At 40.2% G+C, this 72,089-nt stretch overlaps 3 protein-coding genes across 10 annotated transcripts in view; all 3 read right to left on the minus strand.

Annotated features, from left to right (window-relative positions):
- Positions 1 to 14,603: 14,603 nt before the first annotated feature.
- LOC137096495 (phenazine biosynthesis-like domain-containing protein) lies at positions 14,604 to 32,007 on the minus strand. The gene is made up of 10 exons (XM_067465674.1): positions 31,945 to 32,007; positions 27,711 to 27,861; positions 26,255 to 26,354; positions 25,168 to 25,266; positions 24,969 to 25,078; positions 24,841 to 24,870; positions 22,671 to 22,759; positions 20,798 to 20,976; positions 18,690 to 18,752; positions 14,604 to 16,348 (listed from the first exon to the last, which is right to left on the minus strand). The coding sequence occupies exons 2-10, from the start codon at positions 27,792 to 27,794 to the stop codon at positions 16,236 to 16,238; spliced, it is 867 nt and encodes a 288-aa protein (XP_067321775.1). The 5' UTR covers positions 27,795 to 27,861; positions 31,945 to 32,007; the 3' UTR covers positions 14,604 to 16,235.
- A 263-nt stretch (positions 32,008 to 32,270) lies between these two features.
- Positions 32,271 to 48,419, minus strand: LOC132771201 (phenazine biosynthesis-like domain-containing protein). Its single transcript, XM_060768910.2, has 10 exons — positions 48,357 to 48,419; positions 44,123 to 44,273; positions 42,667 to 42,766; positions 41,580 to 41,678; positions 41,381 to 41,490; positions 41,253 to 41,282; positions 39,083 to 39,171; positions 37,216 to 37,394; positions 35,108 to 35,170; positions 32,271 to 32,765 (listed from the first exon to the last, which is right to left on the minus strand). Exons 2-10 carry the CDS (start codon positions 44,204 to 44,206, stop codon positions 32,653 to 32,655), a joined length of 867 nt encoding a protein of 288 aa, XP_060624893.2. The 5' UTR covers positions 44,207 to 44,273; positions 48,357 to 48,419; the 3' UTR covers positions 32,271 to 32,652.
- Positions 48,420 to 56,449: 8,030 nt separating this feature from the next.
- The window catches only part of HNRNPH3 (heterogeneous nuclear ribonucleoprotein H3), a 17,098-nt gene continuing 1,458 nt past the window's right edge, over positions 56,450 to 72,089 (minus strand). For 2 of the 8 annotated variants that reach the window (XM_060768906.2, XM_060768909.2), the window contains exons 2-8: positions 62,335 to 62,519; positions 61,900 to 61,986; positions 61,363 to 61,478; positions 58,232 to 58,367; positions 57,128 to 57,208; positions 56,957 to 57,046; positions 56,450 to 56,749 (exon numbers count right to left, since the gene is read on the minus strand). In XM_060768906.2, coding sequence (XP_060624889.1) covers positions 56,673 to 56,749; positions 56,957 to 57,046; positions 57,128 to 57,208; positions 58,232 to 58,367; positions 61,363 to 61,478; positions 61,900 to 61,986; positions 62,335 to 62,455 — 708 coding nt within the window. In that variant the 5' untranslated portion in view covers positions 62,456 to 62,519 and the 3' untranslated portion in view covers positions 56,450 to 56,672. Of the gene's footprint in view, positions 56,750 to 56,956; positions 57,047 to 57,127; positions 57,209 to 58,231; positions 58,368 to 61,362; positions 61,479 to 61,899; positions 61,987 to 62,334; positions 62,520 to 63,039; positions 63,179 to 63,693; positions 63,813 to 72,089 lie in introns of all 8 variants that reach the window. The other 6 variants (XM_060768904.2, XM_060768905.2, XM_067465678.1 and 3 more) reach the window with 6 other exon arrangements.

Here is a 72,089-nt window from a genome sequence, read left to right on the forward strand (position 1 = left end):
AAGATACAGTGAAGACATCTGCCTTGCGCTGTGCTACTCTGCTGCTGAGTATGCATGCCCAGTGTGGAACACATCTCACCACACTAAAACAGTGGATGTGGCTCTTAATGAGACATGCCGCATTATCACGGGGTGTCTGCGCCCTACACCACTGGAGAAATTACACTGCTTAGCCAGTATTGCACCACCTGACATCCGCCGGGAAGTAGCAGCCAATAGTGAAAGGGCTAAGGCAGAGACATCTCCAGCTCATCCCTTGTTTGGGTATCAGCCAGCACGCCAATGACTTAAATCTAGACATAGTTTTCTAAGATCTACAGAGACACTCGCTGGAACACCTCAGCAAGCGAGAGTCCAAAAGTGGCAGGCCCAAACCCAGCACCTCAACCAATGGCTGATACCCAATGAGAGACTCCCTCCTGGGCACACAGAAGACTGGGCAACTTGGAAGGCGCTGAACAGACTGCGCTCTGGCACCACGAGATGCAGAGCCAACCTTCAGAAATGGGGCTACAAAGTGGAATCCTCGGCATGCAAGTGTGGAGAAAAGTAAACCACTGACCACCTGCAATGCAACCTGAGCCCTGCCACATGCACCATGGAGGACCTTCTTGCAGCAACACCGGAAGCACTGCAAGTGGCCAGATACTGGTCAAAGGACATTTAACCAACTACCAAACTCACAAGATTTGTATTTTTCTGTCTGTTTGCTTTGTTCTGTTAGAAATGTAATATATAATGGACTGGTTGCTCTGACACGACAAATAAATAAATAGTCCAAAAAACGACATACTTGAGTTTGGAGGGAAGCAGTAAATTCCTTGGGATGGTATTCATGGGCATCCTGGAATTGGTCCTCCTGTCTCCATTAATGCCACCTCTTGGCCACCTGTCAGTCCAAACCCCATTAGCTCATGGCTACCAACGTTGGGTTTCTGGGCAGGAGACCAGCTGGCAGGCTGGCACCCACAGACTTAGCTGGTCTCTCCTCATCCTCCGAACAAGAGGCCACGAAAAGTCTCTTGAGAAGATTGACAATGACAGATGGGTTTCTCAGCAAACAGCTCCGTCGTCCCAGAGGAACCTTGCATAATGCATGCGAACAGAGTTGAACCTCCGTAAACAAGATCGTTCCTTGGACTGAACATGAACAGCCGCAACTGCCTAATTTTGAGCACCAGGTCCTGCTTAGGTGCTTTCTCTTTCCAACTGACACTTAATATTTTGCTAAGTAGGCAGTTAAACAATACATAACCAGCATGGATAGTGGATTTGTATCATTATTAATGTATTTTGTTTCTCTAAATATGGGGCAATTAATTCTAATACCTTTACTGCTTAACATGGGGGCATTTATGTATTTGCCGGGGTTGTTAAAGTCTGTGGCAATTCACAAGTAGTAATACTGCTTCTGCCATAGCAATATTGGATCATGTTTATTCAATGGATTTCTTTACAACCATAATAATAATAATAATAATAATAATAATGGAAACAACTGGAAAAGCTGACACGATATGAAGATTTAAAGATCGAACTGCAAAGACTCTGGCACAACCAGTAAAGGTGGTACCAGTGGTGATCGGCACACTGGGTGCAGTTCCTAGAGACCTTGGCCTGCACTTAAACACAATCGGCGCTGACAAAATTACAATCTGTCAGCTGCAGAAGGCCACCTTACTGGGATCTGCACACATTATTCGCCAATACATCACACAGTCCTAGACACTTGGGAAGTGTCTGACGTGTGATCCAATTCAACAGCCAGCAGAGTGTCTGCTGTGGACTCATCTTGTTGTGTTTCAAATAATAATAATAATAATAATAATAATAATAATAATAATCTAAATAAATAAAAATGTAATGTTTGTTTGTGGGATTATCAGAACTCAAAAACCACTGGACAATTTGACACAAGACACCTAACAATACAATGTATGTCCTTCACTCAAAAAATTGATTTTGTCATTTGGGAGTTGTAGTTGCTGGGATTTATAGTTCACCTACAATCAAAGAGCATTCTGAACCCCACCAACGATGGAATTGAACCAAACTTGGCACACAGTTCTCCCATGACCAACAGAAAATACTGGAAGGGTTTGGTGGGCACTGTGCTTTGGTTTTGCAGTTATAGTTCACCTACATCCAGAGATCACTATGGACTCAAGCAATGATGGATCTGAACCAAACTCTACACGAATACTCAATATGCCCAAATGTGAGCACTGGTGGAGTTTGTGGAAAATAGAATCTTGACATTTGGGAGTTGTAGTTGCTGGGATTTATAGTTCACCTACAATCAAACAGCATTCTGAACCCCAGCAACGATGGAATTGAACCAAACTTGACACACAGTTCTCCCATGACCAACAGAAAATATTGGAAGGGTTTGGTGGGCAGTGTCCTTTGGTTTTGGAGTTGTAGTTCACCTACATCCAGAGATCACTATGGACACAAAAAATGATGGATCTGGACCAAACTTTACACGAATACTCAATGTGCCCAAATGTGAACACTGGTGGAGTTTGGGGAAAATAGAATCTTGACATTTGGAAGTTGTCGTTGCTGGGATTTATAGTTCACCTACAATCACAGAGCATTCTGAACCCCACCAACGATAGAATTGGGCCAAACCTCCCATACAGAACCCCTATGTGGGTCACAGCAACGCATGGCAGGGGACAGTTAGTAATAATAATAATATACTTTATTTATACCCCGCCACTATCTCCCCAAGGGGACTCGGGGCAGCTTACATGAGGCCAAGCCCAGCAATACAATAAAACAATATACAACAGAACACAGCAAAAATACAATACAATACAATACAAACTCAGAAATTGATGGTATCAATTGTATTGCCTTTCTAGCTGAATGTCTTGCTGATCTCGGCAGCATTTAAATTTTCACGCATCTTCTCTAATCCTGCAATCCCACTTGAAAAAGAACAAAAAAACTTTTGCCCTGGGAACATGGCCATTGTTAACATCAATTCCCTTTGTCATGTCCGAGTGAGACAAAGCAACCAGGGAGCTTCTCAGCCATATCTGCCTCAGCTGTCACTGGGCCTTCTGGCTGATCCCTTCTGGAAGCCGAGTTTGTCAATGACCTCAAACTGAGACCAGGGCTTCTTTGATTGGGTTTCTTTCCATTGCTGGCAATTACTAATGTAATGTTTCATTTGATGCATTATGGGCTCCACCAATTTTGTTTGATTAATAGTGTCCCAACAATTTCCACATGCACATCAAATACATACAAGGGTTTACATGTAAAGCCTTTTTAGTCTTTTGTTGTACCTTCTTTCCCAGTAGTTGTTTAACTTGATTTTAAGCCACCCCCTCCCTATCACCATTAAGGGCAGGGCTAGGCTTTCTCAATCAAGCACGCTTCTCAATTCTTCATCCACCCATCAATTTCCCCCCTGCAAATGGTCTCACTTAACCTACTTTTTCCAGGCAAAATTTGAGATGAAAATTAACCTTGACAATGAGGGGAAACAGGAGAGTGGAGTAGCAGGAGTGAACTGATCTGGAAAAGGTTAAAAACCAATTCCTTCCCACAAATATATTTATTTACTAGCTGTACCCGCCATGCGTTGCTGTGGCCAACCTCCCCTCCCTCTTTCTCTCCTTCCTTCCCTCTTTCCTTCCTTTCTTCTTTTTCTTTCCCTATCTCTCATCTTTCTTCCATCTCTACCTGTTTCTTTCCTCCCTTTCTTTGCTCTTTGGTTCCATCCATCCTTCCTTCCTTCCTTCTCTTTCGTTCCTTCTCTCCTTCCTTCCCTCTCTTTTTCCTTTCACTTTTTTATTTCCTTCTTTCCTTTCTTGCTTCTCTATCTTTCTTTCTTTCTTTCCTTCTTTCCCTCCCTGCTTCTCTCCTTCCTTCCTTCCTTCCTTCCTTTTTCCCCTCCTTCTCTCGTTACTTCTTGACTGTCCCTTCCATTTAATATTGTATTTCTATCTCAGAAAGAAGGAAAGGAAGAAGGAAGGAAGGAGGGACAGGAAGGAAGGAAAAGAAAGAAGGAGGGACAGGAAGGGAGGGGGAGGAAGGAAGGAGGGAGGGAAAGAAATGAGGGGAATGAAGAAAGGAGGGAGGGAAGGAAATGAAGGGGAAGGAAATGAAGAAAGGGAAAGAAGGAGGAAAGGGAGGGAGGAAAAGAAGGAAAGGAAGAAAGAAGGAGGGACAGGAAGGAAGGAAAAAGGAAGGGAGGGAGGGAAAGAAGGGAAGATAGGAAAAAAGAAGGAGGGACAGGAAGGGAGGGAGGGAGGAGAAGGAAGGAAGGAGGAAGGAAGGAGGGAAAGAAAGGAGGGGGTGAAGAAACAAGGGAGGGAGGAAATGAAGGGGAAGGAAATGAAGAAAGGGAAAAAAGGAGGAAAGGGAGGGAGGGAGGAAAAGAAGGAAAGGAAAAAGGAAGGAGGGACAGGAAGGAAGGGAAAAGGAAGGGAGGGAGGGAAAGAAGGGAAGGAAGAAAAAAAGAAGGAGGGACAGGAAGGGAGGGAGGAGAAGGAAGGAAGGAGGAAGGAAGGAGGGAAAGAAAGGAGGGGGATGAAGAAAGGAGGAAGGGAAGGAAATGAAGGGGGAGGAAATGAAGAAAGGGAAAGAAGGAGGAAAGGGAGGAAGAAGGAAAGAAGGAGGGAGGGACAGGAAGGAAGGAAAAAGGGAGGAAGGGAGGGAAAGTAGGGAAGGTAGGAAAAAAGGAGGAACAGGGAGGGAGGGAGGAAGGAGAAGGAAGGAAGGAGGGAAAGAAGGGATGAAGAAAGGAGGGAGGGAAGGAAATCAAGGGGGAACGAAATGAAGAAAGGGAAAGAAGGAGGAAAGGGAGGGAGGGAGGGAGGGAGGAAAAGAAGGAAACGAAGAAGGAAGGAAAAAGGGAGGGAGGGAGGGAAAGAAGGGAAGGAAGAAAAAAAGAAGGAGGGACAAGAAGGGAGGGAGGGAGGAGAAGGAAGGAAGGAGGGAAAGAAAGGAATGGGATGAAGAAAGGAGGGAGGGAAGGAAATGAAAGGGAAGGAAATGAAGGAAGGGAAAGAAGGAGGAAAGGGAGGGAGGGAGGAAAAGAAGAAAGGAAGGAAATGATTATCTGCTCATTTCTCAATAAACTACAGAATGGTGATATTGCTAACTTAAGAAAACAAGGCCTAAAAATGTTAACTGGATTGGGATCCGAGGAAGCTGCAACCAATGTCTGCTGGTAGCTGCATTGTCAAACTTGGGGCAAAAAATCTGAGTCGGACTTATGTATGCCTTACTTTAATATAAAAATTGCTGACAGAAAAAATGCACCCGATAATGCATTAAAACAACTCTTGGCAACTAATTAGCATGCTTGGGTCAACACTGTAATATTTCATAGGGAATGAAGTTTCAGTGCTCGGGAAATGAGTGCCTCTATTCTTGCCGCCCTCAGCAACCCAGGCCTTGTTCTGCCCACGATTGCATGTTTAATTAGCAGTCCTTCTGTAAGTGTCTGCAATTAGCACCACAATGATTAATAAAATAACCTCTTTAAGGCTCCATTTAGCCAGCAGAAATGCAAAATCAGGGATAATTAATTCATCATTAATAAATCATGGCTGATTAACTAATCTGTTGATTGCAAACACATTTAGAACTCAGACTCCCACCTGAGCTCCGCTTTGTTTTGTTCCTCCACTCGCCACACTAAGCAAAAAAAATAAGATAAAAGACAAAATAAACTATACCAACAGACACATGGAAGAATGAAAGGTGCTTTAAGCAGCAAATGTATTGATTTAGTTACAAAGATTTGGAAAGGAAGTGATTTTACAATGGCATTAGACTTGGTTGATTATTTGGTTCCCCGGGGAAAGAAAATGGCATTGTCTATTTATTCAATCTGGACAAGTGAGCAGTAATTGCCTCTTTAATGCAACTAGGAGTCCAACAAGCATTTCATAAGGGGATATTATCGTCTATATGTCACTCTTGGGCAAGCTTCCTAACACAAAGTGATAGTTTATGGTTTGTTGTTTAAGTCCAGAAAACAGGGACAAATTCAAGATAGTCAGGCAGAAAAAAATTGAAATTAAATATTTGTCGTGTCAGGGCAACCAGTCGATTATATTACATTTCTAACAGAACAAAGCAAACAAACAGACAAAATACAACATTTGTGAGTTTGGTAGTTGATTCAATGTCCTTTGACCAGTAGCTGGCCACTTGGAGTGCTTCTGGTGTTGCTGCAAGAAGGTCCTCCATTGTGCATGTGGCAGGGCTCAGGGTGCATTGCAGCAGGTGGTCAGTGGTTTGCTCTTCTCTACACTCACATGTCGAGGATTTCACTTTGTACCGAATTTCTGAAGGTTGGCTCTGCATCTTGTGGTGCCAGAGCGCAGTCTGTTCAGCACCTTCCAAGTCGCCCAGTCCTCTGTGTGCCCAGGGGAGAGTCTCTCATTTGGTATCAGCCATTGGTTGAAGTTAATTATTATTATTATTATTATTATTATTATTATTATTATTATTAACTTTATTTGTACCCCGGTAGTATCTCCCGAAGGACTCGATGCGGCTTACAAAGGCCAAGACCTCAATACACAACATAACAATACAAAACCTGGGTTTGAGCCTGCCACTTTTGGACTCTCGCTTGCTGAGGTGTTCCAGCGAGTGTCTCTGTAGATCTTAGAAAACTATTTCTAGATTTAAGTCGTTGCCGTGCTGGCTGATACCCAAACAAGGGATGAGCTGGGGATGTCTCTGCCTTGGTCCTTTCACTATTGGCTGCTACTTCCCGGCGGATGTCAGGTGGTGCAATACCGGCTAAGCAGTGTAATTTCTCCAGTGGTGTAGGGCGCAGACATCCCGTGATAATGCGGCATGTCTCATTAAGAGCCACATCCACTGTTTTAGTGTGGTGAGATGTGTTCCACATTGGGCATGCACACTCAGCAGCAGAGTAGCACAGTGTAAAGGCAGATGTCTTCACTGTGTCTGGTTGTGATCCCCAGGTTGTGTCAGTCAGCTTTCGTATGAAATTAAAAAAGAAATGAAATTAAAAATTCAAATTAATCTGTTAGTAAGTTAGTATTGTGTCTCATTTGGTATCAAAATTTGCTATGCGTCACTATCATTCTTTCTTCCTTTAGCACTACACAACGCTTATGAAATAAAATGAAATGCAAAGATATAGAATGGGGGAGGTGTGGCTCGAGAGCAGTACGTGTGAAAAAGATCTTGGAGTCCTCATGGACAACAATGTGATGCGGCGGCAAAAAAAAGCCAATAGGATTTTGGCCTGCATCAATAGGAATATAGTGTCTAGTGGTTCTCAACGTGTGGGTCCCCAGGTGTTTTGACCTACAACTCCCGGAAAACCCAGCCAGTTTGCCAGCTGTTAGGATTTCTGGAAGTTGACAGCCAAAACAGGTTGAGAACCACTGGTCTAGATCCAGGGAAGTCATGCTATCCCTCTATTCTGCCTTGGTTAGACATCTGGAATATTGTGTCCAATTCTGGGCACCGCAATTGAAGAGAGATACTGACAAGCTGGAATGTGTCCAGAGGAGGGTGACTAAAATAATTAAGAGTCTGGAGAACAAGCCCTATGAGGAGCAGCTTAAAGAGTTGGGCATGATTAGCCTGTAGAAGGTTGAGAGGAGACATGTATAAATATGTGAGGGGAAGTCATAGGGAGGAGAGAGCAAGCTTGTTCCCTGCTGCCCTAGTGTAGTGAATTCCCTACCTGTTAGGCTAGGAAAAGCCTAGAAAAGTAGGCCCTGGAAGTTCAGCAGCCATTTTGGAAAGGGTGCCAGGGGGAATCCATTTTAGTTACTCATTTCCTGAAGGGGGCGTGTTTAGAAAGAGCAGCTTTGGAGGGAAATGAGGGAAGACTGTAATTGGCTGAGAGTAGGCGGAGCCTAACTTGGGAAAAGAAAAAAATGACTTTAAGGGAAAGTTTTGGAATCCCTGTCAGGAGCTTGAACCTGGGTGTCAAAGGGAGAGAGTGTTAGGAGTTTGGAGTGGTGCAGAGGGTTAGAGAGAAAGGCCTGAGATTGGCCAGTTGGCAAGCAGGGATAGCTAGTAGGAAAATTACAAGGATAGCTGGGGAGTGAAGAGACAGATCCCAAAAGACAAGGACTGTCTGTGTGGAGGCGTTGAGAAATTACTGTCAGAGAGGAAATCCTGTCAGTATTTTTTGTGACGGGAGAGAGAAGTATTTCTGTGTAACTAAGACTGAACTGCTTTATGTAACTACACACTTTTAAGCCAGTATTTTTGAAACAGCTAAGCTTTATACCTGATATTCTTAAATAAACTTCATTGTTTTATTGTTCCTAACAACTGCCTCACGTGTGCCTCTGTGGGTGAAGTTTTAAAAGCAGATTCCAGCAGTAATCAAGAATTTACCTCAGAAACACAAGCCTGAGAGTTAATCCAATACCCTCTTGCTTAAGAATACTTCCAGTAAGCCAAGGGCTTATCAGCGCTTCCAAGTTGGTGGGTGCGAAAGTGTTCTTTCAAAAAGGGTTTTTCGGCCAGAAAAAAAGTTCCAGCTTTCTTTTCAGCTTTTGTTTTGGGGCTTGAAAACACAAAAACCACATTCAACTCTAAGTGGTGTTCCGTTTGCTTCTTGGGATTTTATTATTGTCAAATAGAATCATAGAATCGAAGAGTTGGAAGAGACCTCATGGGCCATCCAGTCCAACCCCCTGCCAAGAAGCAGGAATATTGCATTCCAATCACCCCTGACAGATGGCCATCCAGCCTCTGTTTAAAAGCTTCCAAAGAAGGAGTGTCCACCACACTCCGGGGCAGAGAGTTCCACTGCTGAACGGCTCTCACAGTCAGGAAGTTCTTCCTCATGTTCAGATGGAATCTCCTTTCTTGAAGTTTGAAGCCATTGTTTCGTGTCCTAGTCTCCAGGGAAGCAGAAAACAAGTTTGCTCTCTCCTCCCTGTGGCTTCCTCTCACATATTTATACATGGCTATCACATCCCCTCTCAGCCTTCTCTTCTTCAGGCTAAACATGCCCAGCTCCTTAAGCGGCTCCTCATAGGGCTTGTTCTCCAGACCCTTGATCATTTTAGTCGCCCTCCTCTGGACACATTCCAGCTTGTCAATATCTCTCTTCAATTGTGGTGCCCAGAATTGGACACAATATTCCAGGTGTGGTCTAACCAAAGCAGAATAGAGGGGTAGCATGACTTCCCTGGATCCAGACACTATACAGGCCAAAATCCCATTGACTTTTTTTGCCGCCACATCACATTGTTGGCTCACGTTTAATTTGTGGTCCACGAAGACTCCAATATCTTTTTCACACATACTGCTCTCAAGCGAGGCATTGTCCCCCATTCTGTATAGGTATAGGTATAAGGATAAATCCCTATCCTTTATACCTAGAGGCTAGCATGTTGAACAATGGCTTCAAACTACAGGAAAGGAGATTCCACCTGAACACAAAAAAGAACTTCCTAAGTGTGAGAGCTGTTGAGCAGTGGAACTCTCTGTCCTGGAGTGTGGTGGAGGCTCCTTCTTTGGAGGCTTTTAAGCAGACGCTGGATGGCCATCTGTCAGGAGTGTTTTGAATGCAATTTTCCTGCTTCTTGCCAGGGGTTGGACTGGATGGTCATGAAGTCTCTTCCAACTATGATTCTATGATTCCTAAATACTGAAGGACAACACAGAATCCAGAGTGGATCAATCAAAAGTAAAACCTACGTTGTTCATACAAGATGCTGTTTCAGAAATGTATCCTGGGACATATCTCTTGCCCTATGGATTTGTTCCCAAGGATTGAGAAAATCATAATGCCTTCATACTTCATTTCAAAGACTACACAAAACCTCTAGAACCTCAGCTTTTAAATCAGAGTCAGGCAACTTTCCATTGTCATGTGTCACTCTCAGGGAGGATGATGGCATATGGATTTTTAAAATGGGAAAATGCATAAAATTCTTCAATCTGATATTTATTTATTTTTATTGTTAAATACAAATTTGGCATTATACAAAATGTCCATTGACCAGAAGTTGGCCACTTGGAGAGACTCTGGTGTGGTTGTAAGAAGGTCCTCCATCGCATACAAATTGTCCTTTGACCAGAAGTTGGCCACTTGGAGTGACTCTGGTGTGGTTGTAAGAAGGTCCTCCATCGCACATGTGGCGAGGCTCAGGTTGCATTGCAGTAGGTGGTCTGTGGTTTGCTCTTCTCTACACTCACATGTCGTAGACTCCACTTTGTGGCCCCATTTCTTAAGATTGGCTCTGCATCTCGTGGTGCTAGAGCACAGTCTGTTCACCACCTTCCAAGTCACTCAGTCTTCTGTGTGCCCAGGGGGAAGGGGAGTCTTTCATCTGGTATCACCCACGGATTGAGGTCCCGGGTTTTAACCTGCCACTTTTGGACTCTCATTTGCTCAGGTGTTCTTGTGAGTATCTCTGTAAATCTCAGAAAGCTGTTTCTTGATTTAAGGTGTTGGTTTGCTAGCTGATATCTGAACCAAGGATGGGCCGGAGATGTGAGTGCCTTGGTCCTTGCATTCATTGCTGGCTGCTATTTTCCTATACATATCAGGTGGTGCAATACTGGCTAAATAGTATTTCTCCAGTGGTTTGTAGAAAGCTGATTCACTCACACCCGAAGCAACTTGCAGTATGTTACATAGTGATAATAATGAGAGTTGCTGTTATTTGCTGCCTATCAGATTTTGATTTATGGTGACGCTATGAATGAAAGACCTCAGCTGTCAACTGCAAAATACTCAGGCACACATCCACCCGTGCTGCAATCTTCCTTTTTTCCATTGCTTTTCATTTTATAAGCATGATTGTCTTTTCCAGTTAATCATGTTGTCTCACAATATGTCATAAGGATGACATTTTCAAGTTTGGTCACCATGGTCTCTAGTGAGAATTCAGACTTGATTTGCTCTAGAAACTCTTGTCCAGCACTGTATTTCAAATGAGTCAAATTTCTTCCTTCGGCTTTCATCACTGCACTTTTCTTGCATCTATATAATCAATCAACGAGACAGTCTGAAGAACGATGACATTTTTCATGTGAGCAAGTGATTTGGGGATAGTCTTAGGGTCACCACAAATCAGAAATTACTTGAAAGCATAGAACATCCTGAATCCATATTTATCTCCCAAGATCGATATGCTGTCTTTATTTGTAGATGCCAGAAAGCTTCAGCCAAATAAACATCTGATCACTTTTGATTTCCAACTGGCAAGCTGGATCATTCCATAAAACTGGAAAAGTCAAAACATCTTGTCAATTTCACAGGGCTACCACTTTCAAAATATCTCTCATGCACATAAGCATATGTGGAAAATCTCAGATGATTGACTTCTCTGGGTTCGAAAATGTAATAGTCCCTTTGGGGAGAGGGGACGCGGTATAAATAAAGATTATTATTATTATTATTATTATTATTATTATTATTATTATTATTGCTCTGGAGTGGTCTGAAGAGATGGGGATAACCAGTGACCCCTTGCAAACTTCTCTACCTTGCAGATCTAAAAATACAGCCAACCCAACTCTGCCTTTTCATAGCAGAGCTGACTGAAGAGATTTTTGAAGGTTTTTAAGCACTGCCACCATGTGGTAGATTTAAAATATAGCAACCCTTCAAATTGCCAATATCCACTGGATAATGGAGAAAGGCAGGAAGTTTCAGAAAAACATCTATTTCTGTTTTATTGACTATTCTAAAGCCTTTGACTGTGTGGATCATAATACAGTGTGGCAAGTTCTTGGTGGGATGGCCATACCAAATCACGTGCCTCTCTCCTGAGGAATCTGTATAATGACAAAGTAGCAACAGTAAGAACTGACCACGGAACAACAGACTGTTTCAAGATCGGGAAAGGCATATGGCAGGGTTGTATACTCTCACCCAACCTATTCAACTTGTATGCAGAACACACCATGCGACATGCAGGGCTTGACAAATCCAAGACTGGGGTGAAAATTGCTGGAAGAAACATTAACGACCTTAGATATGCAGATGACACCACTTTGATGGCCGAAAGCGAGGAGGAGCCGAGGAGCCTTCTAATCAAGGTGAAAGAAGAAAGCGCAAAAGCTGGGTTGCAGCTAAACATAAAAAAACCAAGATTATGGCAACAAGAATGATTGAAAAGTGAGAAATAAAGGGAGAAAACGTGGAGGCAGTGACAGACTTTGTATTTCTAGGTGCAAAGAATACTGCAGACGCAGACTGTGGCCAGGAAATCAGGAGACACTTACTTCTTGGGAGGAGATCAATGTCCAATCTCAATAAAATACTGAAGAGTAGAGACATCACATTGGCAATGAAGATCCGCATAGTAAAAACAATGGTATTCCCCGTAGTCACCTATGGATGTGAGAGCTGGACCATAGGGAAGGCTGAGCGAAGGAAGAGAGATGCCTTTGAACTGTGGTGTTGGAGGAAAGTTCTGAGAGTGCCTTGGACCGCCAGAAGATCCAACCAGTCCATACTTCAGGAAATAAAGTCCGACTGCTCATTGGAGGGAAGGATATTAGAGGCCAAGATGTATTTTGGCCACATCATGAGCAGAAAAGAAAGCTTAGAGAAGACAATGATGATGAGGGAAATGGAAGGAAAAAGGAAGAGGGGCCGACCAAGGGCAAGATGGATGAATGGGATCCTTGAAGTGACTGGATTGACCTTGAAGGAGCAGGGGTGGTGACGGCCGACAGGGAGCTCTGGCGTGGGCTGGTCCATGAGGTCACAAAGAGTCGGAAGCAACTGAATGAATGAATGAACAACACTTCATTTTTTTCTTCATTTTACTGTAACACTTATTGGAGATGTGATTAAACCAGAGGTCCTCCCATGTCTACTGGGATATTCTGATGTCTTCTATGTAGGAGGGATGCTTTATACCTGGATGTTCTTCATCTTGCTGGGATGGGACTTGGAGGTGCTGTTTTACAGTGGTTTCTCTCCTCCTCGAAAGAGCAATCTCGGAAGGTGGTAATGGGGAATTTGTTTACTATTTAGCCAGGGATTAGTTCTGTCCTCAGTGCTTATTTAACACATCCAAAATCTGCTTGGAGAAATCTCAAGAGCTTTGGGAATTTGGTGCCATCTGTACATGGATGACACTGAACTCTATTACTCCTTTTCACCTCAGTTCTAAGAATCATAGAATCAAAGAGTTGGAAGAGACCTCATGGGCCATCCAGTCCAACCCCCTGCCAAGAAGCAGGAATATTGCATTCAAATCACCCCTGACAGATGGCCATCCAGCCTCTGTTTAAAATCTTCCAAAGAAGGAGCCTCCACCACACTCCGGGGCAGAGAGTTCCACTGATGAATGGCTCTCACAGTCAGGAAGTTCTTCCTCATGTTCAGATGGAATCTCCTCTCTTGTAGTTTGAAGCCATTGTTCCCCATCCTAGTCTCCAGGGAAGCAGAAAACAAGCTTGCTCCCTCCTCCCTGTGGCTTCCTCTCACATATTTATACATGGCTATCATATCTCCTCTCAGCCTTCTCTTCTTCAGGCTAAACATGCCCAGCTCCTTAAGCTGCTCCTCATAGGGCTTGTTCTCCAGACCCTTGATCATTTTAGTCGCCCTCCTGTGGACACATTCCAGCTTGTCAATATCTCTCTTCAATTGTGGTGCCCAGAATTGGACACAATATTCCAGGTGTGGTCTAACCAAAGCAGAATAGAGGGGTCGCATTACTTCCCTAGATCTAGACACTATGCTCCTCTTGATGCAGGCCATAATCCCATTGGCTTTTTTTGCCACTACATCACATTGTTGGCTCATGTTTAACTTGTTGTCCACGAGTACGCCAAGACCTTTTTCACACATACTGCTCTCGAGCGAGGCGTCCCCCATTTTGTATCTTTGCATTTCGTTTTTCCTGCCCAAGTGGAGTATCTTGCATTTGTCACTGTTGAACTTTGTTTTGTTAGTTTTGGCCCATCTCTCTAATCTGTCAAGATCGTTTTGAATCCTGCTCCTGTCCTCTGGAGTATTGGCTATCCCTCCCAATTTGGTATCGTCTGCAAACTTGATGATCATGCCTTCTAGCCCTTCATCTAAGTCATTAATAAAGATGTTGAACAGGACCGGGCCCAGGATGGAACCCTGCAGCACTCCACTCGTCACTTCTTTCCAGGATTAAGAGGAAGCATTGGTGAGCACCCTCTGTGTTCGTCCATTTAACCAATTACAGATCCGCCTCACTGTAGTTTTGCCTAGCCCACATTGGACTAGTTTGTTTGCCAGAAGGACATGGGGGACCTTGTCGAAGGCCTTACTGAAATCCAAGCTGATTTGATTCTGAACCAGTGCCTGTTTCTCGTAATGGACTGTATGAAGGCACACACACTGAAATCTAATCCAAGAAAGAGAGATGTGTTCCTGCTCACTGGAAAGGCAGATTAGAAAACAGGGATTCAGCTTGGGTTGGAGTGGTTACACTCCCCTTGAAGAGGCAGGTTCACAGCTTGTGTGAACTTCTGGATTCGGACACAGATTCAAAAATCAACATGCCTTTGTACCTTAATAGAAGACCACACAGAATCACTTGTTAAATCACTGTGCCTTCACAGGTTCAGAAAGTATTCAAGGATGAAAAGGTCAATGGACATGGACTGAGAGGCAGGGCTTAAGAGACATTTTTAATGGAAAAAAGGCAGATACATGATTACTCAATTTATTTAATTTGTAGATTAAACATTCATTATTAGTGTAGAAAATTCCTCATCATGATTTCTAAAATTAAAATAATCTCTTTTATATTCATTGATTATTATTTGGACAGATCTGATGGAATACAATATGACTTTTATGTGTAACTAGGCCTGTTCAATGCATGGTTCTAAATCAGGGGTCCTCAAACTAAGGCCCGAGGGCCAGATGCGGCCCTCCAAGGTCATTTATCCAGCCCTCGCACAGAGTCAACCTAGGTCTGAAATGACTTGAAAGCACACAACAACAACAATCCTATCTCATCAGCCAAAAGTAGGCCCACACTTCCCATTGAAATACTAATACATTTATATTTATTAAATTGTTCTTCATTTTAATTATTGTATTGTTTTTAAGTGTTATTTGCACTACAAATAAGATATGTGCAGTGTGCATAGGAATTCATTCATATTTTTTTCAAATTATAATCTGGCCTTCCCAACAGTTTGAGGGACTGTGACCTGGCCCTCTGTTTAAAAAGAGGACCCCTGTTCTAAATGGTTCTAAAGTACTTACAAAACTAAAGTTCTGGTGGTGAAAGTTTCAGAACTCTAACAAAACTCTCAAAATTTCATTATAAATGGTAGTTCCTAATTGGTTCTGTCATAAAAATCACCAATAATGAAATAATAATTAAATTTTGAAAGAGTTCTGAAATTTTCACCACCAGAACTTTAGTTTTGTAAGTACTTTAGAACCATTTAGAACCATGTATTGAACAGGCCTAGTATGTAGGAGAGGTGCTAAAACCCCTTTACAGACCCATGAAGAGGCGTAACCAGAGGCGGCCCTAGGTAATTTTCAACGGTAAGCAAACAGTATTTTGCCCCCCCCCCCCCAACCAATCATTGATATATATTTTCTGTTCATCGTGGGAGTTCTGTGTGCCATATTTGGTTCAATTCCATCATTGGTGGAGGTCAGAATGCTCTTTGATTGTAGGTGAACTATACATTCCAGTAACTACAACTTGCATATATCAAGGTCTATTTTCCCCCAAGAGCACCTCAAAAGCACCCCTGGGCAAAATCAACTATACTGCAAATGCTTACTTTGCATAATGGGTTGAGCCGCCCCTGGGCGTAACAGGACATTGTCAAGCGTGCCAAGGACATTGTGACATGAGACACATTGGGCATTAAAGTGCACTGCACATTGATGCTCACCATGTACTCATGAGTAGCAGGCATGTTGCTGGATCTGCAACATAGCAACCCAAAAGCACTGACATTACATGCAATACATATTTCTAAATCCTGCAGACATCAAGTTCACTTAGGCATAAGGCTCCAACATGATTCCTATATTTTCACTATTAAAAAAAATCATCTTTGTAATTTAACTCTACTTATAGTCACAACAGTATTTACTATGATACTGATTATATACTGATGGTTAACTATCTCACTGATTACAGTGCAATCAATGCTTCTAAACTATGAATATTATGCCTTTGAAATTAAGTAGTCACGTTTTGCCAATTAAGACGTGCATCCGCATCAGCAGCATTGGGAACGATCTGATGGCTGGAAAGTGTATCTGGTTTTCTTCAAATGGTCAGAACACCTTTTAACACAATGCTTGATTGGCCACCAAGGTCTACTCTTCCATCCTGCCGAAGTGAAATCTTCAGCCTTCCTCCACGAGCAGAACACTGAAATGCTGAACAAAGAGATGAAGAAAGGTTGAATTTGTACATGGTTGTGTCACTCAAAGCTAGCCAAATAACAACATCTACTTCTCAAGATCCAGAGGAGGGCGACTAAAATGATCAAGGGTATGGAGAACAAGCCCTATGAGGAGTGGCTTAAAGAGCTGGGCATGTTTAGCCTGAAGAAGAGAAGGCTGAGAGGAGACATGAAAAAAATGTATAAATACATGAGAGAAAGGCATTGGGAGGAGGGAGCAAGCTTGTTTTCTGCTTCCCTGGAGACTAGGACATGAAACAATGGCTTCAAACTACAAGAAAGGAGATTCCATCTGAACATGAGGAAGAACTTCCTGACTGTGAGAGCCGTTCAGCAGTGGAACTCTCTGCCCTGGAGTGTGGTGGAGGCACCTTCTTTGGAAGCTTTTAAGCAGAGGCTGGATGGCCATCTGTCAGGGGTGCTTTGAATGCAATATTCCTGCTTCTTGGCAGGGGGTTGGACTGGATGGCCCATGAGGTCTCTTCCAACTCTACAATTCTATGATTCTATAATTCTATGATTCTATCCAGATCCAGACTGAATTATATTTAGTATACCGATTTATTTTATTGAATTTGATATGTGTATGTGCATTTAATTTCTTCGGTATGATTATATTTGTATCCAATCCATTGTTTCTCATAAAGTACTTGTTTAGCTCCAACCTTAAAGGAAAATGAATTTTAAGATATCTTTATCTTAATTTGCTAGTAGTTGCATCTTCCAAGATTGGTTGAGACAAAAGACACGCCTTATTTCAAAGTATTCATATATTTTATAAAACTTACAGGACATTTCCTAAAAATAAAGTTTGTGCAAAACAGATAAAATTGATACGTAACTGAAAAATATGAACACACTTTAGTACATGAGACAAGTTAAATCATTTTATGTACATGTGGTCCACTCGCTGCTGTTATGTTTGGTTTACAGCTTTTTTCTCTTTATGTTTTGTGTATATTGTTTATATGTTTACTAGCTGTCCCCTGCCATGCATTGCTGTGGCCCAGTCTGGTGATCTGGAAAATAAAGTAATGAGAAAGTGTTGGTTTCTAATATATGTAATGTCTTTATGCTTGTGGATAAACAGTATTTCTTGCCCTGGTGAAAGGAGTTGGACTGGATGGCCTTAAGGCAGCATTTCCCAACCTGGGAAGACCCGGGGGGGGGGTCACCAGGGGGTGTCAAAAGGGTCACCAAAGACCACCAGAAAACACAGTATTTTCTGTTGGTCATGATGGTTCTGTGTGGGAAGTTTGCCCCAATTCTGTCATTGGTGGGGTTCAGATTGCTCCTTGATTGTAGGTGAACTATAAATCCCAGTAACTACAACTCCCAAATGTCAAGGTGTATTTCCCCCAAACTCCATCTGTGTTTATATTTGGGCATATTGAGTATTCGTGCCAAGTTTGGTCCAGATCCATCATTGTTTGAGTCCACAGTGCCCTCTAGATGTAAGTGGACTACAACTCCAAAACTTAAGGTCAATGCCCACCAAAACCTTCTAGTGTTTTCTCTTGGTCAGGGGAGTCCTGTGTGCCAAGTTTGGTTCAATTCCATCAGTGGTGGAGTTCAGAATGCTCTTTGATTATAGGTGAACTATAAATCCCAGCAACTACAACTCCCAAATGACAAAATCATAATTTTTTGAGTAATGTACACTCCTTGTGTTGTGAGATGTTTTGTTGCTAAATTTGATGTGATTTCGTTCATTGGTTCTTTTGTTTTTAAGGTACTCATTATGCACAGAACATTTATATATAGAGAGATGTTTTATACTTTAATGCTATGTTGTTTATTTTATTGCAATTTGTATCTTATTTTATTGTAATCTGTTGTTCGGGCTTGGCCTCGTGTAAGCCGCCCCGAGTCCCCGTTGGGGGAGATGGTGGCGGGGTATAAATAAAGATGATGATGACGATGACGATGATGATGATTATTATTATTATTAATATGTACATTAGATGTGTTATAAACTCAATTAAATTCCAGTGTGGGGAAAAAATACGAAGGGTTGTGATTTATGAAATGACAAGAGTAGAATGCTCAATTTGGAGGAACTACATGAAAAAGTGGTTGCGATTTTCACATCCTTATAGGGACAGAAGGCACTCATGTATCCATGGGCCTCTTTTAACTATGCAGCACTATGGCCTGGGACTGTTAGATATTTTTGTAGTTCTGGTTTTTCAGGTTTAGCCTGAAGTAGGAGGTCTGGAGATTTTTTTAAAAAAAAAATGGTTGTACCCAAGCTGTTCTGGAAACCTTTTAGATCAAAGGAGTAGAATAAAAATGCTACAAACAGGAATTCTTACCACACATTTCCTTTTTCCCCAGTTGCTCTGACCAGTAACTACTTAAAACAGTGTGGGCAAATCCTTAAAAGGAAATGGAAAGAAGGTAAGATTACAGAAGCAGTAACAGCAACACTAAGTATTTATGTAGCAAGTGTTTAAAACTCATCACATGCTTCATTTCAGAAATTACCTAAAACTTACAGGACATTTCCTAAAAATAACGTTTGTGCAAAACAGATAAAATTGACATGTAACTGAAAAATATGGACACAAGCACACTTTAGTACACAAGACAAGTTAAATCATTTTATGTACATGCTTTTATGTAAATGCAAGCAAGATCTTATAGCAAAGTGGGTATGAACGAAGAAACAAAAAGCACTGTGAAGGTCTCTCAGGGGCGCTCTATGTGTCCATGGGATCCTGATGTAGTTCTAACTGGCTGTCAACTCTCTATCAAGGTTCTATCATTGAGGGTTTAGAAATTCAGATTTTAAAAGGAAGTGCACCCAGGAATGTGAATGGAAAGAAGGCACTAAAATGCATCCCTGGCTTGGCTCCCACTATCCCAGAGTCACCCCTTTGCCTACATAGCCCCACCCTGAGATTGCTTGATTAGTCTTGCAGGACCATGATTCACCTACTGAAAAAGTAGAGACATTTTACTGATAAGTAAAGCATATAAAAGTATATTTTAAAAATCACAAGCAAGATCCCTAATCACAAAACTTGACCAGGAGCATTGCAAAGATTGACCAGGACGCAATACTGCCAAGACACATCCGTCATCTGTGAGTGTAATTCCAACCCCACCAGCCCACCTCCACATAAGACCCATCAAAGAGGGCTTTGCAACCTAGGAATGATAGAAAGACAGGTCATGTGCATTTCCTATTCCTTATATCAGGGGTCCTCAAACTATGGCCCGGGGGCCAAATACGGTCCTCCAAGGTCATTTACCCGGCCCTCACTCAGGGTCAACCTAAGACTGAAACGACTTGAAAGCACACAACAACAACAACAATCCTATCTCATCAGCCAAAAGCAGGCCCACATTTCCCACTGAAATACTAATAAGTTTATATTTGTTAAAATTGTTCATTTTAATTATTGTATTGTTTTAAAGTGTTTTTTGCACTACAAATAAGATACGTGCATTCATGCTTTTTTCAAATTATAATCCAGCCCTCCAACAGTCTGAGGGACTGTGACCTGGCCCTCTGTTTAAAAAGTTTGAGGACCCCTGCTTTATATGATAGAAAGGTGCCCAACCCTAATTGAAGGTGGTACAGGGCTCTGTCCTTTTGCTGAAAATGATCCAGTATTAAAAAAAACCCTCTAAAATTACAACAGCAAAACAGCAGAGGGGAAACAATCAGGGACATCTAATCACCTCTCAACAAAAGATTCCCCCAGGCACTCCCAGGCCATCAAATGCTAATCAAGGTGGTCAGTTGAAACAGACAGCTCCAACAGACAAGAGTCCTTTGTCCCACCCTGGTCATTAACAGATATATAAACCCATTTTCCTAGTTCCAACAGACCTCACTACTTCTGAGGATGCTTGCCATAGATGCAAATGAAACGTTAGGAGAAAATGCCTCTAGAGCATGGCCATATAGCCCGAAAAAAACCTACAACAACCCATCCATGTGGCTGTTCATCTAGAACAGGGGTCCTCAAATTATGGCCCGAGGGCCAGATATGTCCCTTCAAGGTCATCTAACCGGCCCTCACTCAGGGCAACCTAAGTCTGAAACGACTTGAAATCACACAACAATAACAACAATCCAAATTCAAATCAGCCAAAAGCAGATCCACACTTCCCACTGAAATACTAATACGTTTATATTTATTAAAATTGTTCTTCATTTTAATTGTTCTATTGTTTTAAAGTGTTTTTTGCACTACAAATAAGATATGTGCAGTGTGCATAGGAATTCATTCATTTTTTTTCCAAATTATAATCCGGCCCTCCAATAGTTTGAGGGATTTTGACCTGGTCCTCTGTTTAAAAAGTTTGCGGACCCCTGGTCTAGAATACCGACATAATTAAGCAACAACTAGGAACTTTTCCATAACCTCTGTCAAACAAACACTCTCTGTTCACATGCAAAAAAACACACCTGTAACTGGATCCTCCGAAACACCATACCAAGGTGCAAAGTAGCGGGAGTAGAAGTCATAGCTTTCCAGTTTCCCATGGCCATCTCCCTTCAGTGTGACGATTACTCCTTTTATTTTCCCAGTCTTCTCAGCTGACATCAGTTTTTCGGCATCCACTTTCAGTTTCTCCAGATCAGCCCTTGATGTTTAAGCATTGAATGTGAAATAAAAAGAACAATAACAACCAAACATGTAATTTAGATGCAGATAACTAGAATGAATATGGCAGCATTACATCCAAGCCTGTAAGGCTTGTATAATCTGGCATAATTAGGGAATGTGATGCCTTCCAGATGTTGTTGGACTGCAATTTTCATCATCTTGCAGTTCAACAACATTCTCTAGTCTTCCGAATAAAAAATATTGACTGTAATCGAAACAGTAGGATAAAGTAGGGGTGAAGGAAGACAGAAATACAGAAGATTATGCTAAATTTTGCTCAGTTATAATAAAGGAGACATCACAGTATGTTTGTTCTGTGACTGAGCTCTGGAACAGATTAATATCATTTTAATGCATTTCAATTGAGAGATTTGCTTTGACTTATGAACAAATTAAGTTACGAGCTTGGTCACAATTCCATTGTATTTTATATTTAGGGATATCTCGCTTTCAATTAAGGAGGCTGCCATTTGTTCCCACTAAATATGTAAACCCAACTTTTGCTGCAGAAATAGCTAAACCCAAGTGAGAACAGTTTCCAGATCCTGTTACATTTCCATGCATTTTAATGGAGGCAGACCTACTAGCCACAAGCTCACTGTAGTTGCTGCCTCTGTCTTCGTAACACAGTCTCTGCGGAGAGATTTTCGGAAGTCACCATTAGTTTGTTTTGAAGGCTTATGTGAGGGCTTTTGTTTTATTTTGACCATATGCTCACCTTGAGCATATGGTCTAAGGGGAAGGGACCTCTGCTAAGTCGCTGACTTGCTTGGGGCAGAACTAACAGCCACAATAATAATAATAATAATAATAATAATAATAATAATAACTTTATTCATTTACCGCTCCATCTCCCCCTCAGATTCCCAGGTAACATCACAAAACATACAAAGTAAAAACAACATAACCATAAAATTAACAAAACAAAATATAAGCATAAAAATTCTCACCATAACACACATATAAAAAAAGAAATTCTGCTTGTTCAAGGCAATTTAAAAATTTAAAAGGCTGGGCCACGATTTGTGCAAGCCCAAAAATATATCAGTAAAAGGTATTACAGCATAACAGAGGTGGAAAAAATAATTGCAAGGATGGGGGCACAAGGATCTGCTGTTGACTGCTGCAATGTTTGTCTTCTTAACAGAAAACCTCACTGACTTCACTTACAGCTTGAAAGAGGAGGTCAGAACACTGCAGTTAAGTGTCAAGATGCTTCAAAGTATCAGCAGAACCCAAGGACATCCGGGACAGAACAGAGGGAGAACTGATCCCATGGAACCAACAAGAAGAAAATGCCAATGAGAACGAAGAAGAGTACAACACTGAAAAAGCACTCAGAGGATATTCACTGTCAGGAGTAGAAAAAAAATAGAATGGATTTAGAATAGATCCAACATAGAAATCACTTCCTATATGTTCCTGAAGATAATGAGGGTGAAGAAGCACAAAGAGGAGGCCAGCAGCAAGAGATATGTCAAGGAAAAAGCCAACTTAACAACTAACTGCAGCAAAAAATGGCCTTGGTAGTAGAGAAAGCCCTTTTTAACTCTCTATGATTCCGTTATTCAATGCCAAATAAACTGAAGAAGCCATAGAAGGAGGAGGGAAGTGGGACACAGACAATGTACAAATAACTACCCAAGAAATGTGTAACAGAAATGCAAGTACCTTTCATAAGCATCACTGAGACGAACAAGAAGGTTTTTTGTGTCTGGAGAATAGCGAACATCCTGAACACTCTTATCGCCTACAGCTGCCTGGAGATAAAAATGCATGATAATCTTTGCACATCATTACCATACTTCATTTTCATGCACCATTTTATTAAAGTTCTAATAAAGTCTGCCTTGGCAGGAAAATTTATAAAGTGGCCACCTCTCCCAATATTCCCCTAGTGGAGGTGTGAGTAGGTGTGCCCCCCATCTGCATCAGGCGAGGCGCCTGGCTCCCTATCTGTCCAGGGACGACCTGGCTACGGTGATCCAGGCTACGGTCATCTCAAGGTTGGACTACTGTAACGCCCTCTACATAGACCTGCCTTTGTCGGTGATCCGGAAACTTAAACTAGTGCAAAATGCTGCTGCCCGGCTTCTCGTAGGGGTCCCAGAGAGGTGTCATATCACTCCAATCTTGCAGCAACTGCACTGGTTGCCAACTGAGCAACTTTTAAGGCCTTATATGGCCTGGGGTCGGAGTACCTGAGCGACCACCTCACCCCGTACCAACCCCCGAGATCACTCCGTTCAGACGATCAGAATCTCCTTGAAGTTCCCAATTTTAGGACCATTCCCCTGATGTCTACTAGGCATAGAGCATTCACGGTGGTGGCTCCTTACCTGTGGAATGCCTTGCCAGCGGAAACACGAGCTCTCCGAGACTTACTATCTTTTCGTAGAGCTTGTAAAACTTATTTATTTAGGCTGGCATTTGAATTTTGCTGATTGAAATTTTTCTTTGATTTTGAATGTAATGTATCGCATATGTATATTGTAAACCGCTCCGAGCCTTCGAGGAGTGGCGGTATACAAAAATTGATTAATAAATAAAAATAAATAAAAATAAAGCCAAAAGGGTCTTGATGCTCCCAATGTTGTTTTTACACAAACATCCCTTCATATCCTCTAAGGCAGGGATGGGGAATCTTTCTTCTGCCAAGGATCACTTGGATATGTATAACATCATTGCCAGGTCAAACAATATATAATTCTATTATTATAAGTTATATCTTAAATCAAATGAAAGCTTGAAAGCCAACGCAGTACACGTGGCTGCCTGAATGCATACATGTTTACCAGCTTCAGTTCAGTTGGCAAAAACAAGAGCAGCAGAAGGATAATGCAACTGCATGAGGAAAGGAACTGGGAAGCAGCTTGGGTCTAAATAGTAAGTGGTACCCAGCCCATAGAAGAATCAGCGTGGTGGTTCTAAGGAGCAATAGGAGACAGGTTAAGTGCGTGCATGGACTGGTGAAGGATGCCTGCCTCAGGACAGACCAAATGATTTTGCGGGCCTTATATGGTACTTGGTTCAGTATTTGGGTGAGAGACCAAGGAGCAGACAAAAATATGTTGGGGCCATATACAGCCCCAGGGCCAGATGTTCCCCAACCCTGCTCTAAGTGAAAGGCAAACATTACAGGATCACAGTGGAGAATGCAGGTGATAAAACTCTTCGCCTGCAATTCTAGAGTCTCAATTTGGAGTCAGTCTGCAGAGATTATTTGAGATTAAAAATAAAATAAATAAAATGATGGAACTGCTGGATCCATCTTCAAAGTACACTTTTATCTGACGTCAAAACTCCAAAGGAATCACTGGGGGTGCAAATGATTACAGGCAACAATTTCTCACTATGGTAACTATAACAAAATCCAAAAGGGATGGCTACATTATTTAAAAATGTTTGAATTCTGAAATAGAAGACAGTATCTCCTAATTTTTTTACAGAGGTGCATGGCAATTTTAAGAAATTCAGAAGGACTTTTTTTTTTCATCATGGCACAGACGTTATTCATTGGGTTAATAAAAATTATCTTTCAGAGTTCATAACTTAATTACTATCTTGAGTAATTATCTTAACACTATCTTGAGTAAAACATCCTCATGCAGAACAAAATTCATGAGTTAATAAAAAGATCTCATCAAATATTCAAATTATATTTACAAAATCTGGTGTACAAAGGCCATGCTGGAAATATGTCAACAACATACAAAGCCATACTATTCCAGGAAAAAAGAGAGCAACTCTGCCAAAACCACATGAGAAACAGGACTGATTAATAACACTTAATCCCAATGCAGTACAACACAATCATTACACTATAATAATGGGGCCATACCTTCACTAACTCTTCCACTTCCTTAATATCCTGAGTAAAAAAGAGAAAAAAATGAAAATAATGCATGAATTTTATCTTCTCATTTGAAGAAATGCTAGCAATTGGAAAAGGAACTATTTCAATTTAACCTGTGGATGGGTGAAATAAAGGGGCAAATCCAAGATTATATGATCTTCGGCTTCTCTGGCAATCAATTCCCCACTCCGTGTTAGAAATGTGAGAGTGCAATTCGCATTTTCTGTTTTTAAATGAGAAAAAAATATAACTATAATGCAGGCTTCTAAAGTATTCACAGTATCAAACACAAAATTGGTAAATGTTATTTACTCTTGTTATGGAATAGGATAGCAGCCGATGCAAGGGTGGCATGACCACAGAGAGGGAGCTCTTCAGTTGGGGTAAACCACCTCAGTCCAAAATGGGAGCCTAAGAAAAGAAATGATGAGAGCCAGTAACAACTACATTTAGGCTATAATATACTTCTTCAAAAAGAACAGAGAAGGTGAGTTTTCATACATTATATTAAGCTTGCTGACTTACACATGATTAAGCCATCAATATATTTTTTAAAGTTGCTGCATGATATAAAGTTGCATAATTCAGTTGTACTAAATGGAATGCTAAAGATTATGTTCTTTGTCTGAAGCACAACCCTTACTGGCCAAGAGACATCAAGGCTGAAATTACACAAACTGAAGGAGCATTGGATCCAAGCCACTTCCAACCTCAGGATATGGGAAAGCACTCAGAATTACCACTCAGAATTTCCATTATATGATGTTTTTAGATTGTACTATTAGCATTGAATCCTTGATGTAACCCGGTCTAAGTCCCTCTACGTAGGTTGAGAAGATCGGGATATAAATGTTTTAAATAATAAATAATACCATCATTTGTGTATGTCATTATGACCACATGGTGGCTGGCTATGTCCCTGGGAAGCCCGGGTCTAAAGAGTAAGTGGCACTCAACTCCTTCAACATTTATCCATGTTCACCTCTTTTTTGTTGTTTGTTTTTGCTCTTTTGGTAGCAGATCTTAAGACAGAGCAGAACTACTAACAGGTCATTCAAATGGCAGATCAATGGCAGAAAGGATTTCTGCAAGAGAAAGGACTTATGATCTATCTTAATTCTCTATAGCCACCACACTTTGAATCAGGGTTTTACTTTCAGTTAATAAATAGCCTATTTAAAGATGAGTTGACATACCTTTATTGAAAGGCTAATGCCAGCACTGTTTCTTCTCCAAAATAGAAAACAAAGGGTGACTTCACATAACACCTTTTCTATCCATCTTTCTATTCAATTTCCTTTTCACCATTTTCCTTCAATATTAATAAATAAAAACCACGATTTACCTGAAACCACCAGTGAAACAACATTTTTTTAAAAATTTATCAAAAGGGTCTTACTTTTGGCAAAATCATCTGTCGGGTTCAATTTTCTGAGGAATGCAGTTACTGTAAGGTTCATTTCATTTGCAATTTTTTGGTGCCAGTTTTCTTCCAGTTCCTAATTGGGAAAAAGCATTTTATAGCAAATATAAGATGGTTCGTGCATGCTTTGAAATATTTTCCATCATGTGCATTTCATAAAGACCCCATGATTGGGACCTAAAGCTTAAGATGCTTCTGATTCTCATTTTTATCCAACATATCCACCAACCATGATCAGGTAAAGGTAAAGGTTTTCCCCTGACATTAAGTCCAGTCATGTCTGACTCTGGGGTGTGGTGCTCATCTCCATTTCTAAGCCGAAGAGCCGGCGTTGTCAATAGACACCTCTAGGGTCATGTGACCAGCATGACTGCATGGAGCGCCATTACCTTCCCGCCAGAGCGGTACCTATTGATTTGCATGTTTTTGAACTGCTAGGTTGGCAGAAGCTAGGGCTGACAGTGGAAGCTCAAACCGCTCCCCGGAATTGAACCTGCGATCTTTTGGTCAACAAGCTCAGCAGCTCAGCGCCTTAACCCACTGTACCACCGGGGACTACACGCATACCACACACACAAATCTTTTTCTGTTTTCCTAAGCAACCAGTTCATCTCTGAGTATATGTAAAAGCTGCCATGTGTATTGAGTGATCTAGAGCAGGGGTCCTCAAACTAAGGCCCGGGGGCCAGATGTGGCCCTCCAAGGTCATTTACCTGGCCCTCGCTCAGGGTCAACCTAAGTCTGAAAAGACTTGAAAGCACATAACAACAACAATTCTATCTAATCAGCCAAAAGCAGCCCACATTTCCCATTGAAATACTAATAAGTTTATATGTGTTTACATTGTTCCTCATTTTAATTATTGTATTGTTTTTAAGTGTTTTTTACACTACAAATAACATATGTGCAGAATGCATAGCGATTCATTCTTTTCTTTTTCTTTTTCAAATTATAATCCGGCCCACCAGCAGTTTGAGGGACTGTGACCTGGCCCTCTGTTTAAAAAGTTTGTGGACCCCTGATCTAAAAGATGAAAGACTTGTATGGGACAGGAAATGCGGTATTTCTCCATTATAAGTCAACTCTGAAAAGGGACACAGACTTGGTGCAGTAAACTGTAAAGAAAGGAGACAGCTATTGTGTGACGTACAGACCGCAGAAAGACTATGAGCAGTATTTTGGTGTGTGATCCGAAGGAAGATACAAGTCCACTGGTGCCCCTCAAACCACTTTCTAAAGAGAATTTTTATTAGTTAATAACTTTTTAATTTCTGAAGAAACAGCACGTCATTGCACCATAACACCTAAACTGTCACTAGTTAAACAAAGTCATATTGAAATTAGCAGAAACTGCATCAATTCACCAACCAAAAATTAGGATATTGTTAAGCAATAGTCATGTTTAAGTTAAAGGCAAATGTCAAAAACTTACATCTTCAAGAAGACAAACAGCTGCAGGGTTGCCACGAAATGGCTGATCTGTAAATGTATCAATGGTGAAAATAGAAATCTGCATTTTCCCTCTTTGGAGTTTTGCTTGTTTTCAGAAGGTTCTCTTGCAAAATGGTAACTCTTCTTTCCAACTGTTGTACAAATGTCTTAGTTAATATTAAACCCAGGGAAGAAAAAGAGACAATACCCTTAATCTATATTTATCTTCTGTGTAAAGACAACCCCCTCATTAAATTCTACTAAGAAAACCCTACGGCAAGGTCACCACAAGAACTATGAACACCCAAGAACCGCAGTGCAAAACACCATTAGTAAAGACGTATTTTTATGTATTGTAATCGTGTTCTCAAGGTTTTATGTCTTGTTAATTATGTTATTAGTATAATTATGCTTACTCGATTATTCATACTCTGTTTTTCATTTTGATGTTAATTTCTCTTTTGTCATAAATTCGTGGTTATTAAAGTAAAGGTTTCCCCTGACATTAAGTCTAGTTGTGTCCAACTCTGGAGAGTAGTGCTCATCTCCATGTCTAAGCTGAAGAGCCGGCGTTGTCCGTAAACACCTCCTAGGTCATGGGGCCAGCATGGCTGCATGGAGCACCATTACCTTCCTGCCAAAACGGTACCTATTGATCTACTCACATTTGCATGTTTTCAAACTGGGCCTAACAGCGGGAGCTCACCCTGCTCTCTGGATTCGAACTGCTGACCTTTCGGTCAGCAAGTTTAGCAACTCAGTGGTTTAACCCGCTGCGCCACGAGGGAGCCATGGTTATTACCTTGTATAGTTTTATTTTGAGATGCTTGTATTTGTGTAGGACATTGTATCTTTGCCTTTTTTGTGTGTATAAACTGCCCTGAGAGGCGATATATAAATAAAGTTTTATTTTATTATATTATAGAAATTTGCCAATATAGTTTTGTGGCTGTGAGAATTACAATACAAAAGTCTTGGAATGGGAAAAAAGAAGTACTCATTAAGGACTGGAGAAGAAAATTAGTCGAGTATATCCAAATGGCCAAGCTCTCCAATAACATAAGGGGAAGAAACAATGAAGAATTACTTAGAAAATTGAGACTTGTTTTTGGGTACTTAAAAAGAAAATAGATTTTGAAATAGCTGCATAAGGAATATATTAATGTAATGATAAGGATAGAGTTTGGTTTAATAATCGTTCCATATGGTGTGGTGGCGGAAGTCATGGATAGTGGTTTATGGGTGAGAAGGGAGAGGTGGTAGGACTGGGGAAATAGCATGTGTATCTTGATTGTTAAATTTTTAAGATTGTATGTTTTTTTCTTCTTCATATAACAGAATACAAATTTACACAAAAAAGACACCATAGTAGATCCATACTCCCCTTTGCAGTTGTAAACTTTCAGAATTTGGACTCTTGACTATGAGAGTCCTTAATATAATGACTTATAGTTATAATAATATAGCACAATATAATATGTAATAATATAATTGTGTATTATATATTACATATAATATTACTGGTAATACTGCAGTAAAGTGTGGGTTTGTTTTAGGGATTTGAGGGTTGGTTATTTTTGTCTTTGTTCAGCTTCTCACTGCATTGAATGTTTGCCAATATCTGTTGTAAAACACCCTGAGTCCCCTTGGGGAGAAAGGGCAGGATATAAAGTTATTATTGTTGCTGTTGTTACAGTGACATGTTACAATTAAACATATTTTATTGGTTGAACTCATCCTATTCAGTCCTGGGACACTGAAAACTGCATCCCTGTTTAGGCCTTTCCAGGGGTCTGAGGACCTCCTCCGTGTAGCACACAGATTGCTGGCTACATGCTACTGACTGGGAAGATGTGATGAAGTGACTCAAAGCTTGAGGTGAAAGTCCAGAAAACCCACAAAAGGTGAGCCCAGCCTCCTTCCCATCCCAGCCAGCGATACTGGTTGTTCAGAATTGCCAAACATTAAATTAACTGAGCAGAGTTACGTGACCTTGTATATAGCATTTCCTCCGCCAATTTATTTCAACTTGGTCATATAAGGCCAGATAGGCATCTACTTCAATAGAAGTAATAGAAGTTCCTTGAGAAGTCTGACTTGGCCACAATGGTCCACGCTCTTGTTACATCCCGTATAGACTACTGCAACGCATTCTACATAGGGCTGCCTTTGAAGACTTCAACTAGTCCAACGGTCAGGCAGCCAGGTGTGACATACAGGGAACATACAACTCCTTTGTTACGCCAACTCTACTGGCTGCCAATCAGCTTCCGAGCACAATGCAAAGTGCTGGCTTTAACCTTTAGAGCCCTAAATGGTTCTGGCCCAGACTACCTGTCCCAACGTATCTCATCCCACGAGCCATCACGAAGTTTCCGAGCACAATTCAAAGTGCTGGCTTTAACCTTTAGAGCCCTAAATGGTTCTGGCCCAGACTACCTGTCCCAACGTATCTCATCCCACGAGCCATCACGAAGTTTCCGAGCACAATTCAAAGTGCTGGTGTTGACCTATAAATCCCTAAAAGACTCCGGCCCAGTTTACCTGTTCGAACGGATTCTCCCCTATGAATCATCAAGGTTGTTAAGATCTTCTGGAGGGGCCCTGCTCTCGGTCCCACCACCCTCGCAATCGCATCTGGTGGGGACGAGGGACAGAGCCTTCTCGGTGGTGGCCCCTCGGCTCTGGAACTCTCTCCCATTGGAGATTAGAACTGCCCCTTTCCTCCTGACCTGGTGAAAACCTGGCTCTGGGCTCTGGAATCTGGCATTTGATGAGTGAGGCAATAACTCTTGACCACACGGATGGATGGAGATGAATAGTGATTTTATGCTAACGATTTGGCCTTATATAATTATACGATAGTACTTTAATGTATTATTGGATGTGATGTTTTAAACTATTTTAAACTATTGTGTATGAATTCCTTTGTTGTAAACCGGCCTGAGTCCCTTGCTGGAGGTGAGAAGACCGGTATATAAAAGTTCTAAATAAATAAATAAATCATAAGATCTTCAAGAGAGGTCCTGCTCTCAATCCCATCATTATAGCAAACACAGTTGGTGGGGACGAGAGACAGGGCCTTCTCGGCAGTGGCCCCCCGCGTCTGTGGAACTCTCTCCCCAGGGACATCAGGTTGGCCACCTCCCTCCTGTCCTTTAGAAGACAAGTGAAGACTTGGCTCTGGGACCAGGTGTTTAATTAATCGAATAGCGGCAACTGGAAAAAAGACAGGATATTTACGACATTGAATCTGCGTAGACTTGGATTTGGTTTTACCTGCATGTATAATCTACTGTCTAATAATGAGACATGCCGCATTATTACGGGGTGTCTGTGCCCTACACCTCTGGAGAAATTACACTGCTTAGCCGGTATTGCACCACCTGACATCCGCCGGGAAGTAGCAGCCAATAGTGAAAGGACCAAGGCAGTGACATCTCCAGCTCATCCCTTGTTTGGCAGCCAGCACGTCAACGACTTAAATCAAGAAACAGTTTTCTTAGATCTACAGAGACACTCGCTGGAACACCTCAGCAAGCGAGAGTCCAAAAGTGGCAAGCTCAAACCCAGCACCTCAATCTATGGGTGATACCAGATGAGAGACTCCCTCCTGGGCACACAGAAGATTGGGTGACTTGGAAGGCGCTGAACAGACTGCGCTCTGGCACCACAAGATGCAGAGCCAACCTTCAAAAATAGGGCTACAAAGTGGAATCCACGACATGCGAGTGTGGAGAAGAGCAAACCACAGACCACCTGCTGCAATGCATCCTGAGCCCTGCTACATGCACAATGGAGGACCTCCTTGCGGCAACACCAGAGGCACTCCAAGTGGCCACATACTGGTCAAAGGACATTTAATCTACTACCAAGTTTGCAAAATTTGTGGGTTTTTTATCTGTTTGTTTTGTTCTGTTAGAAATATAATACAATGGTATGGTTGCTGATGACACGATAAATAAATAAATCTACTGTCGAATGAATCTGTGTAATGTGTTTTAATGATTTTTAATGTTTTAATGGTTTTTAATGCTTTAATTTTACTTTGAATTGACAGCATCATATGGTGCTTGTGTGAGGCCGCCCTGGTGAAAAGGAAAGGGCCTGAGGCTGTTAGGAATGGTGGGAATGGAAGCCCAAAACACCTGAAGGGCCCAAGTTTACCCATGCCTGCACTGGAGGGAAGAAACAACCACAAAACCTCAAAGAATCCCAGCGCGCCGCCATCTTACACTCTTTCTCTTTCGCGAACCTTGCCCCCGCCGCTCTGCGCGTGCGCAAACGCCGCAGACTGCTTCCACTCACCGCGAGCAAAGATCCCGTTGCAGTGTTCTCGCGAGAAGCGGCCCGACCATCTTTCCCGCTTCAGGAAGGTTCAGTATCCCACAGAAGTTTGTGCTGAAGTGGGACTGAAAGACTGAAAATGCCAAAGCAATCCAAGGAACGAATACTGTTGCACGTATAACGTGATACTGTTGAAACCAATGGGACAGAAGTCTCGCAGGCCCCTTCCATGCTCAGCATCTGATCCCGGATTGTCTGGCAGTGTAGACTCACCATGTACTCATGAGTAGCAGGCATGTTGCTGGATCTGCAACATAGCAACCCAAAAGCACTGACATTACATGCAATACATATTTCTAAATCCTGCAGACATCAAGTTCACTTAGGCATAAGGCTCCAACATGATTCCTATATTTTCACTATTAAAAAAAATCATCTTTGTAATTTAACTCTACTTATAGTCACAACAGTATTTACTATGATACTGATTATATACTGATGGTTAACTATCTCACTGATTACAGTGCAATCAATGCTTCTAAACTATGAATATTATGCCTTTGAAATTAAGTAGTCACGTTTTGCCAATTAAGACGTGCATCCGCATCAGCAGCATTGGGAACGATCTGATGGCTGGAAAGTGTATCTGGTTTTCTTCAAATGGTCAGAACACCTTTTAACACAATGCTTGATTGGCCACCAAGGTCTACTCTTCCATCCTGCCGAAGTGAAATCTTCAGCCTTCCTCCACGAGCAGAACACTGAAATGCTGAACAAAGAGATGAAGAAAGGTTGAATTTGTACATGGTTGTGTCACTCAAAGCTAGCCAAATAACAACATCTACTTCTCAAGATCCAGAGGAGGGCGACTAAAATGATCAAGGGTATGGAGAACAAGCCCTATGAGGAGTGGCTTAAAGAGCTGGGCATGTTTAGCCTGAAGAAGAGAAGGCTGAGAGGAGACATGAAAAAAATGTATAAATACATGAGAGAAAGGCATTGGGAGGAGGGAGCAAGCTTGTTTTCTGCTTCCCTGGAGACTAGGACATGAAACAATGGCTTCAAACTACAAGAAAGGAGATTCCATCTGAACATGAGGAAGAACTTCCTGACTGTGAGAGCCGTTCAGCAGTGGAACTCTCTGCCCTGGAGTGTGGTGGAGGCACCTTCTTTGGAAGCTTTTAAGCAGAGGCTGGATGGCCATCTGTCAGGGGTGCTTTGAATGCAATATTCCTGCTTCTTGGCAGGGGGTTGGACTGGATGGCCCATGAGGTCTCTTCCAACTCTACAATTCTATGATTCTATAATTCTATGATTCTATCCAGATCCAGACTGAATTATATTTAGTATACCGATTTATTTTATTGAATTTGATATGTGTATGTGCATTTAATTTCTTCGGTATGATTATATTTGTATCCAATCCATTGTTTCTCATAAAGTACTTGTTTAGCTCCAACCTTAAAGGAAAATGAATTTTAAGATATCTTTATCTTAATTTGCTAGTAGTTGCATCTTCCAAGATTGGTTGAGACAAAAGACACGCCTTATTTCAAAGTATTCATATATTTTATAAAACTTACAGGACATTTCCTAAAAATAAAGTTTGTGCAAAACAGATAAAATTGATACGTAACTGAAAAATATGAACACACTTTAGTACATGAGACAAGTTAAATCATTTTATGTACATGTGGTCCACTCGCTGCTGTTATGTTTGGTTTACAGCTTTTTTCTCTTTATGTTTTGTGTATATTGTTTATATGTTTACTAGCTGTCCCCTGCCATGCATTGCTGTGGCCCAGTCTGGTGATCTGGAAAATAAAGTAATGAGAAAGTGTTGGTTTCTAATATATGTAATGTCTTTATGCTTGTGGATAAACAGTATTTCTTGCCCTGGTGAAAGGAGTTGGACTGGATGGCCTTAAGGCAGCATTTCCCAACCTGGGAAGACCCGGGGGGGGGGGTCACCAGGGGGTGTCAGAAGGGTCACCAAAGACCACCAGAAAACACAGTATTTTCTGTTGGTCATGATGGTTCTGTGTGGGAAGTTTGCCCCAATTCTGTCATTGGTGGGGTTCAGATTGCTCCTTGATTGTAGGTGAACTATAAATCCCAGTAACTACAACTCCCAAATGTCAAGGTGTATTTCCCCCAAACTCCATCTGTGTTTATATTTGGGCATATTGAGTATTCGTGCCAAGTTTGGTCCAGATCCATCATTGTTTGAGTCCACAGTGCCCTCTAGATGTAAGTGGACTACAACTCCAAAACTTAAGGTCAATGCCCACCAAAACCTTCTAGTGTTTTCTCTTGGTCAGGGGAGTCCTGTGTGCCAAGTTTGGTTCAATTCCATCAGTGGTGGAGTTCAGAATGCTCTTTGATTATAGGTGAACTATAAATCCCAGCAACTACAACTCCCAAATGACAAAATCATAATTTTTTGAGTAATGTACACTCCTTGTGTTGTGAGATGTTTTGTTGCTAAATTTGATGTGATTTCGTTCATTGGTTCTTTTGTTTTTAAGGTACTCATTATGCACAGAACATTTATATATAGAGAGATGTTTTATACTTTAATGCTATGTTGTTTATTTTATTGCAATTTGTATCTTATTTTATTGTAATCTGTTGTTCGGGCTTGGCCTCGTGTAAGCCGCCCCGAGTCCCCGTTGGGGGAGATGGTGGCGGGGTATAAATAAAGATGATGATGACGATGACGATGATGATGATTATTATTATTATTAATATGTACATTAGATGTGTTATAAACTCAATTAAATTCCAGTGTGGGGAAAAAATACGAAGGGTTGTGATTTATGAAATGACAAGAGTAGAATGCTCAATTTGGAGGAACTACATGAAAAAGTGGTTGCGATTTTCACATCCTTATAGGGACAGAAGGCACTCATGTATCCATGGGCCTCTTTTAACTATGCAGCACTATGGCCTGGGACTGTTAGATATTTTTGTAGTTCTGGTTTTTCAGGTTTAGCCTGAAGTAGGAGGTCTGGAGATTTTTTTAAAAAAAAAATGGTTGTACCCAAGCTGTTCTGGAAACCTTTTAGATCAAAGGAGTAGAATAAAAATGCTACAAACAGGAATTCTTACCACACATTTCCTTTTTCCCCAGTTGCTCTGACCAGTAACTACTTAAAACAGTGTGGGCAAATCCTTAAAAGGAAATGGAAAGAAGGTAAGATTACAGAAGCAGTAACAGCAACACTAAGTATTTATGTAGCAAGTGTTTAAAACTCATCACATGCTTCATTTCAGAAATTACCTAAAACTTACAGGACATTTCCTAAAAATAACGTTTGTGCAAAACAGATAAAATTGACATGTAACTGAAAAATATGGACACAAGCACACTTTAGTACACAAGACAAGTTAAATCATTTTATGTACATGCTTTTATGTAAATGCAAGCAAGATCTTATAGCAAAGTGGGTATGAACGAAGAAACAAAAAGCACTGTGAAGGTCTCTCAGGGGCGCTCTATGTGTCCATGGGATCCTGATGTAGTTCTAACTGGCTGTCAACTCTCTATCAAGGTTCTATCATTGAGGGTTTAGAAATTCAGATTTTAAAAGGAAGTGCACCCAGGAATGTGAATGGAAAGAAGGCACTAAAATGCATCCCTGGCTTGGCTCCCACTATCCCAGAGTCACCCCTTTGCCTACATAGCCCCACCCTGAGATTGCTTGATTAGTCTTGCAGGACCATGATTCACCTACTGAAAAAGTAGAGACATTTTACTGATAAGTAAAGCATATAAAAGTATATTTTAAAAATCACAAGCAAGATCCCTAATCACAAAACTTGACCAGGAGCATTGCAAAGATTGACCAGGACGCAATACTGCCAAGACACATCCGTCATCTGTGAGTGTAATTCCAACCCCACCAGCCCACCTCCACATAAGACCCATCAAAGAGGGCTTTGCAACCTAGGAATGATAGAAAGACAGGTCATGTGCATTTCCTATTCCTTATATCAGGGGTCCTCAAACTATGGCCCGGGGGCCAAATACGGTCCTCCAAGGTCATTTACCCGGCCCTCACTCAGGGTCAACCTAAGACTGAAACGACTTGAAAGCACACAACAACAACAACAATCCTATCTCATCAGCCAAAAGCAGGCCCACATTTCCCACTGAAATACTAATAAGTTTATATTTGTTAAAATTGTTCATTTTAATTATTGTATTGTTTTAAAGTGTTTTTTGCACTACAAATAAGATACGTGCATTCATGCTTTTTTCAAATTATAATCCAGCCCTCCAACAGTCTGAGGGACTGTGACCTGGCCCTCTGTTTAAAAAGTTTGAGGACCCCTGCTTTATATGATAGAAAGGTGCCCAACCCTAATTGAAGGTGGTACAGGGCTCTGTCCTTTTGCTGAAAATGATCCAGTATTAAAAAAAACCCTCTAAAATTACAACAGCAAAACAGCAGAGGGGAAACAATCAGGGACATCTAATCACCTCTCAACAAAAGATTCCCCCAGGCACTCCCAGGCCATCAAATGCTAATCAAGGTGGTCAGTTGAAACAGACAGCTCCAACAGACAAGAGTCCTTTGTCCCACCCTGGTCATTAACAGATATATAAACCCATTTTCCTAGTTCCAACAGACCTCACTACTTCTGAGGATGCTTGCCATAGATGCAAATGAAACGTTAGGAGAAAATGCCTCTAGAGCATGGCCATATAGCCCGAAAAAAACCTACAACAACCCATCCATGTGGCTGTTCATCTAGAACAGGGGTCCTCAAATTATGGCCCGAGGGCCAGATATGTCCCTTCAAGGTCATCTAACCGGCCCTCACTCAGGGCAACCTAAGTCTGAAACGACTTGAAATCACACAACAATAACAACAATCCAAATTCAAATCAGCCAAAAGCAGATCCACACTTCCCACTGAAATACTAATACGTTTATATTTATTAAAATTGTTCTTCATTTTAATTGTTCTATTGTTTTAAAGTGTTTTTTGCACTACAAATAAGATATGTGCAGTGTGCATAGGAATTCATTCATTTTTTTTCCAAATTATAATCCGGCCCTCCAATAGTTTGAGGGATTTTGACCTGGTCCTCTGTTTAAAAAGTTTGCGGACCCCTGGTCTAGAATACCGACATAATTAAGCAACAACTAGGAACTTTTCCATAACCTCTGTCAAACAAACACTCTCTGTTCACATGCAAAAAAACACACCTGTAACTGGATCCTCCGAAACACCATACCAAGGTGCAAAGTAGCGGGAGTAGAAGTCATAGCTTTCCAGTTTCCCATGGCCATCTCCCTTCAGTGTGACGATTACTCCTTTTATTTTCCCAGTCTTCTCAGCTGACATCAGTTTTTCGGCATCCACTTTCAGTTTCTCCAGATCAGCCCTTGATGTTTAAGCATTGAATGTGAAATAAAAAGAACAATAACAACCAAACATGTAATTTAGATGCAGATAACTAGAATGAATATGGCAGCATTACATCCAAGCCTGTAAGGCTTGTATAATCTGGCATAATTAGGGAATGTGATGCCTTCCAGATGTTGTTGGACTGCAATTTTCATCATCTTGCAGTTCAACAACATTCTCTAGTCTTCCGAATAAAAAATATTGACTGTAATCGAAACAGTAGGATAAAGTAGGGGTGAAGGAAGACAGAAATACAGAAGATTATGCTAAATTTTGCTCAGTTATAATAAAGGAGACATCACAGTATGTTTGTTCTGTGACTGAGCTCTGGAACAGATTAATATCATTTTAATGCATTTCAATTGAGAGATTTGCTTTGACTTATGAACAAATTAAGTTACGAGCTTGGTCACAATTCCATTGTATTTTATATTTAGGGATATCTCGCTTTCAATTAAGGAGGCTGCCATTTGTTCCCACTAAATATGTAAACCCAACTTTTGCTGCAGAAATAGCTAAACCCAAGTGAGAACAGTTTCCAGATCCTGTTACATTTCCATGCATTTTAATGGAGGCAGACCTACTAGCCACAAGCTCACTGTAGTTGCTGCCTCTGTCTTCGTAACACAGTCTCTGCGGAGAGATTTTCGGAAGTCACCATTAGTTTGTTTTGAAGGCTTATGTGAGGGCTTTTGTTTTATTTTGACCATATGCTCACCTTGAGCATATGGTCTAAGGGGAAGGGACCTCTGCTAAGTCGCTGACTTGCTTGGGGCAGAACTAACAGCCACAATAATAATAATAATAATAATAATAATAATAACTTTATTCATTTACCGCTCCATCTCCCCCTCAGATTCCCAGGTAACATCACAAAACATACAAAGTAAAAACAACATAACCATAAAATTAACAAAACAAAATATAAGCATAAAAATTCTCACCATAACACACATATAAAAAAAGAAATTCTGCTTGTTCAAGGCAATTTAAAAATTTAAAAGGCTGGGCCACGATTTGTGCAAGCCCAAAAATATATCAGTAAAAGGTATTACAGCATAACAGAGGTGGAAAAAATAATTGCAAGGATGGGGGCACAAGGATCTGCTGTTGACTGCTGCAATGTTTGTCTTCTTAACAGAAAACCTCACTGACTTCACTTACAGCTTGAAAGAGGAGGTCAGAACACTGCAGTTAAGTGTCAAGATGCTTCAAAGTATCAGCAGAACCCAAGGACATCCGGGACAGAACAGAGGGAGAACTGATCCCATGGAACCAACAAGAAGAAAATGCCAATGAGAACGAAGAAGAGTACAACACTGAAAAAGCACTCAGAGGATATTCACTGTCAGGAGTAGAAAAAAAATAGAATGGATTTAGAATAGATCCAACATAGAAATCACTTCCTATATGTTCCTGAAGATAATGAGGGTGAAGAAGCACAAAGAGGAGGCCAGCAGCAAGAGATATGTCAAGGAAAAAGCCAACTTAACAACTAACTGCAGCAAAAAATGGCCTTGGTAGTAGAGAAAGCCCTTTTTAACTCTCTATGATTCCGTTATTCAATGCCAAATAAACTGAAGAAGCCATAGAAGGAGGAGGGAAGTGGGACACAGACAATGTACAAATAACTACCCAAGAAATGTGTAACAGAAATGCAAGTACCTTTCATAAGCATCACTGAGACGAACAAGAAGGTTTTTTGTGTCTGGAGAATAGCGAACATCCTGAACACTCTTATCGCCTACAGCTGCCTGGAGATAAAAATGCATGATAATCTTTGCACATCATTACCATACTTCATTTTCATGCACCATTTTATTAAAGTTCTAATAAAGTCTGCCTTGGCAGGAAAATTTATAAAGTGGCCACCTCTCCCAATATTCCCCTAGTGGAGGTGTGAGTAGGTGTGCCCCCCATCTGCATCAGGCGAGGCGCCTGGCTCCCTATCTGTCCAGGGACGACCTGGCTACGGTGATCCAGGCTACGGTCATCTCAAGGTTGGACTACTGTAACGCCCTCTACATAGACCTGCCTTTGTCGGTGATCCGGAAACTTAAACTAGTGCAAAATGCTGCTGCCCGGCTTCTCGTAGGGGTCCCAGAGAGGTGTCATATCACTCCAATCTTGCAGCAACTGCACTGGTTGCCAACTGAGCAACTTTTAAGGCCTTATATGGCCTGGGGTCGGAGTACCTGAGCGACCACCTCACCCCGTACCAACCCCCGAGATCACTCCGTTCAGACGATCAGAATCTCCTTGAAGTTCCCAATTTTAGGACCATTCCCCTGATGTCTACTAGGCATAGAGCATTCACGGTGGTGGCTCCTTACCTGTGGAATGCCTTGCCAGCGGAAACACGAGCTCTCCGAGACTTACTATCTTTTCGTAGAGCTTGTAAAACTTATTTATTTAGGCTGGCATTTGAATTTTGCTGATTGAAATTTTTCTTTGATTTTGAATGTAATGTATCGCATATGTATATTGTAAACCGCTCCGAGCCTTCGAGGAGTGGCGGTATACAAAAATTGATTAATAAATAAAAATAAATAAAAATAAAGCCAAAAGGGTCTTGATGCTCCCAATGTTGTTTTTACACAAACATCCCTTCATATCCTCTAAGGCAGGGATGGGGAATCTTTCTTCTGCCAAGGATCACTTGGATATGTATAACATCATTGCCAGGTCAAACAATATATAATTCTATTATTATAAGTTATATCTTAAATCAAATGAAAGCTTGAAAGCCAACGCAGTACACGTGGCTGCCTGAATGCATACATGTTTACCAGCTTCAGTTCAGTTGGCAAAAACAAGAGCAGCAGAAGGATAATGCAACTGCATGAGGAAAGGAACTGGGAAGCAGCTTGGGTCTAAATAGTAAGTGGTACCCAGCCCATAGAAGAATCAGCGTGGTGGTTCTAAGGAGCAATAGGAGACAGGTTAAGTGCGTGCATGGACTGGTGAAGGATGCCTGCCTCAGGACAGACCAAATGATTTTGCGGGCCTTATATGGTACTTGGTTCAGTATTTGGGTGAGAGACCAAGGAGCAGACAAAAATATGTTGGGGCCATATACAGCCCCAGGGCCAGATGTTCCCCAACCCTGCTCTAAGTGAAAGGCAAACATTACAGGATCACAGTGGAGAATGCAGGTGATAAAACTCTTCGCCTGCAATTCTAGAGTCTCAATTTGGAGTCAGTCTGCAGAGATTATTTGAGATTAAAAATAAAATAAATAAAATGATGGAACTGCTGGATCCATCTTCAAAGTACACTTTTATCTGACGTCAAAACTCCAAAGGAATCACTGGGGGTGCAAATGATTACAGGCAACAATTTCTCACTATGGTAACTATAACAAAATCCAAAAGGGATGGCTACATTATTTAAAAATGTTTGAATTCTGAAATAGAAGACAGTATCTCCTAATTTTTTTACAGAGGTGCATGGCAATTTTAAGAAATTCAGAAGGACTTTTTTTTTTCATCATGGCACAGACGTTATTCATTGGGTTAATAAAAATTATCTTTCAGAGTTCATAACTTAATTACTATCTTGAGTAATTATCTTAACACTATCTTGAGTAAAACATCCTCATGCAGAACAAAATTCATGAGTTAATAAAAAGATCTCATCAAATATTCAAATTATATTTACAAAATCTGGTGTACAAAGGCCATGCTGGAAATATGTCAACAACATACAAAGCCATACTATTCCAGGAAAAAAGAGAGCAACTCTGCCAAAACCACATGAGAAACAGGACTGATTAATAACACTTAATCCCAATGCAGTACAACACAATCATTACACTATAATAATGGGGCCATACCTTCACTAACTCTTCCACTTCCTTAATATCCTGAGTAAAAAAGAGAAAAAAATGAAAATAATGCATGAATTTTATCTTCTCATTTGAAGAAATGCTAGCAATTGGAAAAGGAACTATTTCAATTTAACCTGTGGATGGGTGAAATAAAGGGGCAAATCCAAGATTATATGATCTTCGGCTTCTCTGGCAATCAATTCCCCACTCCGTGTTAGAAATGTGAGAGTGCAATTCGCATTTTCTGTTTTTAAATGAGAAAAAAATATAACTATAATGCAGGCTTCTAAAGTATTCACAGTATCAAACACAAAATTGGTAAATGTTATTTACTCTTGTTATGGAATAGGATAGCAGCCGATGCAAGGGTGGCATGACCACAGAGAGGGAGCTCTTCAGTTGGGGTAAACCACCTCAGTCCAAAATGGGAGCCTAAGAAAAGAAATGATGAGAGCCAGTAACAACTACATTTAGGCTATAATATACTTCTTCAAAAAGAACAGAGAAGGTGAGTTTTCATACATTATATTAAGCTTGCTGACTTACACATGATTAAGCCATCAATATATTTTTTAAAGTTGCTGCATGATATAAAGTTGCATAATTCAGTTGTACTAAATGGAATGCTAAAGATTATGTTCTTTGTCTGAAGCACAACCCTTACTGGCCAAGAGACATCAAGGCTGAAATTACACAAACTGAAGGAGCATTGGATCCAAGCCACTTCCAACCTCAGGATATGGGAAAGCACTCAGAATTACCACTCAGAATTTCCATTATATGATGTTTTTAGATTGTACTATTAGCATTGAATCCTTGATGTAACCCGGTCTAAGTCCCTCTACGTAGGTTGAGAAGATCGGGATATAAATGTTTTAAATAATAAATAATACCATCATTTGTGTATGTCATTATGACCACATGGTGGCTGGCTATGTCCCTGGGAAGCCCGGGTCTAAAGAGTAAGTGGCACTCAACTCCTTCAACATTTATCCATGTTCACCTCTTTTTTGTTGTTTGTTTTTGCTCTTTTGGTAGCAGATCTTAAGACAGAGCAGAACTACTAACAGGTCATTCAAATGGCAGATCAATGGCAGAAAGGATTTCTGCAAGAGAAAGGACTTATGATCTATCTTAATTCTCTATAGCCACCACACTTTGAATCAGGGTTTTACTTTCAGTTAATAAATAGCCTATTTAAAGATGAGTTGACATACCTTTATTGAAAGGCTAATGCCAGCACTGTTTCTTCTCCAAAATAGAAAACAAAGGGTGACTTCACATAACACCTTTTCTATCCATCTTTCTATTCAATTTCCTTTTCACCATTTTCCTTCAATATTAATAAATAAAAACCACGATTTACCTGAAACCACCAGTGAAACAACATTTTTTTAAAAATTTATCAAAAGGGTCTTACTTTTGGCAAAATCATCTGTCGGGTTCAATTTTCTGAGGAATGCAGTTACTGTAAGGTTCATTTCATTTGCAATTTTTTGGTGCCAGTTTTCTTCCAGTTCCTAATTGGGAAAAAGCATTTTATAGCAAATATAAGATGGTTCGTGCATGCTTTGAAATATTTTCCATCATGTGCATTTCATAAAGACCCCATGATTGGGACCTAAAGCTTAAGATGCTTCTGATTCTCATTTTTATCCAACATATCCACCAACCATGATCAGGTAAAGGTAAAGGTTTTCCCCTGACATTAAGTCCAGTCATGTCTGACTCTGGGGTGTGGTGCTCATCTCCATTTCTAAGCCGAAGAGCCGGCGTTGTCAATAGACACCTCTAGGGTCATGTGACCAGCATGACTGCATGGAGCGCCATTACCTTCCCGCCAGAGCGGTACCTATTGATTTGCATGTTTTTGAACTGCTAGGTTGGCAGAAGCTAGGGCTGACAGTGGAAGCTCAAACCGCTCCCCGGAATTGAACCTGCGATCTTTTGGTCAACAAGCTCAGCAGCTCAGCGCCTTAACCCACTGTACCACCGGGGACTACACGCATACCACACACACAAATCTTTTTCTGTTTTCCTAAGCAACCAGTTCATCTCTGAGTATATGTAAAAGCTGCCATGTGTATTGAGTGATCTAGAGCAGGGGTCCTCAAACTAAGGCCCGGGGGCCAGATGTGGCCCTCCAAGGTCATTTACCTGGCCCTCGCTCAGGGTCAACCTAAGTCTGAAAAGACTTGAAAGCACATAACAACAACAATTCTATCTAATCAGCCAAAAGCAGCCCACATTTCCCATTGAAATACTAATAAGTTTATATGTGTTTACATTGTTCCTCATTTTAATTATTGTATTGTTTTTAAGTGTTTTTTACACTACAAATAACATATGTGCAGAATGCATAGCGATTCATTCTTTTCTTTTTCTTTTTCAAATTATAATCCGGCCCACCAGCAGTTTGAGGGACTGTGACCTGGCCCTCTGTTTAAAAAGTTTGTGGACCCCTGATCTAAAAGATGAAAGACTTGTATGGGACAGGAAATGCGGTATTTCTCCATTATAAGTCAACTCTGAAAAGGGACACAGACTTGGTGCAGTAAACTGTAAAGAAAGGAGACAGCTATTGTGTGACGTACAGACCGCAGAAAGACTATGAGCAGTATTTTGGTGTGTGATCCGAAGGAAGATACAAGTCCACTGGTGCCCCTCAAACCACTTTCTAAAGAGAATTTTTATTAGTTAATAACTTTTTAATTTCTGAAGAAACAGCACGTCATTGCACCATAACACCTAAACTGTCACTAGTTAAACAAAGTCATATTGAAATTAGCAGAAACTGCATCAATTCACCAACCAAAAATTAGGATATTGTTAAGCAATAGTCATGTTTAAGTTAAAGGCAAATGTCAAAAACTTACATCTTCAAGAAGACAAACAGCTGCAGGGTTGCCACGAAATGGCTGATCTGTAAATGTATCAATGGTGAAAATAGAAATCTGCATTTTCCCTCTTTGGAGTTTTGCTTGTTTTCAGAAGGTTCTCTTGCAAAATGGTAACTCTTCTTTCCAACTGTTGTACAAATGTCTTAGTTAATATTAAACCCAGGGAAGAAAAAGAGACAATACCCTTAATCTATATTTATCTTCTGTGTAAAGACAACCCCCTCATTAAATTCTACTAAGAAAACCCTACGGCAAGGTCACCACAAGAACTATGAACACCCAAGAACCGCAGTGCAAAACACCATTAGTAAAGACGTATTTTTATGTATTGTAATCGTGTTCTCAAGGTTTTATGTCTTGTTAATTATGTTATTAGTATAATTATGCTTACTCGATTATTCATACTCTGTTTTTCATTTTGATGTTAATTTCTCTTTTGTCATAAATTCGTGGTTATTAAAGTAAAGGTTTCCCCTGACATTAAGTCTAGTTGTGTCCAACTCTGGAGAGTAGTGCTCATCTCCATGTCTAAGCTGAAGAGCCGGCGTTGTCCGTAAACACCTCCTAGGTCATGGGGCCAGCATGGCTGCATGGAGCACCATTACCTTCCTGCCAAAACGGTACCTATTGATCTACTCACATTTGCATGTTTTCAAACTGGGCCTAACAGCGGGAGCTCACCCTGCTCTCTGGATTCGAACTGCTGACCTTTCGGTCAGCAAGTTTAGCAACTCAGTGGTTTAACCCGCTGCGCCACGAGGGAGCCATGGTTATTACCTTGTATAGTTTTATTTTGAGATGCTTGTATTTGTGTAGGACATTGTATCTTTGCCTTTTTTGTGTGTATAAACTGCCCTGAGAGGCGATATATAAATAAAGTTTTATTTTATTATATTATAGAAATTTGCCAATATAGTTTTGTGGCTGTGAGAATTACAATACAAAAGTCTTGGAATGGGAAAAAAGAAGTACTCATTAAGGACTGGAGAAGAAAATTAGTCGAGTATATCCAAATGGCCAAGCTCTCCAATAACATAAGGGGAAGAAACAATGAAGAATTACTTAGAAAATTGAGACTTGTTTTTGGGTACTTAAAAAGAAAATAGATTTTGAAATAGCTGCATAAGGAATATATTAATGTAATGATAAGGATAGAGTTTGGTTTAATAATCGTTCCATATGGTGTGGTGGCGGAAGTCATGGATAGTGGTTTATGGGTGAGAAGGGAGAGGTGGTAGGACTGGGGAAATAGCATGTGTATCTTGATTGTTAAATTTTTAAGATTGTATGTTTTTTTCTTCTTCATATAACAGAATACAAATTTACACAAAAAAGACACCATAGTAGATCCATACTCCCCTTTGCAGTTGTAAACTTTCAGAATTTGGACTCTTGACTATGAGAGTCCTTAATATAATGACTTATAGTTATAATAATATAGCACAATATAATATGTAATAATATAATTGTGTATTATATATTACATATAATATTACTGGTAATACTGCAGTAAAGTGTGGGTTTGTTTTAGGGATTTGAGGGTTGGTTATTTTTGTCTTTGTTCAGCTTCTCACTGCATTGAATGTTTGCCAATATCTGTTGTAAAACACCCTGAGTCCCCTTGGGGAGAAAGGGCAGGATATAAAGTTATTATTGTTGCTGTTGTTACAGTGACATGTTACAATTAAACATATTTTATTGGTTGAACTCATCCTATTCAGTCCTGGGACACTGAAAACTGCATCCCTGTTTAGGCCTTTCCAGGGGTCTGAGGACCTCCTCCGTGTAGCACACAGATTGCTGGCTACATGCTACTGACTGGGAAGATGTGATGAAGTGACTCAAAGCTTGAGGTGAAAGTCCAGAAAACCCACAAAAGGTGAGCCCAGCCTCCTTCCCATCCCAGCCAGCGATACTGGTTGTTCAGAATTGCCAAACATTAAATTAACTGAGCAGAGTTACGTGACCTTGTATATAGCATTTCCTCCGCCAATTTATTTCAACTTGGTCATATAAGGCCAGATAGGCATCTACTTCAATAGAAGTAATAGAAGTTCCTTGAGAAGTCTGACTTGGCCACAATGGTCCACGCTCTTGTTACATCCCGTATAGACTACTGCAACGCATTCTACATAGGGCTGCCTTTGAAGACTTCAACTAGTCCAACGGTCAGGCAGCCAGGTGTGACATACAGGGAACATACAACTCCTTTGTTACGCCAACTCTACTGGCTGCCAATCAGCTTCCGAGCACAATGCAAAGTGCTGGCTTTAACCTTTAGAGCCCTAAATGGTTCTGGCCCAGACTACCTGTCCCAACGTATCTCATCCCACGAGCCATCACGAAGTTTCCGAGCACAATTCAAAGTGCTGGCTTTAACCTTTAGAGCCCTAAATGGTTCTGGCCCAGACTACCTGTCCCAACGTATCTCATCCCACGAGCCATCACGAAGTTTCCGAGCACAATTCAAAGTGCTGGTGTTGACCTATAAATCCCTAAAAGACTCCGGCCCAGTTTACCTGTTCGAACGGATTCTCCCCTATGAATCATCAAGGTTGTTAAGATCTTCTGGAGGGGCCCTGCTCTCGGTCCCACCACCCTCGCAATCGCATCTGGTGGGGACGAGGGACAGAGCCTTCTCGGTGGTGGCCCCTCGGCTCTGGAACTCTCTCCCATTGGAGATTAGAACTGCCCCTTTCCTCCTGACCTGGTGAAAACCTGGCTCTGGGCTCTGGAATCTGGCATTTGATGAGTGAGGCAATAACTCTTGACCACACGGATGGATGGAGATGAATAGTGATTTTATGCTAACGATTTGGCCTTATATAATTATACGATAGTACTTTAATGTATTATTGGATGTGATGTTTTAAACTATTTTAAACTATTGTGTATGAATTCCTTTGTTGTAAACCGGCCTGAGTCCCTTGCTGGAGGTGAGAAGACCGGTATATAAAAGTTCTAAATAAATAAATAAATCATAAGATCTTCAAGAGAGGTCCTGCTCTCAATCCCATCATTATAGCAAACACAGTTGGTGGGGACGAGAGACAGGGCCTTCTCGGCAGTGGCCCCCCGCGTCTGTGGAACTCTCTCCCCAGGGACATCAGGTTGGCCACCTCCCTCCTGTCCTTTAGAAGACAAGTGAAGACTTGGCTCTGGGACCAGGTGTTTAATTAATCGAATAGCGGCAACTGGAAAAAAGACAGGATATTTACGACATTGAATCTGCGTAGACTTGGATTTGGTTTTACCTGCATGTATAATCTACTGTCTAATAATGAGACATGCCGCATTATTACGGGGTGTCTGTGCCCTACACCTCTGGAGAAATTACACTGCTTAGCCGGTATTGCACCACCTGACATCCGCCGGGAAGTAGCAGCCAATAGTGAAAGGACCAAGGCAGTGACATCTCCAGCTCATCCCTTGTTTGGCAGCCAGCACGTCAACGACTTAAATCAAGAAACAGTTTTCTTAGATCTACAGAGACACTCGCTGGAACACCTCAGCAAGCGAGAGTCCAAAAGTGGCAAGCTCAAACCCAGCACCTCAATCTATGGGTGATACCAGATGAGAGACTCCCTCCTGGGCACACAGAAGATTGGGTGACTTGGAAGGCGCTGAACAGACTGCGCTCTGGCACCACAAGATGCAGAGCCAACCTTCAAAAATAGGGCTACAAAGTGGAATCCACGACATGCGAGTGTGGAGAAGAGCAAACCACAGACCACCTGCTGCAATGCATCCTGAGCCCTGCTACATGCACAATGGAGGACCTCCTTGCGGCAACACCAGAGGCACTCCAAGTGGCCACATACTGGTCAAAGGACATTTAATCTACTACCAAGTTTGCAAAATTTGTGGGTTTTTTATCTGTTTGTTTTGTTCTGTTAGAAATATAATACAATGGTATGGTTGCTGATGACACGATAAATAAATAAATCTACTGTCGAATGAATCTGTGTAATGTGTTTTAATGATTTTTAATGTTTTAATGGTTTTTAATGCTTTAATTTTACTTTGAATTGACAGCATCATATGGTGCTTGTGTGAGGCCGCCCTGGTGAAAAGGAAAGGGCCTGAGGCTGTTAGGAATGGTGGGAATGGAAGCCCAAAACACCTGAAGGGCCCAAGTTTACCCATGCCTGCACTGGAGGGAAGAAACAACCACAAAACCTCAAAGAATCCCAGCGCGCCGCCATCTTACACTCTTTCTCTTTCGCGAACCTTGCCCCCGCCGCTCTGCGCGTGCGCAAACGCCGCAGACTGCTTCCACTCACCGCGAGCAAAGATCCCGTTGCAGTGTTCTCGCGAGAAGCGGCCCGACCATCTTTCCCGCTTCAGGAAGGTTCAGTATCCCACAGAAGTTTGTGCTGAAGTGGGACTGAAAGACTGAAAATGCCAAAGCAATCCAAGGAACGAATACTGTTGCACGTATAACGTGATACTGTTGAAACCAATGGGACAGAAGTCTCGCAGGCCCCTTCCATGCTCAGCATCTGATCCCGGATTGTCTGGCAGTGTAGACTCATAGAATCCAATTCAAAGATAATCTGGGATATGGGCAGTGTAGTTTTAGGACCGTTCCAGACATGCCCTGTATCCCAGGGCCCTTCCACGCAGCCCTAGATCCCAGAATATCATAGAGTTGGAAAGGAGATTCCATCAGAACATTTGGAAGAACTTCCTGACTGAGAGCCGTTCAGCAGTGGAACTCTGCCCCAGAGTGTGGTGGAAGCTCCTTCTTTGGAATCATAGAATCAAAGAGTTGGAAGAGACCTTATGAGCCATCCAGTCCAGCCCCCTGCCAAGAAGCAGGAATATTGCATTCAAAGCACCCCTGACAGATGGCCATCCAGCCTCTGTTTAAAAGCTTCCAAAAAGCAAAAGCTGGTGTCCAATTCTGGGCACCACAATTGAAGAGAGATATTGACAAGATATTGAAAAAAACATGAATGAATTCCTATGCACACTGCATATATCTTTTTTGTAGTGCAAAAGACGCTTAAAAATACAATTATTAAAATGAAGAACAATTTTAACAAATATAAACTTATTAGTATTTCAGTGGGAAGTCTGGGCCTACTTTTGGCTGATGAGAGATAGGATTGTTGTTATTGTTGTGAACTTTCAAGTCATTTCAGACTTAGATTGACCCTGAGCGAGGGCCGGGTAAATGACCTTAGAGAGCCGCATCCTGCCCCCGGGCCTTAGTTTGAGGACCCCTGGCTTAGATGATAGGTAGCGGCATTCAGCCCTGGTTTTGCAACATGTATGTATGTGTTGAAATTCATGCCTGTATGAATGCCATACATAAGAATTTATGTGCATTTTTATTTGTATAACATTTCTATTGGATTTCACTAGAATTGTCATAACACTAAGGGGTAGAGAGCAGCATTTCACCAGAATTCAAAAGCAGAATTCAAAACGATCTTGACAGATTAGAGATGGGCCAAAACTAACAAAATGTAGTTCAACAGTGACAAATGCAAGATACTCTACTTAGGCAGAAAAAATGAAATGCAAAGATACAGAATGGGGGACAATGCCTGGCTCGAGAGCAGAACATGTGAAAAAGATCTTGGAGTCCTCGTGGACAACAAGTTAAACATGAGCCAACAATGTGATGTGGCGGCAAAAAAAGCCAATGGGATTTTGGCCTGCATCAATAGGAGCATAGTGTCTAGATCTAGGGAAGTAATGCTACCCCTCTATTCTGCTTTGGTTAGACCACATCTGGAATACTGTGTCCAATTCTGGGCACCACAATTCAAGAGAGATATTGACAAGCTGGAATGTGTCCAGAGGAGGGCGACTAAAATAATCAAGGGTCTGGAGAACAAGCCCTATGAGGAGCGGCTTAAGGAGCTGGGCATGTTTAGCCTGAAGAAGAGAAGGCCGAGAGGAGATATGATAGCCATGTATAAATATGTGAGAGGAAGCCACAGGGAGGAGGGAGCAAGCTTGTTTTCTGCTTCCTTGGAGACTAGGACGCGGAACAATGGCTTCAAACTACAAGAGAGGAGATTCCATCTTAACATAATAATAATAATAACATGAGGAAGAACTTATTATTAATAATAATAATAACATGAGGAAGAACTTCCTGACTGTGAGAGCCGTTCAGCAGTGGAACTCTCTGCCCCGGAGTGTGGTGGAGGCACCTTCTTTGGAAGCTTTTAAACAGAGGCTGGATGGCCATCTGTCAGGGGTGATTTGAATGCAATATTCCTGCTTCTTGGCAGGGGGTTGGACTGGATGGCCCATGAGGTCTCTTTCAACCCTTTGATGCTATGATTCCAAAGAAGGAGCTTCCACCACACTCCGGGGCAGAGAGTTTCACTACTGAACGGCTCTCAGTCAGGAAGTTCTTCCTCATGTTCAGATGGAATCTCCTTTCTTGTAGTTTGAAGCCATTGTTCCGCATCCAGGTCTCCAGGACAGCAGAAAACAAGCTTGCTCCCTCCTCCCTGTGACTTCCTCTCATATTTATACATGGCTATCTTATCTCCTCTCAGCCTTCTCTTCAGGCTAAACATGCCTAGCTCCTTAAGCCGCTCCTCATAGGGCTTGTCTTCCAGACTCTTGATCACTTTAGTCACCCTCCTCTGGACACATTCCAGCTTGTCAATATCTCTCTTCAATTGGTGTGCCCAGAATTGGACACAATATTCCAGGTGTGGTCTAATGAAGGCAGAATAGAGGAATAGCCTGACTTCCCTGGATCTAGACCAGTGGTTCTCAACCTGTTTTGGCCTTCAACTTCCAGAAATGCTAACAGCTGGCAAACTGGCTGGGTTTTCTGGGAGTTGTAGGCCAAAACATCTGGGGACCCACACGTTGAGAACCACTGATCTAGACACTATATTCCTATTTATGCAAGCCAAAATCCCATTGGCTTTTTTTTTTTTGCCACTACATGACATTGTTGGCTCATGTTTAACTTGTCCACGAGGATTCCAAGATCTTTTTCACGTGTACTGTTCTTGAGCGAAGCGTCCCCCATTCTGTATCTTTGCATATCATTTTTTTTCTGCCTAAGTGGAGTATCTTGCATTTGAATTTCATTTTGTTAGTAGAAAATCCCACAATATCTGCTTTGAACTGGTTTATCTGAGTCCACACTCAGATATTGTGGGACTTTCTGTCTTGATATTCTGGGATATACGATTGTGTGGAAGGGCTCCCAGGGTTTCTGTTTATCCCAGATTATCTGGCAGTGCAAATTTATAATCCAGTTTAAAGCAGAAAATTTGGGATTAGATCCTGGGATATAGGGCCTGTCTGGAAGGACCCTGTAACGAAATGTCTAATTAGAATGTAGGTTTTGCATATGTCTATTGATGTTATGTTAAGTGCAGACCAACATTTGCTAGGGTTGCCATAGCGACAGAGCGTGTTGTAGGAATGTAACCAAGTTAGATCCCGGAGCCCCCGGTGGCGCAGTGGGTAAAAACCCTGTGCCAGCAGGACTGAAGACCGACAGGTCACTGGTTCGAATCCAGGGAGAGGCGGATGAGCTCCTTCTATCAGCTCCAGCTCCTCATGCGGGGACATGAGAGAAGCCTCCCACAAGGATGATAAAAACATCAAATCATCCTGGCGTCCCCTGGGCAACGTCCTTGCAGACGGCCAATTCTCTCACACCAGAAGCGACTTGCAGTTTCTCAAGTCACTCCTGACACGACAAAAACAAAACAAAACCCAAGTTAGATGAGCCAGAAGCCAAAGTGGGCAGAGCTAACTGCCACCGGTAGGGAGTAAAGTCTTTGGTGAGGAAGTCAAAGAGCAAAGTTGATTCTGGTGTATTGAGAAACCTAACCAAGGAATTTAAGTCTTCAGTCTGTGTGTTTATATAGAGTCAATTGGACCTGTTTAAATTAGCAAGTAGCTCGTGAGCTGTGGGGAAAAGGAAACCTATTCATAACTTCAGTGGGGATAGCTGAAGGGAGAAAAAGGCAAGCCAGTGCCTTGAAGTGTCAGTTAAGAAAAGATACAGTTAAATAAATGTAAAACCAGTCTGGTGGAAGTAAAATAAAGTCAAATGTAACATTAAAAAAAACAGAATAACCATCAAACCTTGTACACCTGTGCATCCTTGAATAAATATTTCATTGATCAGTTCTTTATAATTAAGACTCATGTCCATTTATTGAGAACATTTATCTCGGAAGGCGGCTGAAGATATTGGAAGAAAGGATTTTGAGTTACTTTTAAAAAGAAGTACCTCAAGTAAAAACATTGTAAAAGTCAAGCCTCAGCAACACACACCACCGCTGAGTCTCATCACACTGGTATGTATGTATGTATGTATGTATGTATGTATGTATGTATGTATGTGTATTACAGGCCCTTAGACTCTTTCCACACAGCTGTATATAATCCATATTGAACTGGATTATATGGCACTGTGGACTCAGATAACCCAATCCAAAAATGTTGTGATTATCTGCCTTGATATTCTGGGTTATTTGGCTGTGTGGAAGGGCCCCCAGCCTCTCTTCGCTGCCATATAAAATCCAGATTATCTGCTTTGAACTGGATTATAGGGCAGTGTAGACTCATGTAATCCAGTTCAAAGCAGATAATCTGGATTTTATATGGCAGTGTAGATGAGGCTTTTGTTAACATGGTTGAAAATACGTTTAAATATTAAAATCAATTTTTGTGGAAATGGGTTACATTATGTGAAATGCAATATTTACTTTTGTTTACTACTAGCTTGGGGTCCCGGCAGTGCCAGAGTGATCTGAGAAAGGCATTATGTGCCAAGGTTGGTCTTTAACAGTTATTTATGTGGCTCACAGTGCTATCAGGAAGTGAAGGTACTTCAAGTCTCATCATTCGTTGTCCATCCTCCGCAAAACAGCACCAGGATGTAGACTCGGTCATGGGTGCTCTGTGTGCCAAGTTTGGTCTTGAATCACTCATTGGGATGAGGGTCGCAGTGGTCTCAGGAAGTGAGTGGAGGTACTTCAAATCCCATCATCCATGGTCCGCCCTCCTCCAAACTGCAGTGGGATGTAGAGTGGGTCATGGGTGCTCTGTGTGCCAAGTTTGGTCTTTATCAGTCTTTGTTGGGGCCACAGTAGTCTGTGGGAACCAAAGCATTTGAAAATACGACAAATCCCATCATTTGTTGTCTGTCCTCCCCCAAACCTCACCAGGACATAAAGGGGGTAATGGGGGTTATGTGTGCCAAGTTTGGTCCAGGTCCATCACCCGTGTTGGTCACAGTGGCCTGTGAAAGTGGCACCCAATCAGAAAGCTGCCCATACACTGCCCTCCCTCCGCATACAAACACTGACTTTTATTATATACATAGATTGATATTTCAATTTCAATAATGATTTATCAAGACAACACGGTATGGTATAACATAAAGTATAGTATTAGGCAGTCCTTAAAATAACTTTCCGAGTAACCAGAAAGGACATGTATCCAGCATCTATCACTCTTCCCCATGAATGCTGGTTAACTGAGTGCCCTTCTACACTGCCATACAATCCAGATTATCCAGCTTTTAGCCTCCAGAAAGTCGAATGCTCTTCCTTTGAACCCTCCAGACATTCTGCCCTTTAAATTGTCATTTTTTTAAAGTCAATTTAAAACCAGATAAAAGTGGGTGTATTTATACTGTAATCTGCAAAATATACGAAGTAGCATTCTGGAAAATGTCGAACATCAGACAGCGAGAGATGGGAAGAGGACTTGCAGAATTTTTGAGGAGTCCACAAGAAAATCATGAGAAGTTGCTCACAAAACAGTATCCAAGTCAGGGCAGTGAAAAGAGAAATATTGATGCCTGTGTGCCATACAGATTGATTTCTTGTCCGTAATGCATTGTCTGTCAACTGCAGGTTATCCTACTGGGCAAGAGAGCCTTGTGCGGGGAGTATACAATTGTGTAATCTATATACTTGACACCCCTATTCCATTCATTAAGGGAATCACATTCTTTCAGAAATTGGTGCTGGGTAGAAGAGATTTGTCCATAACCATATATTCAGATGTATTTTTCAGAACATACATACTTATGTGTCTGAGGTTTTGTGGAAATGCAGACAACCCACAGCTCATGCTAAATAAATGAAAAACCAGCATGGTGTAGTGGTTTGAGTGTTGGACTAGACACTCAGCCACAGGCCTACTGGGTGGCCTTGGGCAAGTCACATTCTCTCAGCCTAAGTATTGTAATAATTTATTCTCCCTTCTCTTGATTTACAACTGATATTGGTGTGGCATATGTAGTATAACAACTAATACGTTGAAATACTAGTTTCTAAAGGCTGCATAAGCAGCTCAACCACAGGTGTTACATTTGGTCTCAAGTATTAGAAACTGATATAGATCCGTCTTTCACATTGAAGGCTTCATAATCCATTCCTGAATCTAGAAATGCATGTTCAGCTTGCCACGGTTATACTGAAATGAAACCCAGTATTAATATTGTGTATCAGTGTTGTGTTACTGTGAAGTGCGGTAAGGACATACAGAGTAACAAGGAATTTATAGCAGTTGACCTAATACGATTCATACAAATAGGTAAACTTATTGAATGTACATTCCTTCAAGTGTTAATTTCCATCCCATTTACAAGGTGAACATTAAATTTTTTAGCAAGTAGAGTAGTTGCTTGTCACTGGTGATCCATGGGAGCTATTCTACCACTCAGCAAAGATGGGGGGACTACACAATCCAATTTCCCCAGGCTTTCTCCTTCTTTTTAGTTCTGGAAACTTGCAACTCTTAAGGTTTGTAAACACAGCAAAAATATTTAATGGCTTAGAGCAGTCCTGGTCTATGAGATACCAGTTGCCAGTCCCTGACATGTTTCCAGAGAAGGGGATAAACTTGTCAATGGGTACGAACATGGTGGCACAATAGAAATCTGTCAGTCTGCTGCATTTGACAGCTTGAGGCTGGATTCAGTTATACCTGCATAGTATTCATGCAACTCCTATAAGCTGCGCCTAGAACTGTTCTGACATTTTACAAACTGAAGTTTGGATCACAAACACTGGTTTTATTTAAAGAATGGCATCTTATGTGTATCTCCCCCTCCACTTTCCATGTCTCTGCTTGTCTCCTATGCTCTCTGGCCCTTTGTAAGCTTCCAAACTTCCCTCTGCTTTGTGGCCCTCAGTTTCCCAAAAATCAAGTCCTAGTTCACACATGCAGCCACTTAACCGCTTGAGCAACAATGTTTATAGCAATTATGGTCAAATCTCTAAAGGTTTTTAAAAAGATGTCTAAACAAATTATAATTTATGAGCCATCAATCTTTTAAAAAGTGATTCCCTGTGGTTTTCTTTTAAGAATAAAGAATCAAACCTTTAAATGTGTTATTTTCACCCTCAGTTTATGTACATCTTAGATTAATTGACACAACACAGTTCCTAGAATGGAGTCTATTTTGCTATCTCCCACAATAAGACATTTATTACATACATAACATTACTAGCAAAAACAGGCAACAAAGTTTCAGTAATTGATCACACTTGACAAATTGTTGGGAAGAATTTGTAGGATTTCAAGCAATTGAAATGGAAGGAAATAAACAACAACCATAAATATGTAGTACCTTTTCTTCAACACACAGAGAATGCTTAAGTGTCTAAACAGTATTTTATCCAAACATTTTACATTTTAAATGCACAGCAACCAGACCACATATTTGTGTAATCTAATCATCTGTTAATCTCTGTTTGAAATGCCTGTCGTCAGCAATAGGAACAGCATCCCTAACTTAAATGTTTACTTCTAGGAAAATAGTTACTGATCGTCCTATGGATGTTGCTTTAGTCCACTAAAATAATAATTGGATGCTTCATATCTGATATTGGCCATACGATATTATTCACAACATACCATGTCTGAAAATCTGATTGCAAAAGATAAGAGTATGAAAATTGATGCAGATGTGTACCAATGACTTACATATACTTTAAGAGTTAAGAGATTTCTGGAATGCACATAGTTCAAACATCAACTAGGGTCATTCCAGAATTTTAACTGACAGCCATCGTGCTCAGCACAGTTTGAGACATTTTGCTTTGGGAACATGTCTTCACTGGCAAGCATTTTGCAACAGATTAACTGAAAGAAACTATCCTATGCTTTTGCTTCAAATCTCAACAAATGTACTATCAAGTTGATGGTTGCTTCATTTTACAGAATGTTGTATCAATAATGAGACAACGGTTTTAATGATCTGAATCTCTTAAATGAACAGAGTTTTGGAATATGCAACATACCTTTTAGAACAACTAGTATAAAAAGTATCAACATCAGTGGTTTGAATATAAAAAATTTATTTAAAGTCAAGAGTATGCAACAAATAAAACCTACAGAAAACAGATTTCCCCATCGCAATCTGTTGCTTACCAAATAATGGGAAAACACATTCCTTCAGTCATTATAAAGTTTTCAATACAAAAGAAATTTAAATTTTGTAAGAAAGCCTAGTAGACCAGGTACTGTCTCCTTCCAATACGCTTTGTAGACACAATGTGACTTTTCAATACATTCCGCGCCATCCACCTCCTCCCATGTTGCCTTGACCATAGTATCCACCACTATTTCCACTGCCACGACCTATCAAGCAATAACAGAAAGTTTTATTGCTGCAGTCATTGTTGAACATTACACAGCCATGGCCTCAACCATTTATACAATAAACTGTACATTTCTTCTGTGCAAACAAGGTATACTTCATTAATTTCCTCAGGTAACATGAACTTGCTAAAAGTAAGGTGCTTTAGCAGTGAAGAAAAATATAGTTTGGTTATTAAGACAACTTACCATAGCCACCTAATCCATCAGGAGTACCATATCCTCCACTATAACTGCTGCTCATTCCCATTCTTCCAACGGAACCATAACCACCTTGATCTAAAAAACAGTGTTTACTGTTAGCCTTTTAGAGATCCTGGTTATATTTAATTTGAATTTAAAAGGTAAAACCAAGCATACCCATGCCATCTCTGCCATAGCCTCCCATGCCAGCACCGCCTCCAGCAGTTGAATTCAGGAACAGCTCAATGTATCGATGTTCTTTAAAGGAATAGTCAGAAAGTGCAAGTCCATAAGTGAAAGCTTAATTGAGATGGCTTCATAGTCTGTGCAACTTTTTGAGAAGGAGGAAGGGTGAGCTAAACAAAAATGTACATATTTTTGTATCCAACATACCTAACATTGGGGAAGAAATCATACACAAAAGAGTTAAATCCAGTCACCACCCAGGCTAGGAAAGGAATCATGTTTACCTTTTTTGAAGTGTACATATAATTGAGTCCCCAACCCCTCCTACAGTTCATTCCCAAATTGAAAAAAAGGGAAAGAATATAATTTGATTCGACAGGACTTGCCAAAGTCTGTAATGCTTTGTAAGAGTGTGAGGAGTAGCCCATGTTGCTGCTCTGTAAATTTCCTCTAGGAAGCATTACATCATTACACTACATTTTAAAGAGTAGGTAAAGTGTGTATCCCACTTTAAATTCCGTGACTGCCTTCTGTAGAATTCTATTTCTGCAGGGTTTGGATAAGAGTGCATGCTTTATGGAGGGTCTCTTGAACCCATAAGTGCCCTTGCTTTCTTCTTTCTCATAAAGAAGAGCTGAAAACTGAAAAAGGAAAAGATGTTGGGGGGGGGGGGGAGGAGAGACATCACTACAGAGAAGAAAAGAGATGCTACTTTTTAAAAGGAACACTTTTTTTAGGTGGCAACTGGAATTAACTCTTAGGTAGATGATTCCTCCACTGGCTGAGGAACTGAAAATTTATAATCCCCCACCCTCCTTTTATAACCGAAAGTGAATAAATCAGCACATGCTGCTCTGTAAAGAACTTGGAGGTGTGAAATAGGAGTACTTTTCTAATATATACAATATAAGAATACAATATAGGGAGCTCATGTATTCATGCCTGATAACTGTATCTAGTTTGATTAATACAATTTTGAAGATTGCTTGCTTTGTAGTTATATGAAAATCAGGTGACATAAGAAAATGCTCATGTTATTTATTAGATAGAAAGCACCAATTCTATCATTTTACTGTACTGTTTCCTTTAACTTACGCATATGATTTTTATCCTTTGACATGGCAGCCACTGCATCTTCATGTGTCACAAATTCTACATCAGCTTCGCCTGTTGCTCTACCGTCTGCTCCAATGTCAATATGAACTCTTATAGGGGTCAGTGGTGAAAAAAACTAAAAATGAGAAATAGTACATTAATGATTGTAGAAATATTTAAATCTAAGCTAGAAGATTGTAAATGCGTCCAATCCATTTCACACATTTACTAACAGCCATACCCATAGTGTGGTTTTTAGACTGAAGTTTCTCCTCGAATTCACACACGTGTTATTACGATGCTTAATCTACAGAAGCTCTTAAATACCTTATTTCAGCCTTTCATCCATTACACTATGTAACACAATTTTTGTTCCTGAGTTATAAATGTCATATTGCGATTGGTTCTATCATAAAAACATGGTTTATTAAATTGCAAAAACCTTGTTTTTGCAGGGCATCCTGCAGCACATTTTACTATAGGTTTTTAATGAATATCTCATCAAGTTTCAACCAATTCAACATAAGTTCTTGTGGATTTTTTCGGGCTATATGGCCATCACAAGAACTTAGTGATTCCAGCCATGAAAGCCTTCGACAATACAATTCAACATAGTTTGTGTCAGCCACAAAAACAAAGTTTCTGGAGTATAGCAGCTACTACATAATTAAACCAAAATCGACAAAGTAACAGAATTTTAAAAAATATTTTGTTACATAGTTATCATTGGACTATGAATAATGCACAAAATCTTGATATTATTACAGCCTGGAGTAGACAACTTCAGGCTCTTTGGATCTATTGTGATTCTATTAGAATCCTATGGTCTATGAACAAGCAATTCGCAGAACAGTAGCTTAAGGAAGGGTTTGTCTAGACACAAAATAACATCTCAAAGTACGGAGTCAATTTTCCTCATAAACCTTACAATGGGATCAGTTGCATTTACTTGTACAAACAGACTGGTTATATACTATAGCTAATGCATTAGAATAAAAATATCTAAACCCATTCAGAAGAGCTTCAAAAAGGGCAAATTGCAAAAGAATACCACTGAAGATGAATAATAAACAATGCAAGGTAAGGCTGATTTTCAAAACGTTACTATACTCTTATGTTAACCGGAATGACATTGAACACAAACATTGGTTTATATATATTTTTGAAACTAAGCTAGTTCATATGAGAATTTTCAGCTCAGTTGCCTTGATGGTGCTTCATTTCCTCTGTAACCACAATTTCAATTCTTGTGACAATTATGATCAATAATATTTGGGGGGGGGGTGTATGCGTGATTTCTGACTTGAACATTCCTATGTCTACCTAAAATGCCCTAAGATCTCAAAGTCTTCAGAACTGAATAGACCATGGGGAAACATTATATCCATGAGGTTGCTTCTGCTCAAAATTGGCTTTAATTTGATAGATGAGTTAATTCATAGACATTCAATTAGGCCACCAGAATAGATAAAAGGTGTTTTATTTTTTTTACTGCAAGCCCCATGGTTTGTTTGCTTTTTGTTTGATGATTTCAAGTCTCCATAACAAGGAGCAAAAGTACTGATAAAATACTGTATATCAAAAAAGAAACTATTCACAAAACCATAGCAGTAACCAAGAAAGAAGTTTACTCTATCATTTCTTTTCTCGATCTTCTATAGCTACATCTTTTACAATTTCTATATATTCAACTAGTGATCAGTAATGAGCCTCGTTTTAGTGTAATTGTTACACTAATGATAACTAAAACAAATGAAAGCATGAATGGTAATAATAACTAAGTAAAGCTTCCTATTTGCTAGTTTTTTAAAGTTAATGATCTCAATCATCTTCCATAAAGTAGCCAAATCCTCTCCTTACCTGAGTTTTTACAACACACAACTTCTTTTAAGATCTATTTATTTAGTTGTCAAACATATTATAGTTTTTATTTTAATTATATTCCCACTTTTCTATAGAAGTTAGGATGCAAGGCTGCTTGTCATCATAATTGTTAAAGCTCCAACAAAAATAGAATAAATGAAACATGTTAGGATGCAAATTAAATTTATTTATAATGTTTAAAAATCTTTTAAAACCCTAAACAAGCAGTATTTTTTTAAATCTAGCATATTCATTTTATAATCTTTGGTTAAAACAGATAGTCAGTTCTCATGGGTCAGCCCTTTCACCCCTCACCCCCCAGTGAAAACAGAGAAAGAGCTAGATTACTTGTGAATGAAAGGGAATTCCAATGTGGGAACAGACACTGATATGGCCTTCTCATCCCTGCATCAAATCGACCAAAATATGTTCCTCTCCTACAGATACCAAAATCCTAGTAGCCTAGCATGGGGAAACAGTGGCAAGCTGCCCACACCCAAATCATTTATAACTTAAAGCTCCATAAGCAACACTCCAAATTTGGCCCAGAAAATTGACTCTGAGCTATTGCACATTATCTCTCTAGCGCTGGTCAAAAGTCTGGATACAACTTTTTGGACCAATTGCAGTTACCAAACACTTTAAAGATAAACACATGTAAAATACATGTGAAGGAATCCAAACAGCATTTAACAAAGGCACATGTCATTATGGCTAGACCAGCACTTTCAGGAACAAGGAGAACTGACACATCAGGTTGAATTATATAAATGCACTTCTGGCCAGGATTGAATCCAACAGTACGTACATGGAAACAGAAAACCTGCCTCTCCAGCGGTGGCATAACTCTATCCTGCACAAACTATTGTTTGATTTGGCTTTCAGGTGACCAGGAGCACCTCTGATTTGTCCAAGGTTCCTTCCACATAGCTGAATATAATCCCACATTATCTGCTTTGAACTGGAATATATAGCAGTGTGGACTCAGATAATCCAGTTCAAAGCAGATATTGTGGAATTTTCTGCCTTGATATTCTGGGTTATATGCCTGTGTGGAAGGGCTATGAATTAAGCATTGATGTGTTTACCCTCCTCCAAGATACCAATAAGCTAAAATTAACAAAAGCTATCATGAATAAAATACATGGTAGAGTTTAGTACTACCATACATTCAAATCAGTTTCAAAATGGTTGCATGCATCTAATTTCCGAAGTAAGCAATTCACTGGCTATGAAAAATGAAAAGAAGATGTGTCTGCAACACTTACATTAGCTATGTCATTTTCTGTAGCTCGAAATGGCAATCCCCTCATGTGAACAAAATGACCACCTTGAAAGCCTGAGCTGGCATCTCCTGCTCCACCATACCCATGGCCTCCCATTCCTAGAAACAAAATTGTCCATAAACACATGTTTTACTAAGGGACATCCTATGTGCACTTACTTCTCTTGTGGCAAATACTAGAATATATGCTACTATGGTTCACTTTTCACTAGTCATCTTTTGGTACCAGCCATAATCTATATTTTTTCCATTCCGTTCAAGAATGATGTATAGAAGAGTAATTTTGCCACCTAATCACATACTGGGATTTACAACCCTAAAGCAGTACACACAATTTCCTGCCACTGAAAAAAATAAAATCTACCCCTAGAGATAAACAGTTTTCTTTTAGTTGCCATTTTTGCTAGAACTTATGTTCATACATTTTCTTAAAACAAAGTACATCCTTTTTTCTGTACTTAAGACAGCTTGAATGAGACAGCCTGATAGTGAAGCATATTATTCAGTGTTTAGATCTTACCTCTCCCATCTCTCATTCTGTCATCATAGCCATCATTTCCATAGCCATAATTGTTATAGCCACCATACTCATCAAAGCTACCATACCCTGTGAAATTTAAGTGGACATACAATGTAATGCTCTTTAAAGGCATGCTTCACATATTAACAGTATGCATATAACCAAAATTTCTCCACATTGAATACAAAAACAAATGCAGATACATAAATGCTGTCAGGCTCAAAGACATGCAAGCCAGGGTTTTTACAGTCAAAATCTAATTTTAGGTGCCTCTCCATACCTTTTCAATCTTTAGTCACACTGCTTGCAAAAAAACTGATTGGTATCCAGATTTCAGACTTGGTACGTATAATAGTTAATGTCATTTCTGTATTTCTTGACAAAACGTCAGGAACATGAAAATGACAAGAGCCTGTGGTCATTAGATACACATACCACCGTCATATCCACCACCTCCTCGATGCATTCTGTCATACATACTTCCACGCCCAGCTCCATAATAACCCCCTCTTCCTCCCATTGGTCTATCATATGGTCCAGGTCGCTGTCCCATCATTCTTCGTGGTGGGTCATAGAATCCTCGGATTTCACTCTTACTACTTTTGAAGATCTCAATATATCTGAGTAAAAAAAGATGCACAATATACAAATGTAAGAATACAAATATAAGATGTTTGGAAAAAATAGAGTAAATTTTTTCACAAATATTCTGAATTCTTTTATCTAGATAAAGCATTCAATAGAAGTGTACACTGTTGTTCCAAGTGTCACTTAAATATTTACGGAATTTAAATTCAAAACATTTTTCTGATTTAGTATACTGACTAAAAAAATCTAACTGTACATTAAATATAACAAATCTCTAAACCACACTCCCCCCCTACCCCAGAAAAAAATGTCTGGCTATCACAGAACACCCTACACAAAAATTGAAATAGTCCAATTATATGAAGCTACATAATATTACCAATCCCCACTCCCACCAAATCTACAATACCTCCCAAGTTACTTAGGGTGATTCTTTTTTTAAAAAAACAATAGCCAGTTAATTTATTCTCCCCCAACCCCCCACCCAAGCATCACTGACACCCCCAACCCCCCAAAGAAGATTTAACACCATCCCAAACTCTCCATCCCCACCTGTGCCCTATTCTTTCCTTGTGTTTCCCCAGAGCTTTTTCTGCTATCTCCTTTGAAGCAAACTGCACGAAGGCCTCCCCTGTGCTTCTCCCCTGGTAGTCCAGCGTCAATGTTATCCCATTTGGCACGATTTCCAACCCTTTAACCCAAGGACAAATAACCCCATCAAGGGGAAGAGTGTTAAAGTCTGAAACATTCCCATCTGTAGAAAATACTTAAAGCAAATCTATACAAATACAAAAAAAATTGTTTAGCTTCCCCCCCAGGCTAAATACACACACTAAAGATGTTTCATTAAACTTTATGGGTTTAGACATTCTATTACTGTTTCTGTTCAGACTACACAGCAACAGCTACATCACAAAGGCCCACCTATGCTGCATACTGTACTAATAACTACATACTTTGTATATCCTGTTTCCTAGCAAGGTATCTAAATGTGTATAAATTTCATAGCCTATACTAACCAAAGCATTTCTTAACTCTTTAGCAGTATTTTAATAAAGAATACAAGAATTAGCTGTCTGAATTTTAAAGACTGATCCCCCCAATCCCCCCAACCAGGAATAACTAATAAAAATTAAAACTATTTGAAATATCAATCTTGCAGACATAGAAACACTGAAAGTCACTTGACATTAACACTAGAGCTACCTTGAAAGAACTGAACGATCTCCTCCTTGCTGCAGCCAAATGGCAGACCACGCAATCGTACTGTTCCATCACTAGATGAATCATTTGGACCATTATGTTTCCCAGCCCAGTCCATTTTGCTGTTTAAAATCAAACACCATAAAAAACATAAACAGCAAATTTAGCATTTGAGAATCATGATTCACCCCCACCCCTTCGTTAGCAGGACTGTATATATTAGCAATATCTTGAAACATTAAAAAATGCAACAGCTGCTCCGATGTTACCAAAAGCATAATCCTATGTGAGTTTGCAACCGCCATTGTCTTTAATGCATACATACAACTAGCATGACCTTCTCATGCAGCCTGCCACACAGCTACCCTCAACACCTTTGGCTCTCGAATGAGCTGCACCTATCTATAAAGTCAACTTCTACTGCTTTGGAAAGCAATAATATCTCCCAGTTCCTGTCAATTAGCCCAGCCATGCACTGACCATTAACCCAATTTGCACTACCTTAACTCATAATGTTACAGGCTTGTAAAGCCACTATAAACTTTTGCCTAACAATGCAAATGAACAGTGTGCACACACCTTTACTCTGCCTACGTACAAGCCACATGCATGTTTTCTTCCAATGCCAGCTATAGAACTGGAGTTCTGACAACTATGTGAGACAGTGACTGGGAAGCAAAACACCAGGATCTTAGAAAGGGGGCTAATGGGCATGGGATAAAAGTTAGGAGACAGGGAAAATGAAACAGGATAGTGTACAAAAGGTCAGGTTTCAACAGCAAGACAGACAACAGCCAGACAGAGAGAAGCAAACAAAACATTTTTTCTTTTGAAAGCTACTAGGCAGACAATTTCTTTTTTAATGAAAATATGACATATACAATATATGAAATGTGGAAGTCAACTAACTATAAGTTAATAAGATAAGAATCAGGAAGGATAAGCATTTTTGTTTTCAGGACTTATGGAACGTCAGCTATTTAATGGGGCTCACAAACTTGCAAATGCATGTGCCCTAAAGAGAACATAGTAATATTCTTCTGTTTCAATAACTGAACAGGAATACCCAGAGATACTAGAAGCTTATTTAGTTATCAACTGAAGGCACATGTGAGAACCCCAACTTTAAAATAATGTGGTTTTACTCACTAAGAAATTTGGTATTAGTATACAAATTTTATTTAGTAATTTTCAGTTGGTAGGGAAGAAGTTGAAACTTATTCCTACAAGATTATTTTTTTAAAATAGGAACAGAAAATAGAGGAGGGATCCCCAGTTTTGTCCAGATTTTGCCTTATATTATAGCTTTGACAGTAGTCCTATCTCTCCCTATCTAGAAGGGCAAAAGGCTATAAGAGAAATGCATAAGGAAGGATTCTATTCTTCACTAGACAAGTCTGGAAAAAAATCTCTCAAGTAGAGAGAGAAGAACACTTACGTCTGCTCCCACAAAGATGGACTCAGATCACATGCAAGAAACCACTTCTTTAGACTTGAAGCAAGAAAAACAAATCACATCCCAACTGCCTCAAGATCACATATTTTCACAAAATACACCTTACCTACCAAGGTTAGAAAAACTATCCAGCAAAATGAAATAAAATGGCCAAACATGAATTGGTAGATGCAAATGCAGCTCACAAAATCACAATCACCACTATAGCAGGTAGCATTCTCCAAGTAACAATATGATTTCAACAATCTGCCTTGATCACCCAAGACAAACGTTAAAAGGCAAGCTCTCTGGACAACTAAGTATTAGTTCTCTCAAATCTGTTCTCCACATGAGCTTGAATCCCATTTACTAGTGCAGAAACTAATCAAACCCAAACATTAAGCTTGCCCACTACTTTAGAATAACAGAGAAGCCGCACTAGGAGAGCGCACAGTTCAAGGTTTCAGAACCTTTTGAAGCATGAAAATCATCATCAGAAAGAGAAATGTTCCACAAGAATGTGGATGTTTTCCAGTCTTACTAGTAAAAAAAAAATCAGATTCTCTTCAACAGTATCACCAGGGTGGGTGGCTCAAAGCATTAAACACAATGAGCAATGTGTATGCTTCACACCAATAAAAACAACAAAAGCATGGCAGGCAGTCTTCCCCAAACTTGAAATGGAACCATCTATGTGAGATGGATGTACTTGGGTTACAAAGTATGCATTTAATGACAAACTTACCAAATGAACCAACAATTTAGCTGACTTTTGCTACATGTACCCCCCCCCCTCCAACTTATCCCAGTTTCAGTGTAAGCTATGGAGTTCTTTTCTCCTCTCCCAAAATAACTAATGAGGCTATCTACTGATTGATGTTACAATTTGTCCCTTCCAGCTGCCTCCTGCAGGTGCCCCCTCCAGCTTTGCAATTATTTTTCAGAATTTCTATATCAAATCTGAATCTGACGTCATCACCAGCACATCAGAAGTGTATGTTTAAAGTGCTCAATTCTGATAAGAAAAGGTAAGAAAAGAACTCTCTGCTTGCAACTCAAGCAGGGAACACTCTCACCACCCATGGTAAGTACTCTACTTCCCTGAATATGATTATATCAGTCTCACTTAAAACATCACTATAGAGGAAAGATACAGAACCAAAGCTTAGCTCTAGAGGCAAAACATGCCAACTTTTTACCAAGAAGTCTCCAACTGTTCAACTCTAGCTAGAGGTTTAATCACAAGATGGATCCTGAAGATATTTTACCAAATGAGGAAAGGGATCAGCCCAGAAGTGACCACAGAAATGAAATTTAGTAGAGCACAAAAATACTAAAACTGGAGAGGTCTGAATTTCAGATGCATAATCTCCCCAAACAGCTTATAGTGGATCTGATCTCCAACTCTCCACATGTATTGGCTTCCCCAGCCATGTAAGTCTCATCTTCTCTACCTGAAAACATAGTGTCTTGAAAGCTCTCTGAAGAAGTATGCCAACTGCAGATGTTTTACACAGTGTAAGTTACCAACAATTATAAGCAGAAAGAGTCTGTCAGTTCTGAAACTTTTCATATCTCCAATGAACTTGGAAGACCAAGAGATTATTTTCTAGTCTTTTAGCACAGAAGGCACACTTGCTGCAAGTTGTTCAAATAAGTCATTATATTCCTTTCTCCACCAGGACCCATTTGTCTATTTTTTTCTGAAAATTTAACAAGGAGAGAATGAGACCAACATTATTAGCCACAGAAATTGAACTTTAAAAAATTCTAATAACTGTGAAACATCACATCTTCTATTAAAGTACCCTTTCCATGTAGGTACACCATGTAGGCCATGGTGTAATTGATCAGAAAGGTAGCAGCTTCTAAAGCTTATCCCTTCCGGCATTCAATCGCAAACTAGCATGTTTCCAACTAATCAAGTAGGTAATAAACAGGATACTACCTCCCAACTTAGTTATTCTACCAATATGTTTTTTAACATCTAACATAGAGATTGAATGTATTATGACAATCTTCTATGAGACCATAATCTACACTAGTTACCAACCTTCACTTCCTAGTTGAGAAAAAAGATATGCAAAAGTTAACAAAGAGAAACCTAGTGTTTCATTAATAGGTTATTTTTTAATTTCTTTTTTAAAAAATCCCCCATAGGCATAAGAAAATGTTAAAAGTCTAAAAATAAAGTGACTGAAATTATATTCAAGAAACATACAGATTGGGGGTCCCCTTTTCACAATTTTTACTTCAAAATCCAAAAATGTCCCGAGGCAAAATTTGTTTCACACACAGAATTATTAAAAATTATTTTATACACAGGTTTTGTGTATCCACAGTTTCACTTATCCATGTCCCAAAACATATCCTCCCCCTCTCTCAAGGATTCTCTAGGTCCTCCAGTGCAATTTTATAGAATGCCTTGAGCCTGAGTACAGTCAAAATATAGGGTTTGGTATTATCCAGTTTCAGGTATCCATGGGTGTGGAAAGTGGGCATAACCCCTTGGATACAGAGGTCACATTTTATATGAAATATACATTAATTTTGCATGTAGTCTTGGGACCAATTTCCAAGATATCTCATTATGTATATGTATGCAAATATATGTATTTGAAAGTTTTAAAAAATATAAAACCATTCTGATCCTAAGCCTTTGAGATAAGGGACACTCAATCTAAATAACGAAGGAAAACGCCCACCCCAAAGACACACATTTCCAGGTTTGGTAGAAAGGTGCTGCAAAATATTCTAGAGCAGTAATAGTCTCCTGCCAGAGATACAGTGTTCTGAATGCCACCAACTGAAAAAGAAAACATGAAAACACTGTGAAATTTATTTTTTCTGACAGGGCCAAGTACAAGTCCTGAGTGATAAGACAGTTATTGTTTTTTGTTTTGCAATTCTTATCTGGACTTTTAGCTCACAAGGTGGCTAAGAATGATGTGAATACAACGAAAGGAAAACAAAGCATTTACAACATTTCTAAAAACGAAAGAAACTGCAGCAATAAAGGCAAAACAAAAAGTACAGCTGTCTCCTAGGTTAGTAACTAACTCTTCCTTGGAGTTTCTACCTCTATTCTGTTTGGGACTGCCAATATTGATAATACATTGAATTGTGATGAGAAGGGGGGGATTTTCAATTTTCAATTGTCTAATAACTGCAACGGCAAATTAATTAAATTAAATTAAATTAAATTCAGATAAATGGAATAGATCCAACTCTAGTGAACTATACAATAAAAATATAATTAATTTCCAGATTAAAATCCCTGGGAAGTACATTTGAGAAGCAGTATTTGAGACACACTGAAATTAGTACAGTAAGTTTTCAATAGTTTCATTTCCTACTAAATCCTAAAAATATTTACAAGAACCCAAGATAATGTTCAAATACAACTACTTAAATATTACCTTGAATAATGCAATCTCAAATACAGCTATATGAATGACATTTCTCAACTGAATGAAACTTATGAGGTAGCTTAAATTACATTATCGGATCCACTCACATGGATGAAGTTCAATACAATTTATATCTAAATGTGATACTTTACTGCATCCATCAGCCTATCAAATATTTTGCTACAATTTTTGATACAAATAGGCAGTTACTGCCATTTTCTTCACTTTGCATACTAAATTTATGTACAACTGGTATGAAGAATAAGATATCGATTGAAGAATACACAAAACTTTGACTCAATTTTCCAAAAAAATCCCCTTACACCACTCCATTTAGATTTATGCTTGCTTTAAGTCTTCTCTTCCTGGTAGTTTGTTTGCCTTTCCATAACACATGTACTTCTTGTTTGCTCAATTTTACCTTGGGTCCAGTAATCTTTGCCTCCAAGGTATGCCCTCTTTTTCTGCATTTATGACATGAGTGGGAAACTTACGTTTATCTAGAAATTGTTGAACTCCAATATCAGGCTCAGCCACTATTGCTAGTGGCCAGGGATGACAAGTTGTAATCCAAAATCTGGAGAAACACAAGTTTCCCAGTGTTGACCTACTTTATCCAATAGAATTCCTCTACACATTTATTCAGATATAAATCAAACTATGTTCAGGTTTTTTCCTCTCTCCAATATGAACATACACTGCATTACAGCCTTTGTCGTCATAGCTCCTATAAATCAGAAATGGCTATACCTTTTCGGATCACCTCTTTTTATTCCTTCTCCTTGAAAGAGATGGATAAACTCCATCCTAAAACGAACTGCTCTCTCAAGCAGGAAACTTCAAAATGAATTCATTTTTTCAGAGCAGTTTGCTAAACACTGGTGCAATGCTTTCCTCATGCTACACAAAAATGTGTAGGAGGGACAAAACAGGGCATGAGAGATTGTCCCATAAAGTATTCAAGGCTATCTTTTTATGTAGTAACAAAGACACATGTATGTGTCATCAAAAGTTTTGAAATTTACAGGTCCCTTCAGGCATTTAAAAAATAAGACAATTTCCCACTTGAAAAACTTTGAATAGTATAAGCAGCAGACTGTATCAATGCACACTAACTCCTATTTTAATAATGCTTGCCTAAGAATTGGACAAACAGCACAATTCTATGCCTGTTTACTCAACGGTTGGGTTTAATTATACTCAGTGAGGCCTATTCTCAGATAACTTGGTAACAGTTCTGTACACAACCAAATATGTCACTGAGTGCAATAACTAAAGTACAAAAGCTATTCATACTTTCAGAAATAAGAAATGTATTCTGTTGCTTCAGAACTATACTACACAGCAAAATAAATACTTGTAAACTACATCAAGCCTAAAAGGGTAACACAGTATTACAGTCATACGAATAGAAGTGGGTTTTTTTTATATTAATGGGATTGGTTTTCTAGAACATGTTCAAAATGTGTTCTGCTGTAAACAGGCGTCTCTGAATTGTATGTAGCATTGAAATGATATAATCCTTTCAGAAAAATAAATAAAGGCCAAAAAAGCATTGTTTGTAGCAGTAACTTTGTTAAACAGGCCATTTACAATACAATCAGTATGTTACAGCTGATTACAAACTACAGGGTGGAAAAACAGGATCGATTCTGTATCTTAACATATGCCCTTACTATAACTGAAAATGCCTTCTAACTTTTTAGTCAATATTCTGGAACAGTATTGCTATCCTGTTCTCTAAGATAAATAGCAAGCAGGACTTACCCTTTTAGTAAATTCCTATTACACATGCGTTCTCTGAAGTACTTCTCACTGAGCCCTAAGGTAACTTAATATCAAGCACAAAAACTGAACACAGAAATTAGATTCAATTCTTTTAATGGGCATAGAACATTGAGAAAATAGAATAATCAGGCAGAGATATAAAGCCCTTAGACTAAGTAGGTAGTTATTCTTTAGTGATTGTAGCAGCATGTTTTCTAGATTAGGAAATTGTACGAGGGGTAGTTTTTAAGTAAGGTCCGTTTTGTTGTAGACACTAGTAGTTTGCGCGCATACCGCATGCCTTGGGAACAACTGTGCTCAGTTTCCGCTCTGTGCTTTAAAAATGTTTAAGACTATCAACTCACCCTCCGCATATGAGGTTCGCTTGCTTCAACTGAAGCCACCAAATCGTCTGTAATCAAAGAAGGGCGACTGGAGTGGTCCTCATCATGAACATTGTCACGGCCATCTTTGAATTGTTGTACCCATTTACGCACTTTGCTTTCACTCATAACAGTATCACAGTACACTTCACAAATCTATTGATGAATTTCTGCAGCAGGCAGGTTCCTTGCTGACAAAAACCGTATCACTGAGCGAACCTCACATGCGGAATCATAGAATCAAAGAGTTGGAAGAGACCTCATGGGCCATCCAGTCCAACCCCCTGCCAAGAAGCAGGAATGTTGCATTCAAATCACCCCTTGACAGATGGCCATCCAGCCTCTGTTTAAAAGCTTCCAAAGAAGGAGCCTCCAACACATTCTGGGGCAGAGTTCCACTGCTGAACAGCTCTTCCTCATGTTCAGATGGAATCTCCTTTCTTGTAGTTTGAAGCCATTGTTTCGTGTCCTAGTCTCCAGGGAAGCAGAAAACATGCTTGCTCCCTCCTCCATGTGGCTTCCTCTCACATATTTATACATGGCTATCATATCTCCTCTCAGCCTTCTCTTCTCCAGGCTAAACATGCCCAGCTCCTTAAGCCACTCCTCATAGGGCTTGTTCTCCAGGCCCTTGATCATTTTAGTTGCCCTCCTCTGGACACATTCCAGCTTGTCAATATCTCTCTTGAATTGTGGTGCCCAGAATTGGACACAATATTCCAGGTATGATCTAACCAAAGCGGAATAGAGGGGTAGCATTACTTCCCTAGATCTAGACACTATGCTCCTATTGATGCAGGCCAAAATCCCATTGGCTTTTTTTGCCGCCACATCACATTGTTGGCTCATGTTTAACTTGTTGTCCACGAGGACTCCAAGATCTTTTTCACACGTACTGCTCTTGAGCCAGGCATCCCCCATTTTGTATCTTTGCATTTCGTTTTTCCTGCCCAAGTGGAGTATCTTGCATTTGTCCCTGTTGAACTTCATTTTGTTCATTTATTTATTTATTTACCTTGCTTATATACCGCTGTTCTCAGCCCGAAGGCGACTCACAGCGGTTCACAACAAATACGAACAGCAAAAATTCAGTGCTACAGTATAAAAACAGTTAACAACCTAACACATTACACAATTAATAAACAGTTACTACAATACCCATTCACTGTCGTCTCGTCATCAAAAACATGTTCCAGATTCGTCATTTTGTTAGTTTTGGCCCATCTCTCTAATCTGTCAAGATCGTTTTGAATTCTGCTCCTGTCCTCTGGAGTATGAGTTGGAGGGTGAGTTGATAGTCTTAAATTTATTTATTTATTTATTTACTGCTCTTATATACCGCAATTCTCAGCCCGAGGGCGACTCATTGCGGTGTACAACATAAAAACAGGTGCAAATTACAAG

The sequence above is a fragment of the Anolis sagrei genome, chromosome 3, assembly GCF_037176765.1.
Source record: "Anolis sagrei isolate rAnoSag1 chromosome 3, rAnoSag1.mat, whole genome shotgun sequence".
In the NCBI taxonomy this organism is placed as follows: Eukaryota; Metazoa; Chordata; class Lepidosauria; order Squamata; family Dactyloidae; genus Anolis; species Anolis sagrei.

What these genes read in the sequence shown, in the direction of transcription:
- LOC137096495 (XM_067465674.1), bottom strand. Translation starts at nt 27,794, where the DNA reads ATGCAGATTTCTATTTTCACCATTGATACATTTACAGATCAGCCATTT. An exon ending in TTTATTTCACCCATCCACAG is followed by an intron (nt 24,871 to 24,968) that starts GTTAAATTGAAA and finishes TTTTTTACTCAG; the next exon opens with GATATTAAGGAAGTGGAAGA. An exon ending in TTCGGAGGATCCAGTTACAG is followed by an intron (nt 18,753 to 20,797) that starts GTGTGTTTTTTT and finishes TTTCCTTTTAAG; the next exon opens with GATTTGCCCACACTGTTTTA.
- LOC132771201 (XM_060768910.2), bottom strand. Translation starts at nt 44,206, where the DNA reads ATGCAGATTTCTATTTTCACCATTGATACATTTACAGATCAGCCATTT. An exon ending in CTCAGTGATGCTTATGAAAG is followed by an intron (nt 37,395 to 39,082) that starts GTACTTGCATTT and finishes TTAAACATCAAG; the next exon opens with GGCTGATCTGGAGAAACTGA. An exon ending in TTCGGAGGATCCAGTTACAG is followed by an intron (nt 35,171 to 37,215) that starts GTGTGTTTTTTT and finishes TTTCCTTTTAAG; the next exon opens with GATTTGCCCACACTGTTTTA.